The 72,089-nt window shown below is 34.4% G+C and overlaps 4 protein-coding genes across 5 annotated transcripts; 1 reads left to right on the top strand and 3 right to left on the bottom strand.

Moving 5' to 3' along the window:
- Window positions 1–36,317: 36,317 nt before the first annotated feature.
- On the bottom strand, window positions 36,318–40,717 carry LOC131029609 (pentatricopeptide repeat-containing protein At2g22070-like). The gene has a single exon (XM_059210091.1). The coding sequence runs from the start codon at window positions 40,638–40,640 to the stop codon at window positions 38,313–38,315; it is 2,328 nt and encodes a 775-aa protein (XP_059066074.1). The 5' UTR covers window positions 40,641–40,717; the 3' UTR covers window positions 36,318–38,312.
- Window positions 40,718–52,480: 11,763 nt separating this feature from the next.
- On the top strand, window positions 52,481–55,778 carry LOC131027256 (pentatricopeptide repeat-containing protein At1g08070, chloroplastic). 2 transcript variants are annotated; one of them, XM_057957375.2, is made up of 2 exons: window positions 52,970–53,103; window positions 53,304–55,778. In XM_057957375.2, the coding sequence occupies exon 2, from the start codon at window positions 53,328–53,330 to the stop codon at window positions 55,080–55,082; it is 1,755 nt and encodes a 584-aa protein (XP_057813358.2). In that variant the 5' UTR covers window positions 52,970–53,103; window positions 53,304–53,327; the 3' UTR covers window positions 55,083–55,778. The 2 variants fall into 2 exon arrangements, with proteins under 2 accessions (XP_057813287.2, XP_057813358.2); XM_057957304.2 differs by having other exon boundaries at window positions 52,481–55,778.
- Window positions 55,779–61,266: 5,488 nt separating this feature from the next.
- LOC131857501 (pentatricopeptide repeat-containing protein At2g13600-like) lies at window positions 61,267–61,866 on the bottom strand. Its single transcript, XM_059210152.1, has one exon. It carries the CDS (start codon window positions 61,864–61,866, stop codon window positions 61,267–61,269), a length of 600 nt encoding a protein of 199 aa, XP_059066135.1.
- Window positions 61,867–62,468: 602 nt separating this feature from the next.
- LOC131855862 (pentatricopeptide repeat-containing protein At1g31430-like) lies at window positions 62,469–63,356 on the bottom strand. The gene has a single exon (XM_059210151.1). The coding sequence runs from the start codon at window positions 63,354–63,356 to the stop codon at window positions 62,469–62,471; it is 888 nt and encodes a 295-aa protein (XP_059066134.1).
- Window positions 63,357–72,089: the final 8,733 nt, after the last annotated feature.

Genomic DNA, 72,089 nt, shown 5'->3' with positions numbered 1-72,089 from the left:
CAACTAGGCATCGACCTAGTTAATAGGAAAAACACCCTTAGACATAGGCATGGTGGCTTCACTTAGTGAACCTCGGTTATATCACCTACATCCATGGAATACTAAATAATCCCCCTATTTTCAAAAAATATTGCCCTAAACTCCTTTTTTTCCACCCCCTCCTAATACACAACCTGAATTGAAAGCCCCCATATTTGCACAAAATATTGCATTTTTTCATAGCCCAAATTAAAAACCCCCCTATTTTTACCAATAGGCAATATATTGTACCCTCATTTTTGGGATATTAAACTCCCCAATATGAATGCATGTGATATGATATTGCCTATTTAGTGAAGCCCCCATGATCATAAGGAAGTATGCACATGAGGGCTTCGCTTAGTGAACCTGGGTTATATCACGTATGTTCATGGCATACTAAAGAATCCCCCTATATTGCCCTAAAATCCTTTTTTTCCACCCCTTCCCAACATACACCTTGGATTAAAAGCCCCCTATTTTCACCGATAGGCAATATATTGTACCCTCATTTTTGGGATATTAAACCCCCCAATATGAAAACACATGATATAATATTGCCCAACCAATGATGCCCTCATGAGTACGCATTGGTAATTTTGTTAGAATTAAGGTCGACTTAGTTGATAAGGTATGTGGTTTTTGTGATAAGAACCTAATTGTTTAGGTAAGTAGTAAGTGTTGTTAATCATCATTTGACTAAGTAATTAAGGATGATTCGTAGTAGAACTTTGTAGGACTGTTTATGTGTCGACTTTGCAGTTAGAAGAGCAGCCACATAGTCTTAGTGGTGGTGATGGGAGAGAAATTGGTGGCAATTTAGAGAACTCAATTACAACACTAAGTCTCTCAAACTTGTGTAGAAAAAGAGGAGCTCTCTTGGAGCATCTATCATCTCATCTCATCTTTTTATCTCCATAATCTCTTTTCATTTTACATATTGTTCATTGTTTTCATTGTCTTTCATTGAGAGAAAGAGAATAGTTTAGTATTGTGAGGAAGTAGGATAGTTGTTATCTTTGAGAGCTTGTGAGACTCTATGTTAGTGGATAAGTTGTGAAGCCAACATGATTGTGAGAAGGAATCAATATTTCCAAGGAAGCTATAATCCAAGCATGAGGATTCTATATTTTCTTTTATATTGTGATATGTTATGTCTATAGAATAAGATATTGTAGGAGGCTAATTGAAGCAATGATTGAAATTGTGCTACTCATAGGATATGCGTTCTTGAGTTGATAGAAAAGTTTGATAATCTTTATGAATATATTTTACATATGTGTATGTAATGGCTAAGTTAGAACTATGCTATGGTGTGTATCTCTAGAATATAGGAATGATTGATTTGGTTAAACTTGAGGTTAGGTAAATTTGTGGATGAGATTAACCTAGTTAGTCATTTTATTATTTACCTTATAGGAATGATATGGGAATAGAATAAAGGTTAGTTTACTTAATAGAAATGAAATAGGTGGACATACGAATCACACTCAAAGTACTAGATGATGAATTATTTGCCCAAAGTAGTGTAGGTTACCATTGTCTACATTGTTGGTTCATTGTGCTCCAGAATTACATACTAGATAGGGAATGTCAAACATGTAGATTTTGGCCAATGTATGGTATCTCTAGTTATGTAGGACACACCACCATGCTCATAAGGCTATTATTTTGAGGTCACCAAACCAATCTCTTCATTGAAGGGTTGGGTCGCTTCTAATAGAAGAGGCATGAGGGGCTATAAAGTCTTGGATGGGTGGAAAATCGCTTGAGTGATGCTCTTCCTCATGAATTTAGCAGCCGAAATTTGAGGATGTATGCCAACAAAGACATCTGGAGCATTTGTTTCTCCTATGTTCCACTAAGCTCATAAGAATCTTTGTATGTATTCCAATATTCCTAAAGTAAATGGAAATTTGAAAAGGAAAAATGTAAATACTTTCATATATTTATGAAAATGATATTGTATATGATTTATGATGAAATGGAAAAGTTGAAATGGGAATTATTTCAAATTTGTCTATTGTTTATGAAATGGAAAAAGGAAAATTTATATTACTTGTATGTTGGCAATTTATTTCATTCACTTGTGGGTTAAAAACTTAGTAAGTTATATGGGTAGAACAATGGGCATGTTACACCCTCTCCCTTTCCCCCACATCTTGAATGAAGATCCTATGACCACCCTTACCGGTTGCTTTGCAGAGACCTGGCGTAGCTCTCCCATGGCACCCCCTAGGAATCGTAACCCCATTGAAAGGCTTGAGTTGATAACAACATCCTTTACCCATATCCACACCAAAAAAGTGGAAAGCATCACCTGCGTAACTCCCAAGCTCAAGGAACCAATAGTGGTTGCGAGCCAAAACCCTAACAGCTGAAGGGCATAGCAGAGCCATCTTTAGTTGATTTTTCCCCATTAAAAATTTGATGTTGATGTTTAATCTCCAAAAACAATGATGGTTTGACAATAGGAGTGCAATTAATTTTGTCAAGGAGGAGATATAACCCCTCAAATATGTCCTCCAAATTTGAAAGACGATGATGGTCTCATTGAACAAGAATGATGGAAGACTAAATCAATGATTATAAATATGGAATTAATGAAGTTGAAGGTACAACAACTATCAAAAATTGAGAATTAGGAATCTCTAAAGAAATATCATCCTCATCTTCTAGAGTTTCATAGTACTCCAAAGAATCAAACTCTTAAATAGTATCACAATCATAGGATATCCTTTCTAAAAAGTGAAGATGCATGAGACAATATGAAACTGGGAATGGTTAAGTATCATGATCTCCACATATCTCTCAAGTTTTAATCCAAAGAGCATGAGGGCACTCAAAATTATGAATAGACTTTAATATGTCATCATCGACATGCATTACAATAACTCCTAAGACATGATCCCTTTTACAATTCCAAGCAAATTTGTTATTAGGTGTACCTTGTGGGGAGAAAAAGACCATACAAATGATACATGAAGCCAATGGAGATGTTTTATGATTTCATCTCTCTATTATTTATAGTTTTCCCTTTTCAATATGATTAGAGATGTAAGAAATTAAAAACCCATTATCAACAATGAGATTTCTCCAAAATTACAAAGACAAAAACCCTCAATGCGAAATAAAAATTCCTAAATATGATGAATACTATAAATGAAGCATTCCCAAAAATATAGAACCCCTCCAGGAGTCAAGATATCCAAGTAATCAATTAATTCCATACGGTCAAAAAATTGAATAACGTGTATGTAACTAAGGCTGAAACTAGAAAAAGTGCATGGGCATAATGATAGAGTTCCTCAATACCTTTTTAACACTACAAAAATCACAAAAATTGGAGATCATGGAAAAAAGTTATGAGCCTAGAGGTCCAAAAGGAAAAGTTTGACTTTAACGAGGAAAAAGATCACCTATAACAAACTCTACCAAATTCATCTACACCATTTCAAAGTACACAAAACCATTTTTTAATGATATATCATTTACGAAAAAAATGATAGCCTAGTGAAAAGTTATTCTTTAGAGACACAAATACCCAATTGGGGCTCCTAAGGGGTCAAAATTAGTGCCTAGGTGCTAAAAATACAATCACAATATGACTGACATTGCATTGGTGGGTTAAAAAAATTACCGTTGGAGGTGATACCATTGCTCAACCGACAGTGATGGGTTGACATTGAGTGGTGGTCACACTGCGTGCTAAAAAATGGAGCCCCCAAACATATATATTATGATCATTTCCTACAAACCAAGAGATATAGGAATTAATTTGATAATGATAAATAATAACATATTTAATTTGAACGATCGATGTACATCGATAAGATGGATGAGATAGGCATTGATGCGGAGTCATACTACAAAGTATGTAGACTTTCACAATGTTTGTGCAATGTAGGGAACATTCTAAATTTTATGTCAATTCCTATCTATCGACCATGATTTCAGGCTTGTGGTGAAAAAATTGTATCACGAAGTGAATTATGGATTTGTACGACCGAAATAATGGTACAAAAACCTATTATGACCTAGGTAACAATGATAAATTTTGATGATTTGATAGACAATCTTTAGGTTTGTTGGTCTTTCAGACACAATATCAGGGTCTATTTTAGCCCAAAATGCTCCAAAAATTTAGCTTCCTCTTGAATCTAGTAGCCTTCACCCTACTTGAAACCCTTGTAGATCTAGAAAAATATATCAAATTTGGATGAAACAAAAGACAATCTCAACCTTGATTAACACCTTGGAATCAATGGTGAGGTTAGACCTAATCCAACAAATGCCAAAATAAACCTAAACTAGAAACCCACAAAGAGTAAATCTCCATAGAGCATACTCAACTTAACTAATTCCACCAAGATCTCTCATTTGACAATATCTCTACCCTCAAATCTAAAAAGAGTTTTGCATGGCTATGACTCTAATACTATGTAGAAGCTAAAGATTAGCTCAAAACTCTAGGATCACCTACAAAAACAAATATACCTTCCACAAGAGAGTATGAAAAAAATGAGCTTGTTTAATATTAAGATCCATGAGATATAACCAAAAGATTATCTATGGGATATGGTACAAAGTGTACAATAGCTTTGATTATAAAGGCAAGGTGAGTGATAGGGTTAAACAAGATGCTAACATGTGTCTTAATCCTATAACATGATACAATTATAGGAAAAGGGAGTACATAAAAGTTAAAAGGATAAGATAGCATAAGATCTTTTCTAGACAACTAAAAATTATAGAGAATATTTGTAGGACCTAAGTTAACATGTGAATAGGTCCCCACTAATTAAACTAGTTAGGTAAAATGCCTATTCATAACAACAATTTTTTTCTCCTCTTTGAGATAGTGTTTAACATTATTTCAAAGAAGAATGAAATGTAGTACTTGGTTACATGAGAAGATAAGAAGAAAATGATTATATTAGGGAAGATACCCTAGTCATTTGGAGTGACTACGTGAAATGATTATAGGGAGATGATGTCCCTTTGAGAGGACAAATGAATTTGGAGAACATGAATGTCCTCTCAAAATGGATGAAAATATGTAAGATGAGGAGAGATGGTATAATATTATGGGATAGAAGAGATTAAGGGATAGGTGACAAAAGGATGAGGAGACAATGTATTATGAATGGAGGGTTTATATAAGAGATGGAAATGGTGGGTAATGCAATGGAGTGTGTTGGATGGTGTAGGAAATAACCAATTATGTTATGTTGGACTAATATTTATTTATTTGTCATAGCACTATAAATTATGCACTAATTCATAGAAGATCAAGGTGATGATGTGTCTCATGCATAGAAAAAAGTAGTAAGCAACTCTATATTGTAAAGTACCACGATATGAAAGACTGTGATATGGTTGAGGTGGGTAAGATACAAGTATTGATACCAATACAAGATAAAAGATAATGGAAATGAACAATAAATCATGTATGCATAAAGTGATACAAAGATAAACATGATCTTGCTTGAAGCAAGTTGCAAAGCCAAAGATCAATTAATTGATGGTGGAGTGTGTTGTTGATGTGGAAATGATATATCCAAAGAACAACATGGCCTTACTAGGAATGATGCATCTTAACGATGATAGTTAAGATGCATGATGGTTACTGTAATGCCCACCAAAACACCCTAGAGAAAATACACTAACTAACAAGTAAATATAGATTAAAAAATTTAAAACTTCTACTAATGCAACTAACACAAATAACAACTCATGTGCAATGAACATCCATTAACTAAATAACATCTTTTGCCATCATTCATATAGGAACGTTACGCAAGTGGAAACAACACATCACAACATTAGCCTTCCCTAGGGCATTTCAACGTCATTACTTAACCTATTCATAAGCAATATCTTTCTACTTACTTGATTATTACACCTGTTATTAATTAATCTTTTACCATATTTAAATTCATCTTATATATTTGTTTCCAACATGACATGCAAACAACTAGATCATTCAAACATTATGAGATGCATTCTATTCCATCATCTATCTAACATGATATGATCACCTCTTTATGCAAGATTAACCCCTTTCTTAGGTTCATTTTATGATCCAAATCCAAATGTGTTTTAATCCTTAACCATTTCCTAACTACATGTTCATTATCCATTTACAATGGTAATTGCAATACTAGTGCATTGGCATATTTATTCTTACATATCTTTTATCCACACTACACATGCATTTAAGTTCCTAACATGATCATTTCCCTTATCCTAAATGCATTAATGCAAGAATCTTAAATCTCTCCTATCTTTCATTGAAATCACATGAATGACATCTTATCTACATGATATTGATAATCAACCACAATTCCTATATTATATTCATTCCATTATACAAGATCATCACCATACATCTCATAGTCTCATCATTACAAATCATGTCATAACCCTAAATACCAACTATAATACAATTACAATCATATGAATAACATATCATAAACGTGATAACACATTTACCACCATGATCCAATCACATACTTACTCCAATATCAACTATTTTTTCCATGCATATATGATCATTCACTATTTTATAACATGAATACATCCAACTACTATGCATACATTTACCATCCCTTTTAAGTTCTTTTAAAGTTCACCAATACTAAATGTTCCTAATCCCAATCATTTATTCAAAATCCAACATCACAAACTAATCCCAAGATGATATATCACATTCCCATTTTCCCCACAATATTAAATGCATATCCATCAATCCATATCCAACACAATATCACATGATACACCATTAAGTTCACCTAGTATACAATCTACCTTTTTACATGAGTACAACATCCTTTTACATCAAGGAACATAGTTATCCTCTACATTACAATTACATCGTGATCAATATCTATAAATGCCATATAATCATATACATTAATCTACCACAAGCATCCATCCATAACTGAAGAGATAAGAGATCCACATCTACACAAAGCATCCAACGAAGAGCATCCCAATGGAAGAAAGCATCAAACCACCCGACCATGTGGAACCAAAGGAACCACCCCCTGTGCTAGGAGATGACACAAGATCCCACTCACACTCTAGATCTAGGCTGACACCTAACATCCAAATGAAAGACTGAAACATACAAGGATACAAAACATGAATTCCAATACGAAACCTCTAGAGGCAACATATCAAAACAAGGATTAAGGCACTAGGACCTACATGTAGGGAAAAGAGTGTCATCACATGCAACATGTGGTTACCTAGGCACTGGTCCCGGTTATCCCAAAGCACATGTTGAGCCATCTCCCTTTATGGAGTGAGGAAGATTAGCTTACTTGGGTTGTCAAGTCCTTCCCAGTCCTATCTCGGTCCCCTACCACAGGGCAAGGCAAATAGGCTAACATATTTTATTATCTTATTAAGATTAACTAATCTACCTAACCCAAGTATTTTAATTAGGTTATCACTTGTTTACAAGGAAAACTTCCCGTGAGATACCCAGTGATCTAGACCCCAGGTAAACCTGGCAGCCCACTCCATGTGATCCCAGTCACTCACTAAGAAGCCCATTCTCCCCCTTGCATGCACCTAGACCTTGGGATAAAATACACATCATGAAAATATCTCAACAAGACCACGGGCTTAACCAATGCACAATCAAGAACCAACATAAATAATTCAATCAAGAGCTCGACTTACAAGAATCTCACAAATATGCCAAATCAACCAAGTAATGCATCAATCAACTCATACATCCTTCCTGGCATAACTCAGGCATCAGAAAACAGCCTCTGAAAATTGGAAAATAATTACAAAAATCTAGAAAATTACCCAAAACTGGCAAAACTTGACTTAGACAGATTGAACATCGCATACACTCCGCAGGGCAGTGCTTTTACAAAATCCTGCAGTGCCTTTATTTATTGTTTTAGCGTTTTTATTCGATGAAACGCCTTTATTAGATAGAATAGCACATTTATCAAATCTATTAGTGCATCTAAAACCATTTAGCACATTCATTAAACTGTTTAGCGCTTATACCGTACAGGTTAGCGCCTTTGATGAAAAGAACAACGCTTTTGCTAAAAACATTAGCACTTATGTAGTTTTAGCGCATTCACACCGACAAAAATCAAAATAATGAAAAGCAAAATAAAAATTGCAGAGCCCAAAATGATTGCCAAAAATATAATAAAAAAGATCACTTACACAATAAAAAAACTAAGGGCTAAAAATCCAAGCTCAAGGAGATCAAATAAAAGCACCAATTAGACTCGAAGAAATAAACTTTCGGTAGAGTCAACAAACAAAATATAGGAAGCATAAACAGAGCTTAAAATATCCTTATAGAAATAATAATAAAATCCCATACTATATTATAAAATTAATTCAATACCCAAATACAATCTTTTTGAGAAAACACAGAGCATACAATCTTTGAAAAAAAACCAACTGTGAAGAACATGGATTAGAATCTCTGACTTGAAACAATAGAAGTTATGGCCAAGAGAAGATCTATTGAAGATAAATCCAAAACTCCAACCAAGCCAAACAATCTCCAAGCAACAAATCCAAATCCAAACAACTTGCCACAACCAAATGTGCAAAAATCCTTCCCGGAGGCCAACCCAGGTGAATGCACAGGAAAACCATTAAATAGAAAATCAAAGACAAACTATATGAAAATGTTGGCCAATCAAAATAATAGAATAAAATATATTTCTTACCAACCCTTCTCAAAAACCAAGGTAAGAATAATAAGATATTATTTAATTAACTTACCCAATAATTCAACCAATAGAATAATAGGGTAGGTAGAGAGAATTTATTAATTAACCCAAAAGTGTAAGAAGAGAATAATAATATAAACAACTCATAAAATCATGGGCACAAATAATTATAAAAGCCCTTTCAATTAAATAATCAAGGGTATAAATAAATACCACAAATAATTAATAAATAATCCTTGATAACCCAAGGTGATATAAAACCATTAATTAAAATATAAAACCAAGGAATCAATAAGAATAACAACATATTATTACTTAAATATTTATACCAGCTATATATTTAATTTATTATTATAAACCATATTAATCTATTAATTTTAATAACAACACATTATTATTTAAATATTTATACCAACTATATATTTAATTTATTATTATAAACTGTATTAATCTATTAATTTAATTTAACATTATTAAACTATATTAATTAATTTAATCAATTAATTAATTAATAATTAACTAATCAATAAACACAACACTACACAAGCAATCCAACATGGGATGACCCAAGGAATCACTAGACACCAAACAATAACTCACACCAAGACACTAAACTGACAAGGGTGCTCAACTTAAACCTAGAGTATAGGGTGGGTTCTCATGTCACCTTCATTCAACTTGCCATTGGGATAAGACACGCTTTGACCTATGAAGTCAGGTGGAGTTGATGTCTGGTACCTGCAAACATGTCACCACCAACATGTATGTTTGTCCTTACAACTGGAATGGCAACTAGGTAATAAAACACAATTCAGAGATTGAATATCCTTGAATAGCTAACTTTTCCTGTGGCAAAGGCTCATTTAGTTATCAACCAAGGACGTAAACTTGAAATGGGCTAGCACTGTATGTGCACCAAGTTCATATTGCAACCATTCTATATTACTGCAGGAAAGGAAATTCTTCTTAAAGTAAACACACAAAATCTCAAATGAACTAATATGTAATCCTACAATTGGAAATTACTTCAAACAATTACTGTTAAATGATAAAGTTCTGGCGGGCAGTAGGAACTACTCTGCTGTTGTGGCTGCAGGAACAGACACAAGAACTGTTTCCTATGGGTGCAAGAACAAACAACTGCTACAAAAGTATAAAAATAATTGGAACATACAAAGGATTACTCACCAAGTGGGCCCCCTTGAGTGAGTATTTCTAGAACTTCAGATTACGATTATCTAATCATTCAAAATCACATTGATATCTTTATTTCATCTTTATTGGAAAATACATAAACAATACCAGAAGACGGTGTATTACAAAATATTAGGGTCATTCTCTGCTATCCCCGAGAGGAGAGAGATCCCTTTATTTATAGGAAAACTTATAACGAACTTCTAACTGATCAACCACATCCCTACAGAATAGGTGAACAAGATTTATTAACAAGAGAAGAAGAAGTCAGTGCAGGACAACAAAACAACATTTGTCCTGCATCTGAGAAAATAGAGCATGACTTGCTTCCTAGATCTAAGCTCCACTAAGAACAACTATAAATCAATCTGTTGAAGAATTGGTCAAGTGGTTTCGATCATTACTGCATTTCTCTGACTGGGTCTATATTGCAGTTATATACTTGATGCTCCTTTAAACCGCCATTTGTCTTTACTTCACCTTTACTGACCCCGCATCATGATATTAATGTGCACAACAAACATGTGTATATACTAATGCTAACATGATAGAATGTAAACCATATTTATAATTGATTTTAGATATTTGCATAGATAGATCATTTAAAATCATTATATGACATTCTTAAGTATAAGTTAAACCAGTTTCAGAAACACTTAAAAGGTATCAACTTAGAAGAATATTATAATCCAAATGTCATCTAATCATAAGACCTAGGAAGGAGTATTAGATAAAAAATCTATCAAAATAGAGCCATTATTTAGGCTCATCATCTCCCCCTAACCTAACTTCTTGTTGATCCTTCAACAACAAGAAAATTTTGGATTCTGGCATTAATTCGGAAATTTCCTAGAGTAACCTGTCCAGAACCGCCATTAGATAAGTTCTAGTAGAATCCTTTTATTTTCTCCAATCTCTTCCATCTGGTACGTTCTGCTGCTTCACTGTATGGTGGGTCATTGTCCTCGCATCCCATCAGTGGCCATAGGAGGATTGGAGGCTGAAACCTAAGAGGTAGCAAATGTCATCCTTTTGTTCTTCCCAATTGCATTTATTTGGGTGCTCTGTTTAATGTTGCATGGTAATTTTGTGCAGAGTGTGGCTCAGATTGATTTAACTCATCTGTTAAGCTATTCTAGCGCTGGACTATATCTCCTATTGCTACTTGTCCTTCCCTTGGAGCCATTTGTTCATATTCTTTATACACTTCTTCCCTTAAGGGTAGGATTTCCTTTGCATAATCTAGTTCGTACACAATCTTTTGCCAATCAAAGTAAAGTCACCTAGGTTCCCTTGATTCAACCCTTAAGGGAAATGAAAGCTCAAGTTCTTCCTTGTGATACACCTGAAACTTCTCTCCCCTTGATATTTCATTTTGCATCCATGACATAAGAGCTCTCAATTGGATATCTCCAATGTAAAGGAGAGGGTTCCAATCAACATCATTAGGAACAACATAGTTATGTACATAAAGTTCACAAAGTAAATTTTTTTATTGTTGTAGGAGATGTCTGATAAGCACTGTAGAATTATTTTGGTGTTTGCAATGAGGGGCTTAAATCCCTGACAATCCTCATCATTTGGAAACTGATGCGTTGTTCTCTTAAATATAGAGAGTAAACATGAGGAGGAGCTCGGTATTGCATTAGTTGTGGTACCATGGTGGCTACCGTTTCCACCTTAGCTTTAAGCTGGGCTATTTCCTCATCCTTTTGTTCAATAACTTTCTTTTGCCAGTCGATTATCATTTGTATTTTTACCTTTTCCAGTTCCCAATCCTCATAACGAGCAAGTCCCACCACATGACTAGTAAGGAAAGTAGGTGGCCTATGAACAGGTGCCCTAGGTTTCTTCTTTTCTACTTTGCTCCTTGCTTCAATAACCTGATCTACAACAACTGCTAAGTTGTCTAGTCTTTCAAAACCTACTTCTTTATGAGGCTTCGCAATATCTTGGAGTTCCTCTTCTTCCTGCAATTCCTATTCTTCCTCCATATTTTGCAGTTCTTCCTCTTCTTCATGTTATATTTGAGGTACATTTGGTGGAGAAGGAGGGATATCATCGTGAAGTGGACTGTGTTGTTCTTGTTCTGGGGAGTCAATTTGGATTGTAATATCTAGCTCTGTGGATTGGTCTTGGCTTTTAAGCTTTACGAAGCCTACCACTACTTCTTCGAGATTTTCCTTTTTCAGCTGTAGGACTAATTCTTGTAGCCAATTCTTCAACCACTTCAATATTTATTGGAGGAACTAGTTTTACAACTTTTCTTTTCTTGGCCACAGGAGGGGGTAAATTCTTACTTTTACTTTTCTCCTCCTTATGTTCTATGTCAACTTGTTTTTCTTTGCCCTTTTCCTTTTGTGTGGTAGCCCTAGTTTTTCTTAGACTTTGAGAAGGAACCCCTATTGTGGCTTCTTCTTGTAAGGGTGCCTCTGCTGCAGGAATATTTTGTTCTGATGATATCATAGAGGATGTGGGTTTAGGAGGGGAACTAGGTTTTTCAAGGTTTTCTTGCTCCTGAGATGGAAGTGGCTCCTCTATAACCATGTTCTCTACCCTAAACATTCTAGTTTCAACAAATTCATTCCAAAGCATTGGAGAGAAATCTCTCAAAGATTTTTCAACTAATAGCTTAATTAGGCAATGATGAGAAACATAGTGAGGCCTACCTTTCTGGGTCTTTGTTGCACTTATGGAAAGAAGGTTGTACAATAGGCTTGGAACATTCATCCTTCTTTCGTGGCGTAGATAACTTAGGAGCTTGAAGTGATGAGAATGTAGATACGAGAACCTTACTTCACATGTTAAATACTTTAAAACATACAATGTTGCTGCTTCCCATTTAGGCGGAAGGGATTCTCGCCTAGTTCCTTGTCTATCTACTACTAATGGGGGGTCTCCTGGACGTATAAATTCTTCTCTTGCACTATGTGCATCCTTGGATTTTGAGTACTTCTCCCCATTTGTTGGTAACCCAGTTACCTCTGCTATCTGGTCCTCTGTAACCACCACTCTCAAACCTTTTACCTAAGCTTCTCCATTTGAAAGTATGCGGGTTAATTCCACTACAATTTCTTCATTAAACTCCGTCAACTTTAAAAAATAATCCAGCCATCCACTGTTACGAAATATTGGTTCACAATCTTGATTCTGAAGAAGGACTTCATGAACTATTGGCTCATGTTGAACAGGTGGACCACCTATTGTAGTGGTAACACTTTCAACTCTTTAATGGCGTAAATCTACTCAATTTCTACACTAAGTTCTACACTATAATATACTCAATGCGCCTTTACTTGGTCAGAACCTAGCAACAATCTAAAAATAACTCAAAGCAGACAGTCAACCAAAATACAAGATATCACCTCAAACTAGAAATTTGAAAGACAAAACACAATCCAAGAGGACATCAAAATAATTTGCTAGAGTAATTATCAATGTACTCCCCCCCCCCCAAACCTAAGGTTTGATAGGTGTCCACACATGCGGAGGAGGACCAAAAATGGACAGTATGCAAAATATCATAATTAGAGTTAATATGGCTTAATTATATACATGCAACAAAAATAAATACACATGAGCGTACCTGACATTACGTGAGAATGATTGCAACTTGAAGTGATTGAGCTGCCATGCATGGAAAACGATGCAGAAATGGATGGAGTGAAAGGAAAGAAATGAGTGAATACGGAATGGAATATTTATTATGCAGAAAAGTACTCCAGCCAGATGTGGAAGTATTTATTATGATCATGCAACAAAGATATTAAGATGGAGGGGTGACAACAAAGCCATCAGCAGTTACTGTAGGAATCTCAGCATGCTTGGCAGTGGAAAACTGTCATAGAAATTCATCTTTTCTCAAAGGTTTATGGTATAGGCACAACCGATGACCATTGAATAACAATTTAAACTTAACATGATCCATTGTAGATAATCTGACAACACCATTAGAAAATGTTTCAACTATTTCATAAGGTCCTAACTAGCGTGTCTATAATTTTCCTAAATTATCTTTATACCTGGAATCATAGAGAAGAGCCCAATCACCCAGTGTGAATGATTTATCTTTGATATAACGATCATGCCACTTCATGCATTGTTTTTGAATAAATTCGGTATGCTACAGGGCAGACTTTCTTATCTCATCTAATGCATTAAGTTGCAGGAGCCTTTCCTCTTGTGCTGTAGAAAGAGTCATATCTAAGGAAATAGCAATTCTCAAAGTTTTATGTTCAAACTCTACAAGCATCATTGCTTTTGTCCCATATACCATTTCAAATGGTGTAAACCATGTTGTAGTTTTCCAGGTGGTTCTATAAGCCCATACAACTTCAAATAATCTACTAGACCAATCTTTTATGTTGAGTGCTACTATTTTGGTCAATATTGATTCAAACTCCCTGTTAGTAATCTCTGCTTGTCCATTAGCCAGTGGATGATAAGGAGTGGATTTCCTATGCCTGACATGGTATTCATTAACTAGGGCTGTGATCAGAGTGGAAGTGAACTGTGCCCCTTGATCTGTCACTATTTCTCTAGGAACTCCATACTGAGTGAATATTTCTTCATATAAAAATTTTGCTACCTTATTATCTTTGGCATGCTTGAAGGCTTTGACTTCTACCCATTTAGTAACATAGTCAGTACAAACAAGAATGTAGGAGCAACCATTTGATGGTGGATCGATTGGTCCAACAAAGTCTAGGCCCCATATGTCAAATGGTGTAACAACCACCTGAGGGTGTAGAGGCATTTCATCAGACCGAGTTGGTCTGCCCATTCTTTGACATCTGTCACATTTCCTAGTGTATTTAACTGCATCATTGTGCAAGGTTGGCCAATAGTACCCTGTAGTTAATATCTTGAGAGTTGTTCTTTTGGCTACAAAATGACCTCCACAAGGTTCATCATGACAGGCATGAAGTATATCATATGTCTCATCTTCCCTTACGCAACACCTCGTAACTTGATCTGGCCCTATATAAAATAAGAAATCTACTATCCATGAGAAGTTGAAACTCTTTTCTACCAGCAGTCGTTTCTCTTTGGGTGAGAAATGTGGGGGTGTCTTGTTAGCTGCTAGGTAGTTGGCTATGTCAGCATACCATGGACTATTTACAATGATGGAAAATAATTGCTCATCTGGAAAAGAATCATTAATGACCTAAGTATTGTCTGGTGTTTGAATCCTTGACAGAAAAATTGCCACTACATTTGCTTTCCCTGGTTTATCTATAATAGTAATATCAAATTCTTGCATTAACAACAACCATCTTGCCAATCTACCTGTAATGGAGCTTTTGTTCATGAGGTACCAGATGACTACATGATTAGTATGTACAAAGATTTGATATCTAGTTATATAGTGTCTGAACTTCTTTAGGGCATAGATGACATCTAACATTTCTTTTTCAGTAACAGTGTAATTCAATTCTAGTCCTTGCAAATTTTTACTGATGTAATAAATTGCATTTTCCAAAAATCCTTGCTTCTGCCCCAGAACTGCTCCTATTGCAAAATCAGATGCATTTGTATGAATGTGAAAAGGAATTGACCAATCAGGTCCCTTAAGCACAAGGGCCTGGGTTAAGGCTTCTTTTATTTTAGAAAATGATTTTTCACATTCAACTGTCCATTCAAACTCAGTTTCCTTTGTCAATAAAGAATATAATGGCCCTGCTTTTTTACTAAAGTCCTTAATAAATCTCCTATAGTACCCAACATGGCCTAGAAAACTTCTTACATCCTTTTGCTTGAGAGGGGCGGGAATAGAAAGTATTACTTCAATTTTAGCTGGATCTACTTGAATACCTGATTGAGAATTTCGATGCCCCAACACTATTCCTTCTTGCATCATCATAAAACAATTTTCACTGTTTAGGGATAAATTGTGATTTTCACACTGTTGAAATACTTTTGTTAGATTTTGTAACGCCTCCTGAAATGTAGTCCCATAATTAGTAGTCATCCATGTAAATTTCCATACAATCATGGGATATGTCTGAAAATATACTAATGACAACCCTTTGAAAGGTTGCAGGAGCATTACATAAACCAAAAGGAAAGACTGAATAGGCATATGCGCCCCATGGGCAGGTAAAGGTGGTTTTTTCCTGATCTTCTGGAGCTATTCTGATTTGATTATAACCACTAAACCCATCCAAAAATGAAAAGTATTGCTTACCTGCTAGAGAGTCTAACACTTGATCTATAAATGGAAGTGGGAAGTGATCCTTTTTGGTAGTAGTGTTGAGCTCCCTATAATCGACACAAACTCTCCATTTCCCTCCTTTCTTTGGAACTATAACCAGAGGAGAAACCCATTGACTGTCTGAAATAGGGTAAATGAATCCTGCATGAAGCAACTTTTGTAGTTCCTCTTTAACTATTTCCCTTAAAGCAGGATTAATCCTTCGTTGAGGCTGTCTAACTGGTTTACATTCTTCTCTGATATAAATTTTATGGGTACATAATGTAGGGTTTAATCCTTTCGTGTCCCGATAATCGCATGCAAAAGCTTGTTGTTTGGCTTTGAGTAATTCTGTTAATGGCAATCTTTGATCTGTTGCTAATTGACTATTGATATTCAGATTTCTTCTTGCAACAACTTCTATTTGAATTACTGACTCGACATTATATATTTCAGACAGACAAGAGGTTTGAATCTCCTATGGTAGCAATGTGTTGAACATATCTGTGGTTGTAGGAGAATTTAGAAAAACTACAGATGGAAGAAGAGTATGTAGAGGACTTACTAGTATTCCCAATGACTATTGAGTTGCTCCATAATGATTTCTTATGATGTTAGAGAGTACTATGTCATCCTCTTGAAGTGCTATGAATGGTTCCCTTGATAACATCATTAGTTGTTGAACATAATTAATTTCCTCTACTTCTTCTCCTATGTCTGGCCATACTACTCTTTCTTGATCAAGTTGTGGTTGTGCTGGAGAATAGAGTGCAAGTGTTTTGGTAGTAATACCATCTGAAATTGTCATATCTCCTGATCTGCAACCTATATATGCATCAGCTGTTGCCAACCAAGGGTTGCCCAAAATAATTGGATATCCACCTAATGTTGCTTTAGGAGAGAGGATTATAAAATTAGTAGTATATTCCCAAGAGTCTAATGTGACAACAATATCTTCAACCATCCCTTTAGGCCGAACAATAGAGCTATCAACAAGCTACAAGACTATTGGAGTTGATCTAAGACTAGTAATGTTGAGTTGCTACATGACATCCTTAGTCATCACATTTATCACTGCTCCTAAGTCTATCAAGGCATTTTTTATTTGAGTTCCATTAATAACTACCTTGACAATAGGGCTACCTGGGTTAGAATATTTAGGGACAACAATTTTTCCTAACATAATATCAGCCAATTGTCCTACTACATGCACTGTTTTTGGGTCTTTTTTCTTCCTCCCAGGTTTTCTCAGACATGCCTCTTTAATAGATTTTCCATATATGGGAATTTCTTTAATAGCTTGAAATAGTGGGATTTTAACACATATTATATTTTAGCTAATCAATAAGATCAAAAGCTATATCATCCTACTGCCTAGACACTTCTACCTGCAATCACTAAGGAAAAGGGGGAGTTCTTATAGGTGTATATGGAATTTTAGACTGTTGAACCTGCTCAGGGTTTTCAAATTTATCAGGTATGGTTTCCTGAGCAGTCTCCTTTGTCGATAATTTGGTTATGACTGGAGGAGATGGAGTAGGCAATGTTGTCATTGACCGCAAATGAATATCACTTATATTGAGAGAGTATGCAAGATAATTATTAGGATCAGTTGAAAGACTTATTGTTGCTGTTGTAGTTTGTTATTTGGATTTGGCACAGGCTGAGTTGGTAGTTGGGTTGGCTTGGATGGAGTGGCGTTAGGAGCTAGTGGTATTAAAGCTAGTTGTTGGGACTGTTGTTGTGTTTGCAGGAAACCTGATGACTAGTTTGCCCATTGTTGTCCTCCCCTCCGTTGTGGTGACTGTTGCTAGTTACCTTGAGGGGGAGACCAATTCCCCTGTTGTGGCTGCTGCCATTGGGATGAGGAATTCTGATAATTAGGCCAAGGGTTTTGAGAGTTATTCCAAATGTAAGGAGCATAATTTCCAAAATTTTGGGAATATGGAGGTTGCCACTGATTGTTTTGTGCATTGAAGTTCATATAAGGATTAGAAAATGACAATGGATTCTGTGGCATACCTGGTCTTGGAGGCCAAGGTCTTCGTTGTGCAATATAAAAGATTTGTTCATCATCTCCATAGACAGGCTTGAAATATGGGGAACTCTGTTGGCTATCAACTTTAGCTAACAATTTGCATCTACAGTCCTTCTTCTTTTGTTGACAGTGAAGACAAAATTTAGTAAGCATAGCCTCTACCTCCTCATGCTTCTTCTTTGCATGTCGTGTTTCCAATTGGGTAGCCATATTATTAATAATATCCTCTTTAAAATCCTTCAGAAGATGAGTTATTTCCATTCTTGAGACTGTTGAAGATGACTTTGCAATTGAAGAACCAGGCCTATAGTGTCTTCCCCTTTTTGCTGCAACTCTTGAGTACTTTTGACAAATTTGACTGATATCATCCCATTGAACTTGAGTAATATCTCCTCCTCCCATTAGATCTAAGGAGTCAACACAATCATCATTGATGCCTCTCAAAAAAATCAACTTCATTGAGTCTTCACTTAGAGTACTATGCTTGGATTTCCTGACACTAAACAAGAACCTTTCCAAATAGTCTTCCAGGCTTTCATCTTCTTTTTGTGTCATCCTGAAGATATCATCACCATGTCGGTCCATCCCCCTACAATAATCTTTATATTTATCCAAGAATTTTGTCTTCATCTCCTCCCAGGTAGTGATTACATCTCTTCCTAAACTCATAAACCATCTCAAGGCGAATTCTTTCAAAGTAACAAGGAATAACTTAAGTTTATGAACATGAGTGGTATAATCATAACTTCTGCAAAGTATATTAAATTCAAACAAAAAGGTGTCTGGATCTTCTATTACCAATCCATGAAATTTTGGAAGTGAAGAGGCTGGTATGTTTTTCAAATTTGCATTATCATGCTAGTCAGGAATGGGAAACTCAAATGTTGGATTTATAGGCGGAGGTGGAGGATTTGCTGACTTTGGTCCTTGATAAATGACTAGAGGTAAATTGTTTTGTTCAAGGGGTTCATTCAAGAAGTCTAGGTCTCCTTCTGACAAATTAAAGACACCTCTATTTAGCTCATAAGTTTCTACAAACGGGTTTACTTCAGGTGCTTGATCTGATCTTATATCTTGAGTGGAATGCGAGGGAATAAATCTTCCTAGTGCATCTCTTCTCCTCCTATGCATACAGATTAATGAAGAAAATTAAAAGAGCTAATTAAGGAAACTTAAAAACTAATGGTTTACAATAGGTCCTTAGCTTGGCACCATCCCCGACAATGGCGCCAAAAATGATTGTCCTTACAAATGGAATGACAACTAGGTAATAAAACACAATTCAGAGATTGAATATCCTTGAATAACTAACTTTTCCTATGGAAAAGGCTCATTTAGTTATCAACCAGGGACATAAAATTGAAATGGTCCAGCACTGTATGTGCACCAAGTTCATATTTCAACCATTCTATATTACTGCAGGAAAGGAAATTCTTCTTAAAGTAAACACACAGAATCTCAAATGAACTAATACTTAATCCTACAACTGGAAATTACTTCAAACAATTACTGTTAAATGATAAAGTTTTGGTGGGCAACAGGAACTACTCTGTTGTTGTGGCTGCAAGAATAGACATAGGAACTATTTCCTATGGTTGCAGGAACAGACAACTACAGAAACAATTGCTACAAAAGTATAAAAATAACTGGAACATACAAAGGATTACTCACCAAGTGGGCCCCCTTGAGTGAGTATTTCCAGAACTTCAGATTACGATTATCTAATCATTCAAAATCGCATTGATCTCTTTATTTCATCTTTACTGGAAAATACATAAACAATACCAGAAGACCATGTATTACAAAATATTATGGTCGTTCTCTGCTATCCTCGAGAGGAGAGAGATCCCTTTATTTATAGGAAAACTTATAACGAACTTCTAACTGATCGACCACATCCCTATGGAATAGGTGAACATGATTTATTAACAAGAGAAGAAGAAGTCAACGTAGGACAACATAACAACATATGTCCTGCAACTGAGAAAATATAGCATGAATCACTTCCTAGATCTAAGCTCCACTAAGAACAACTATAAATGTTTCATAAATCAATCTGTTGAAGAACGGGTCAAGTGGTTTTGATCATTACTGCATTTCTCTGACTGGGTTTGCATTGCGGTTATATACTTGATGCTCCTTTAAATTGCCATTTGTTTTTACTTCACCTTTGCTCACCCTGCATCATGATATTAATGTGCACAACAAACATGTGTATATACTAATGCTAACATGATACAATGTAAACCATATTTATAATTGATTTTAGATATTTGCATAGATAGATCATTTAAAATCATTATATGGCATTCTTAAGTATAAGTTAAACCTGTTTCAAAAACACTTAAAAGGTATCAACTTAGGAGAATATTATAATCCAAATGTCATCTAATCATAAGACCTAGGAAAGAGTATTATATAAAAAATATATCAAAATAGAGCCATTATTTAGGCTCATCAACGTATACAACAATGTATATATAATAATATATCATGAAATAAATAGACAAGTGGAAGGAAATCACAACATCATATCATGATCACAAATGAGTGATATGACATCATCCCTTATCACGAACATAGTAGAAGACACTTGCAATCAACAAGCATTAACATTGTCATCATCATCATAGATTGGGTTAATACATAATAAAATACTATCAAATCATAATTAAGTAGACTACGCTATATTAAAGAGATCTGTTGTTATTCAAAAGAGATAGATGGCTAAGGGAGAGGCACTATAGTTACTTGCGCTTAATTGATGCCATCCAATTCCAAACAACAACAAATGCAAACTACCTCTACCAATAGTGGCAATAGGAATTCAGAAGGGAAGACAGTAAATCATTAACTTGACAAGAAATTCGGGAACTCAAAATAATGCAACTAACAATAGGTTATATGAGGCAGGAAGTCATTCAGCAAATCAGACAACAAAACTCCTAAATGCTCATTTTATTTCTGCAATACAAAGTGAAATGCTTACAAAACACGGAATGCAATCTTATTCAATCTTTGCAGGATAATCATTCACACAATCACTGCACATGTTGTGTCTACTCTGTCGATCTTCCAAGGGTTGAGTCTCCTTCAGTAATCAAAGTTATTTTCTATCATTACCAAAACCTCCTTTCCCATCTATTATGTCAGCTCACAAAATGGTTCTTTTATTCATTACCAAAATACTTTTACAATTTGCAAAGAGTAATTTTGTCGACCGACAAAGAAGAGAACTCGACTCCAAAACCACACAACAAACCAAAATTGAACAAAAAACCAAAACCAAGCAAAAGAAGAAAAAGAGGGTTGAGACATTATATCATCAATTATTTTCATTTATTTAATTCGCCTAAGATTATTTAAATAAAGTTAATTATATTTTTACATTTTGTTGAGCCCCATACTTTCTTACATGCAACCTAGTTTTTCACTTAAAGTTTATTGCTACCTTCTAGACTATGGTTTTTGAATCTAAATGTTTTAATGACCCATCTTATTTTCATATTTGTTTAGGGTTTGATTTCCCTTTCATCTTTGTATTTTATAGCTTCATTTTATTTAGGGTTTCCATAGCATTGTTTCTTCTTTCACCCATCCTAACCATCTTCATTTGCACCTCTATGGTTTCATATTAAGATCTAAATATCGACAAATGTTTCTAATCTATATCAATCCTTACTTCATTCTTATAAAATTTATCCATTTCTATTAACATTTGGATATTTATTATATTATCTCTTTGAGACCCACCCACCCAACCTTGATTAATAATTTACTATTACATATTTTATTATGGATTATCATATTCCATTTTTCTTGCCTTTATTCATGCACCTCTTATATATTAAGGTATTTTAATGCCTATTTTTGTTTGATCCCTTTATTCTTGATGCTTTCATGTATTTTCATCCAAAGGATGGGGATGCATCCTCTATGTAGGTGTTGTTTCATCATGTTTTGTGAACTCTACCCCTCCATGTGATTTGTTATCATTTTTTTATATTCAAAACACACTTCACTTGTCTATGAGTCTTATATTGATCCTATTTATTCTATGATTTATGATATTGATGAGCACATACCTAGTATGGATTTACCATGCGATATGCATAGTCTAATGCCTATTGATGTGTTATTGATCATATTTATTCAATGGTTTTTTATAGTAATGAGTATACACCTTCCATACCCATGAAAGACATTATTATACCTTTTGATGATAATTCCCTTGTATATTATGATAGGTCTATATCCATAGATTCATGTACTTTTAGTGAATTGCCCTCTTTTAAGCATGGTGATCACTTTTCTACATCTCCATATATTCTTATGGATATTTTGAGTGTTTTGCACAAACACATACATGATGCAATATACAACTTGATGTTGATTCATTAGCCTCTCATGTAGCTCATGTTGATACTTAATTACTTACTTCCTCATTACATGATGATATTGTTACTCTTAGTGAGAATTTATTGCATGATGATTATGATGACAGTACAAATACTTCTTTACATGACAAATCTTTCTTGCTTGATAGTTATGACTATTTATAGAGGATGGTATATAATTGGTTAGTGACTTTAGAATTTATTTGCATGGTAGAGGAAGATAATATTTCAATCCATCTTGTTTTCTTTCCACTTGTTTTACGAGCTTGACACATCCATTCATTTCTTACTTTTCAAAACATAGCAACCATGAAGATAATATGAACGTAGTGCTACCTTCTCATGATCCATCTTTCAATGCTTTTTCTCTTGTTATCCATTTGGCTTATACATACAATAAACATACCTTCTATGATATGTCATCCTCTCCTAAACATATACCCAATTTTTACACTAACATTAATTCACAAATTAGACACACGTACACACCAAAAAAGGAGATAGATATTAGGATGGTCCATTGTAAAAATATAGTTTACCTCTATTATACCTAATCTTCCTCCTAAGCCTACACATATGATGTCAATTTCATTTATAAAAAAATCCCATTACCTTACATCTCATCAAACCAATAGATAGCCACACAAGGATAAATATTTTTGTACTTATCATCATACACGTGGACATCCTATAGATAGAGGCATTGCATTCAAACAAAGATTTTAATAACTTATAGAGAAAGGGAAGATAAACATTAAGAATGCTCATGACCCTAGTGCAAATCTCTCACTTAATGAGACATGTAATATGGAATCAAACCATAGGCATCAATAAATTGGTCATGTTTACAATAACACTCACCCTATATTGAGGCTACACATGACAAAAGATAAACCACTTGATCTAAATGATGAGGGATAAACTCATTATTTAGATATCCTCACTTCTACTTAATGCTTAGTACCACATTTTGGGCTTTGGCTTTCCTTACTTGGATTTATGTTTATGTATTCCTAGTTAGCATGTGGATGATGTAAAGGTACATTTGGTAGTTTATGTTGACAAAAGTGACTTTGAACATGTATTATGTTATTCATGACACTTATTCCTTGTGCTTTGTAGTATTTCTATTTTGGATTTTTACTTATGGCAAATATGTTGTGACCCCCTTGCTTCTTTTCGCATTTATCTTATGTGTCCCTACACTTTTTCCCTTTGTTTATGCCATATTTGTTTTGTTTTACCTATTTTCATTTCACCTTCCATCTGGATCTATTCTTTTGTTTCCCTTCTTAATGGTCATCTTTATTATCTTGTTTTTAGCACCTATACTTTCTCAATTATCATATATATTACAATTGCTTATGTTTCCTTATTCACTTCTACATTTGCTTACTTTAATTTCTCCCCTTGCCCATGTTCAATGTTCCCACTTTGAATTTGTGTTGTTTCTTGCTTTTGTATGTTCTCATGATATATGTCACACATTTGTGATGTCTTTTATATGCCATGACTATTATGATTTTTATGCTTGTCTTTATTAAGACCTACATTTACTTATCTCATTATCATCATGTATAACCACTTATGATTTCATGTTTATTATCTTGTCATTCCTATGATTCTATTATGATTTCCTTATGGTCATACATTTGAGATCCTTGTCATGAATTTTTTTAGACATCTCATTGATACTCTTTTGATCTTCATCTTATCATATCATGCAATATTGGTGTCAACCATCTTTACACATGCTTTCATGTATATATCATACTTGTTTATTGTTTCATGTCCATCATTAGATTCAATTACATACTTGATATAGTTTCACAATCCCCATTTAACCTTTAGGGTCATCTTTTCCTTCATGATTTCTCCTTATCGGAGGCACCGTGTTGCTTTGATGTCTTTTACCAATTTATAATTTTATGTTATATATTATATATGTTTGCATTCTTATTATTTGATATTCATCACATGTTAGTCACTTGTTGTTACTTATGACAATCATTACATGTTAACTTATATTTAATTTAATTTATCTATCTTATTATGTATCATTTTTCATTTTCTTTAATTCCTTGCATTTTATGGATGCATCCAATTGGAGGAGGGCATACATATTATCGGTATTCCTCCTATTGTTGAGATTTCAAGTACCAATTTGTGCTACATAGGGAGTCATAATTACTCCTAGATGGATATTGATCACATTACATACTTGCAACCAAGTGTAGTACCCTCACATTATAATTGAGTACATCAAATTTTCCACATTAAGTGGCCTCACATAGCCAAATTGAATGTGTCATGTCACATTTTTCACATTGAGTAAATTTTTTGACCGGATTGAATGTGTCATATCACATATTTTCACAATGAATGAAGTTGTATTACCATATTGAATATGTCAAATCACATTAGTACATTTATTAGAGTACTATTCTATCACTTTTTGTATAGAAAAAATCTCTTAAAACCCTTCTCTCTTTCTCTTTCATAGATAGTTGAAACTACTTATTATTTGCGCCCATTTCACTCATGCAATGCTACTTATCATATACTTTTCTCTATTTTGTATGTCTTTGTAAAATACTCATACCAATAAGAGGAACATAAGAAGAGTCTAAAAATAGACCAAATTACTTTACATAAATGAAATATCCTTTCAAAATGTGTGAATACTACTTTTCATGTATGGCTTAGAATGATCATATACTTTGAGATGCATGCTTAAGCTAGATTTACATGCACGTAAAAGGTAGAAAATTTTAAGGGTGAAATTTGCACACCCTTTCTAGTTCCTATTTAGTTTTGGGCTCATTTTGATGGACATGTTAACAGAGTTACATATCAACAAATGTTAGACTCTTGCGCCAAGTTAATCTCATATCCTAATCCCTATCTATCCTTATTTCCTCTCATTACATGCATTCTTTGTTATTAGCCATTTATTGTACCCATATTCACACTAACTTTTATATATTCACTTCCCTCCCCGACTCAACCATTTTCCCTAACTTCACTTTTATGCCTCAAGATTAAACCTAAAATTCAAAAGTTCATAATTTAAATTCCATCTTTTCTATCCCTTTTCACTAGTTGGTGTGAGTTGACTTCACACACGTCTTTTCTAATTGTTGATATGTCTTTCATATTTAAAGACATATAGTGTGCACTTAATTTTCTAAACAAACTATGTGGTCAAATAGGCAACAATCGTTCTAGGAATAGAAGCTTACAAAGAACACATCACATATAAATCATACAATACTTATGCATGCTTATGAGTGTTGTTCGTAATTTTTTGCTTAGAACTTTAAAGTTGGTCCATCCAAGAGATTAACCAAGGAGAACTTGAACATAACGATTTGACAATATCCACAAATGTGTTTGTAAACATTTCTTGATAGATTCAAACATAAGGAAGGTAAAGGAAGATAAATCTCTACACATACATTCTATTAGTTCATTCCTACATGGCTAGGTAAATTCCCACACATCAAATCAAGACAACAATCCCTAGGTTCAAACTTTAGGATCTTAGATTTGAACCACAATTTTTTGAATCTATATAGAGATGAAGACAACTTCTAGACTAAGAAGATCAATTGTTGTATGTCTGGTGAAAGATGTCATCTTGACATTGATAGTCTCTTCATCACTATTCTCAAATCTAAGTACATCTATTATCTTCATAATATTTTTAAACATAGCATTTTAGGTTTGTCGAACGAGCTTTAAATTTAATCTAAATTAATTTAGTCAATCATTACATTTAGTAAGCAATGGGAGCATTACAATTTTTGACCAATTAATGTAATCTAGTACAAAATAATACAATTAATTGAAACAAAAGATACAAAATGCTCAAAGTAAAGAATCAAGAGGTTCTCCTCAAATCATCTTCAATCATTGGATTGCAATTCCTTGTATGTCACACTTCATGTTAGCTAAGCATCTTTCCATTTGTTATTGACCAAGCAACTTTTCTCTCCTTTTTATTTTCCCATTCTTCATTTCCTCCTCTATATTTCTGTCTAAGACATGCAAGTTTCCTAAAACACATTTCAATGTAATATGACATTGTAATTGTAGTGTCATAAATTATACACCCTTTCTAGAGTGGTACAATTTCACACTTAGGTTAGCACCTGCCTTAGTGTGTCTTGCATCTTGCATTTCTAATTTCCCTTTAAGCATTTAATTAAATAATTTAATTAAATCTAAAGTCCTATTTCATCACTTCATACATTATAAAATTGGGCCATTTACCCTAAGTGTGCCCCTTTGTATTTTAATTCCTCCAATAAATCATTTAATCATAAACCCTAATTATGTCCTATTTCGACCTTTAAGGCCTGATTTCGCATATCAAAACACCTCAAAATTAGTTGTAACTTTGGAATTCACTCTAATATCATCATATCTAACGACCCCAAAAATTTGGTGAAAAGTTGGTCAGACCGTGGCGGGAGTGCACATGGTCCTCGACTTTTTTTCCGAAATTTTGGGAGCACAATTCTATGATATTATAATGCTTAACCCCAAAATATTGGCAGGAAATTCAATTCCTAGGTCGGCCTAAAGGTGGAATTAAGTCAAAATTAAGATAGGGTTTCATACATAAGAGCTCTCTTTCTTCATTTGAAGGCAACTAAGAACTAAGGAGGATGGATCTAAGAATCTAAGAGCAGGTTTTTGGAGCATAAGGAGCCTTCTATGTAGTGAAAGAGAAGCCTTTGTGGAGTCTTCAACACATTCAACAACATTCATCAAGCATTTGTCAAGCATTCATCATCAATTAGGAGCCTTGAAGACATTGATGAATGATAGGAGATCTAGTGGCAATATCTCTCCCTTGGGGATTGGTATGATTTCATGTTATTTTCATGTCTTTGTATGAGTTTTTTTACATCAATTTGCATATTTACATTCATGCTTTAGATCATTTTGCATATTTGGTTTGAAGCATTATTATTTATATTCACATTTACATTTAGGGTTTACTCTCATGCGTAGGGTAGCTCTATTTTCTTATCATTTAGGATCTTGCATACACATAAGGTTCTAGCACACACATTTTTAGTACATTATCGACTATTTGTGGAGGTGGAAATCACCAACACAGGGGTTTGACTAAGGAAAAACCCCATATAGCCACCCAAACCTTCCCTTTTCAGTTGCAGGTATAGAAATAGGCATCCAGAGGCAGTTTCAGATCTGGAAAAGGCATAAACACCACCCAAAAGTCTCATAAGTGTAGAAATATGTCAAGGACAGGGGCGTGGCACCCTGGTCCTTCCATCTTGCAGTCAAATTTGACAGGTTGCAGACTCGGGACCTCCAGTTTGTAGTGTCTCAGTTGCAGCCTCCTGTCTGCAAAAACAAGACTGTGGCGTGGCACCCTGGTCCATGTCAGTTTTATTCAATTTGCAGCATCAGGTACACATCCATAATCATCCCCTTTTCATGCTTTTAGTATCTCAATTTCAGATTTGCAAGTTTGTGCAATTCCGAGTTCATTTATGCTTTATTCTTTATCTCCTAGTCTAGTTGAGCATTCAAACCCTAGTTTTTCTCATCATTTGCAACAAGAGGAATATAAACTCTAAGAGGTAATCCTTGGCTCTCTCTTTCTCACAAGTAGCAGCCAAAGTGATCTATCTCCCTAGGCTCTTTTGTATTCCCAATGTGTTGGCAAAAGTGGGATTAGGTCCTAGTCACCCGATCACGCTTTTCCCACCACCACAGTAATACTAACACTTGTACCTATAAGAAGTTCAAGAGATTCCTCGATAGAAAATTGCAAGTAAAATTTAAATGTATTTAAATATTACATAATTAATTGTATAACAATATACATGTTTTGACTATAATTATGAATTCTAATTTTGATAAATAATCACTATATCATATGATTAGTTATCCTCATTTTCAAAACATAATTAAGTTCTTTTAAAAGAGAAAGCTATCTGATGCTCTACAAAAAGGGCAATGTTAGGGTAAACAAACCCCTGAACAAGAAACAACAAGAGTCGATTGTTAGATGTTAGAAAATCATAAGTTAAAAACTATCCTAAGCAAGCATATCAAGAAAGACACTACTAAGCAAAAAGAAAGCTTAAGGAATCTACAAAAAGCAACTAAGCTCCTCCAAATGCTCTCTACCATGTTGGTAGTTTCTCCTTCCTTGTTCCTCTCCTCTCCAAGTTCCAAAATAGTGTGGCTCTCAGCAGCTTTTTGCACTATGGATGCTTATGGAGATTCAAGATTAAAGTATTTGCTCTAAATATGAATGAAAAGCTAATACTAGATGCTATAGATACTAAGATAATTTGTTTTAAACCAAAATGACAATGATATGAGTTATTATGCTAAAATGCTTTCTAAAATTCACTATAGATTAAATGCATACAAGTTTTCAGGATTTGGATTATGAAGAAATGAGCTCTATTTATAGGTAAAATGGAGCAATGGATGGTTGAGATTGAGTAATCTCAACAAGGGTCAGGATTGAATGATTTGAGATCCATGTGAGGACTTTCAACCCAATCCCAGGATGACAAGTGTCAATGTGAGATAGGTTGAGAGGAGAGGGAATAAACATTAAATGCTTGACATGCCCTGAGAGTCAACTTGGGGGTTAGGGTCAAGGTTGGGTTGAGTGAATAAATTCTTTATTCAAAGAATAAAACTTTTATCCAATGGATAAACTTTTGTGCAAAGGCAAAAGGGACAACTATGGTCAAAGCAATAAATCCTTGAGGAGACCCATGAGTGCAAGTTGAAATAACCATAAATGGTTATGTAAGAGCCATTAATGGTCATGTAAGAGCCATAAGTGATTTGGAAAACTTTGGAGGTTAAATTGTTGAACACACAAAGCATTTAATGCTTTTCAACTTTGGAGTCTTTGAGAAGTGACTTAAAGTTGCTGAGGAATGTGACAATAATTAGGGGTTGGATTAGGCTAATTAGGAAGGGGTTAGAAGAATCTAGAAAGGGATTAGATTTGCAAGTGGATTTGGTGGGTGAGGGAAAATAGGATTTTAATTTAAAATAAAATTAATTTATTTCAATTAATGTGTGCAAGTTGCATTTGTAGGAAAATGCAAGTGGGGAGATAAATGATTTTAAATAAATGTTTGATTTAATTTATTTAAAAGAGGAATAGGGGATTAAATTGAATAAATAGAATTTATTCATTTAATTGATTTGAATTTGGTATAATGAATTAATTAAAATAAATTGAATAATTTATTTAATTAATAGGAGAATGTTTTGAAGATTAATTAATTAAATATTAATTTAATTAACTGATGGCTTAGTGGATTTTTAATCAAATAAATAGGAAATATTCATTTAATTAAATTGGACAGATTTATGTGACTACACTATCAATTCATACTTGGACTTATGGGGTATGGGTAATGGTACATGGATGATGATGCCATTCAAATTTTCAAACTAGGGTTTGTGAATAAATGATTATTGATATAGCTATATCATATGAAAATGTAGCCACCAAAAATTGCTAGCATGGGGATAGGGACATGGTCCATTTTCCTATAATGGAAAGACCTTTTTAAGTAAACATGCATTTGTCTATTTAAACAAAGAAGCTTTTTTAATTTTATGCAATTCTGGTGCAACCAATTTTGAATATCTTAACTCTTCTCAAGTGAAGCAAAATTTGTAAAGTGCAGGCTTTGACTGATGGGCAAATACAACTATGTCTCGAATGATCAAAAGACTTTCACTTGCATGTCAATCACATATTGAAGATTAAAACAAACATACACAACATAGTTATTTGTGAAAAACACACCTACAAATATAACTCGTGCAAGAAAGGCATGCAAATATGTAACTGATATATGATTTTTTGTTCACAAATTTTCCAATCAAGATTCATACTCCACAATTGGGAGAAATAAATTTGATGTCTTCCAAAATACATCAAATTACAGTTGCTAAGCATGTTGCTTTCTCTTTTGGAGTTGGTGAAAGAAAGTGAAAATGAAAAGAGTCTAAAAAATTTGCATTTCAACACTATGATTCAATGTCAAGGATTCAAACTTGAACTCTTGGGAAAGTCTCATATTTACATCAATTCTTAACATAAATAATAGATATTATAAAATATTAATAAATAGTAGACATGTTTAATTATTGATACATAAAAGGAGTTCACTATTTTTCTATTAGTATTATGACAGTCGTGTATCTTCAGAAAGGGCATTTGAACAAATTACAATGACATTATAACATCCATTCCAAAAATGCACACGATCATCCTTACAATAATATATAGTATTAATTTTTCAATTACAAGACTAGGAATCAAATTCAACAATTTAACTTTCAAAGTTGAGAATGGCTCCCCAACACATACATTTTGATTTTCAAACTCATGTTCCCAAACAAAAATACAAATTAGACTTTAAAACCAATTGAGTAAAACTTTTTGCAACAAACATAGCTTCATAAGTCTAATATAACTTTAGGTATGCATGTTCTATATGTTTCTCACAATATAGGAAGACAAAGCATGTAGCCTTGATCCCGAACACTCGTTGAAAAATAGGACTTGAGGTCATCATCAACAATTAGTAAATTGTTGGTATTCAAATCTTGACTAAGAGCAAATAAATTAGTATCTTTTCTATCCATTAGATAACAAATCAAGGGCAAGCTATTCAAATAAATAATGTAATACAAATAGTGGTAATATAATTACAATGGAGGGAAAGTGAGGGTGGTTGTTAGGGAAGATGTTAATGAGAAATAAAGAGAATCACTTCATTTGTTAAGAATTGAAAAGAACAGATTTAGTGAAACTTGTTAAAAAGGATAAAAAGAATTAAATAAAATTTCTCCAAAGATTCATAGGAGGCATCATAGAGTGTCATAAATAAATTGGAGGAGTCTCATTTGTCGCCATGGCTAAGATTAATGTTACTTAGGGTTTCTACCATTTAATTACATTTTTTTAAAATGATATGAGGTGACAAATGGTAGCACATGATTATGATACCACCTCAAGATATTATGGTTAACCACTATTAGTTAATAGTGAGTATTGTCTACACATGTTGATAATAGTCACAATGCTATGCTTTGTACCACCATAGACTTAGGCTTGAACCTCATAATGTCAAATATCTTGAATACTTGTCACGAGAATTGTTCTATCATGTTAAGTCATACCATAGTTTCTGCTTCTCCACTCTTTGTAGATATTTTTCTTATGTATGCAAATTTCACTTACGAGAAATATTAAAAACAATGAAACTTAATGGATAAATACTAAAAACAGTATAATTCTCAAGTATCAAAATTGACTTTATAGTGCTCCCCATATCAACTACCACTAACTACACTTCGTAATCAACCTTACAACATCCCATATTTAACATGTTATGGGCTTTGTAATATGACACATAGTACAATCACAAATTATAATAGATTTCTTCTTGCGAAGCACGAGACACATATGTAAATGTTTCCTAACATCCCCTCTTTCAATGCTACAATCCTACAAATGTTTCTCCATTCTCAGGGTTGCATATTGCATAGATAAAAAATTACATTAAACTCATAAAAAAACTAGTAGATGTTTAACAACAGATTAACATAGAACAAACCAAGTACTAGTAACAAATGAATCCTTGGATTATTATAATACATGTATGGCAAATATTTAGGCTCTTCAACATGATGACTTGTTCAAAAAATGGCTTAAAGAACAAAGATGAACCCCTCTAGAAGATCAAACCAACTGTAGTTCAAAAATTCAGGCTCATGTCAAGCTGCACGTACATTTTCAAAAATGTCTTTAATGTACAAGAATGTCCTTGCTCAATAAAATGCTAAAGCTTAAGAAAGCATGAGTAATGGGTATTCATATTCTTTTCAATAGTTTTACTCTTAAAAGAAACATCTTTTGTGCCTACATAATGTAGAATAAAGTGTCGGATATTGGTGCTACTAGGATATATTGTTGTCATTGATGTCAACATATTCCCGTGTTTTGGTGTTGCAAAGAGTTGTTTTGGTGATCCGGTGTTTGCAGTGAGTTGATCGAGTCGGTTTATCTGTTTGGGATGCTGAATCAACTAGAGATACCTCATTCTTTATTGATTCCATGATGCTATGTGGTGATTTGGTTGAGTTGTGGATTTCGGTATGAAGAGTGTTCTCATGTGTTCAGTATTACAGTGTTCTAGTATTTGATCCGTTGTGCTCTAGTATGACTATATCTTTGGTTGTGGATTTGGGAGAGTGTTTTAGATGTTCGTGTGTATCTTCATTTTAGATGGTTCGTGATTTGGTGCTCCACAAGTTATATTTCTAGTCTGAATTGCTAGTGAGAATGTTCTTGTGTGTTAGCGTGTTGATCGATGAAGATTTGATTAAGTGGTGTTGGTGCAACTATTGCAGATGGTTCTAATGCGCTTGTTGGTGTTTCCTAATTATGTCCTATTTGTTTTGGTGGTCCGCATTGATCCTTGTGTGTGTTCTTGAAGATCTTATGGGTCCGATGATATTCTTTGTGTTATGCGGTATTTTCGGTGGTGTAACATGTTGCGGTTGATCTTGGCAAGATTTCTAATGGTGATGCATGTTTGGAAATTTGATTTAGGTCCATACTATGTCGTCTATGGTATTGTATTGGTCCAGTGGTTTATTTATGTATCGTGTGATGTAATTTTGTAATTAAGGGTTGAGGGTTTGGCTGACCTTGTAGTCAAGGTTGATGAATTGTATAAATAGGTGTTATATTCATGTAATTTGTGTGTTGAGGTTGTGTTTGCATTATCAAAGAGTGGTGTATATGTGCATAAGCAAATTTATCCTTCGGTATGATGTATTGAGCAGATTATTGCAGGGTAGACAAATGAGCTTAACCAGAACTATCATCAGGCATTAGCAGATGCTATCTTTGCAGTTCATGCAATCTAGATCGTAGTCCGAATATTATTGTAAGGTAGTAAACCTTCCCTGAGGGTTGGAGCCTTTTAGGTTATTATATTGAGTAGTGAGCTCTAGGCAGTGTGTCTGAATGCATGTGCATTTCCCATTATAATATTTAAACATACTACTACAAAGTATCATCTTATTGTGGGTAGGTTCCCACCGTAGTTTTTTTCCCTTAATTGGGTTTTCCACGTCAAAAATCTGTGTGTTGTGTGTGTTGTTGTTATTGTATTTATCTTTATTCTTGTAGCAATTGATCAGATCTAAGATTGTGCTTAATTTGTATAATCCGATGAAAACTGATTCACCCCCCTCTCAGTTTTCCTTCATTGTTGTTGCCAACAGAAAGTTCACCTTCACTACCTCATAGTACTAAAAGCTGACTATATCTCCATGCTAATACTAAAATAAAATTGAATTGCTTGTACATCTCCACCTCTTCAAAGTCAAATCAACATAAAACAATTCCATTTTTGCTAAGGACCCTTTTGGCAAGGTGTAGTGCATGGAAGTTGGAACCCAATTCCATCCGTGGCTATCTAGCCACCTAAAACACATAGTGTATAGGTGTTAAAAAAGAAGAAGCTAAGTGTCCCCTTCATATGCCATACATTTTAGGTGGCTAGATAGATGCTTCCCCATTTCCTATCCCTTAGGTTTATGATATGGTGGGTAACATCAATATTCAACATATCCACTATATCCTCCCTATTTTACATTAGTCATGCACAATTGGTTGTATAGGGTGTCCCATCTGTGGTACACCCAAAGTAGAACTAGGAATCATATGCCTAGGTGAATGACCTTTTTGAGAATAGGGACTATGAGGATTAGGAGGTAGCATTAGCGGATTCCCACCTATGGGAGGCCCCATAGGATTTACCAAGGTTTCTCCTCTCATTGATGATGGATAAACAAAACCTTGAGATTGACTAACAACAATAGGCATTGAAGAATTTGTAATAGCAGAAGCTTGGTGCAAAAGAAGTTGCTTCAAATTTGCATCACCTACACTTGTTAAATCTTGGATGCTGGACCTTTTCTTCTCCATATTCCCCGATGTAACCCTCATAATATACTCTTGAACATGGCTTGCCACTTCAGTCGATGTCCTTGAATGACAAAGTTTCTTAAAATACTTCTTCAATCAACTTTCCATACTTATCAAGACCAAACAAAAAACAACTCGCATCACAGGTAGAAACAAACTAATTAACTTTGGTCTCTCACCCATCATACATCTATTTATCTAATGAAGTGCACCTCAGTTTTAAGTATATGTAAATCAAAATTTCCTACAAATGTAAGAACTATAATCCTCTTCCCACAAATTACTAAAAGGATATGTAGTTGTATACAGTAAAATCGAGATGATAAACTATTGTAAAACCAACAAAGCCCCAACCACATAAAAACCCTAGTTCTACAATAAAAATCCACCATACACCAATAAAGAACCTAAAACATACAAATCATCAAAATATAAAAGATTATACCATTCACATGCTTAGTGGGGTTTGATCTCTATTGTTTCCTATCTCCATTGATCTTGTTTGATATAGTTACTCTTAGATTTTGTATTGTGCACAAGAGCTCAGCAAAGAACAGATTGTGGTTGTGTAGACGCATGAACGATCGATTGCTCTAAAAGGTCACATGAGCATAAGGATTCACATTAGTTAGAGCTAATAAGGATGAAAAGATCCTCTTATATAGAGAGTACCCTATAAATGGAGGACTGAGATTAAGAGGTAGAAAATAAGAAAAATATTAGAGAGGTGGTTAAAGACAAATTAAGAGATGAATGACAAGTGTCATAGAGGGAAAAAAATAATGAATTATTTAAATATTTAAAAATTTATTTAATTAATAGAAGAAATGAGACCAATTAAATAAATAAAAATATTTATTTAAATAAAGAAAGATATTTATTTAAATAAAGAAAGACTAGAAGAAGTTTGATGAATTAATTAAATAAATAAAATTGTATTTAATTAATAGAAGACATAGGATAAAAAAAATGAATAAATAAAAATATTTATTCAATTAAACTAAGACAATTGTGTCTACAATAATTTTTTTGAACTTCTCACCTTTCAAAATTTAAGCAATAAGATGAATATTTTTTCTTCTCCAAAAAAATGGACTATGTAAAACATTTTATAATCTATTAACTTCACTCATTAATCCTTATTTACACTAGCAGTAGATGTCTACACACTCAAGGAAGAACAAGGCTATTAAGTTTGGAATGCCTGATTACAGGGATTTCAATGCCTTTAGGAAATGGTTCAAACCTCCCTTAACTCATCAAGCAAACAATGCAATTCTGAAAACAAAATCAAATACCATAATTGCTACACTTTATCTTTCATCTGTCTAAAAACCAACTACCATTTGAGTGTGATTTGACTCTCAAACAAGACATCAACATTATTTATTAGCAATCAACATGGCCATGAATTTTACCAATGACTTACAGTTATGGAAAATCAGGGATAAAATGCATTCAGGCCCTTGTAGGATGAAAACTGAGGTTACTTGCAGGCAATCTAACAAAGGTCATCTAAATAGTTTAATTTTTCCTTCCAAAAAGTCTAGGAAAGGTATGTCTGGGGAAATTTTTTTTTAAGCTTCTCATCGTTCGTATAAGATGCCATAAAATATTGCTTGACTTATAATATGTTCATTCGTTAATCATTATATTGTTTTTGCCAGAAGTGCCATGACAATGATGCACATGACAAGTTATATCCCATGAAGAGACATACTAACAGAAGAAACATGATACAATCTATTCATCACAACGACAAAACACATCCAATAACAGAGTAAAAAGTAGAGAGAGGAGGCTCTGCTACCTTTGTTAAAGGTTTCCCTTAAATCACCAAATGAAGAAACGAATTCCAAACACAAAATATCTGTAAGGTTACATGCCATGGTTTGTCTCTGTAATATCTGGAATCCATCTGCAATTCCAAATTTCATTCTGCTAACTCATACAAGAATTTACCATCAGCTATTCTCATTCAACATAATCAACAACTCTCTTTTTCTGTTTTTAGCACAAGTCTATTTATATCTGAAAATGATTGATGGACTTTCAAGAATGACTCCAAAATCATGCCCTGTGGAAGCACAGATGCTGCACTGCCCCTGCTGAATGGTAACTTAATTCACCAAATGGGCAAATCAGTTACATTTGTTGTTTCTAAATCTTATTTCCACAGGACACACATGGTTATGCCTCTTAAATGGGAACGATGAGTTCATTTCAACACTCTGAAATTTTACCAAATCAACAGCGGCAGCAACAAGAAGACACAAAAATAATCTCTATAAAGTATCAACAAAATATTAAAGTGGGTATGAAATGATCTGTAAATACAAAGATCACATGTCGGGTATCGATACCCAAAACAAAAATCACTGACACCATGGAAAACAACTTACCTCAAGATTACGCACCAATACGTCGTTCTTTCAACGATCCCGATAAGAAAAATTGGTATAGTTTGGAGGAAAAATATAATGGAAATTGACCACAGAATTTTTTTTAAAGAAATGAGATGATCCAAAACCAGTGTCCCTCTAGCGGTTGCTTGAACAGTAAATGCAAATGAGACCTACAGATCTCGGGCTTTCAAAGCTTGATTCGGAACAATGGCGGCCACTGTACTGGAGCTTTATGGGCTGCTTGCCTCCCCTGCTATCGCCAGAGTTCTCAAGAAGCAACTCCCTCACGAACTCACCTCATTGACATGAGCAAATGCAAGCATAAGAAACCCGCCTACGTAGGTAACACAAATTTCTACGCTAATCCATTTCCATGCCTAAATATAATACCAGGGTATTGAAACCATTATTGTGAGTTTTGTGCAATCATTTGAGTAGATGACTGCGTTTTAGGACAGAACTCTCATCTCATCCTTTTCAGTCAAATTTTGTCTACCCATTATTCATTAAACGCTTGATTGAATTCATATCATGTAAGTTAGCTGAAAAATGGTTTTTTGTTTACAGAATATAGGGCCATCATTCGATACACTGCGCAGAAATACGAGGTGTAGAGTACCATTGGACTGCTGGGGAAGAACTAGACAGTGAGGGCTCTAATGGAGCATGGATGGAAGTGTAGTCACAGAACTTCAATCCTCCAATCTTGGCTTTGTTATTTAAGCTGAAGCTGGCTCCCATGATTGGGTATTCCCCCAAAACAAGAAGTGATTCCCAAGAATGAGGAGAAATTGGGTAAGTTCTAGATGTGTATGACCAGAGGTTGTCTTAGACTAAATATGTGGTGGTGACGAATTCAACATCGATTGATTTAGATTTGTGAGTCGGAGGCAATAAATGGTAGCCATCGATGAATCAAATCCATTGATATTAAAAAGATAACAATCTGATCGATCACGATTCACAACTGGAAAGATTTTTGTGACCTCTGAAAGTTCTTTGGTAGATTTTCTGAGCATCTGAAGCTTGTTTTTCGGCACAGCTTACCAGATAGAAAATTGGTTTTACCCCGTGAGACAGGCTTCGACTGAAACCTCACGCTATAAGTAGCCTATCGGCTAAATATCATAAAACCGAGCTTTGACAAATATTCTTCGGATAATATAGGCAGTTGTGCACATTGCACACTCTAAATATGATTTTATGGAGTTAACAGCATGTTCTGGATCTCCAAGCACAGCAAATAACACATTATGGAAAATGGAAATAGAATCAATAGGATCCTTATGTTTACAAATTCCTTCTCTGAGTCACCAATAATCTCCACAAGAACATTGCCCTTGTTTGAAATGATGGTACCGATTCGCATCCCTCACAACAATTTGTCTTGCAACAATCTTGGAGATAAACTTGGTTGCAGTGTGACAGTCAGTACATACTCGAAGATTCTTCACGACTCTAATGGTTGTTCCAGGGGGCGTGTTTAACAAACCAAAAGCGATTGCCAATTTCTCACTATGGTGGCAGAGAAATAGTTCTTTTTCCTCCTCTTCCACATCATTCAGTACATGTCTTGGATTTGGAAAATATCCTGCTGCCTTCATCTCCCAAGACAATTCATCCAACTTTCCATATATCTCCTGTGTCTGTGGGTGTGATCTGTCTCCCACACAAAAAGCATGTACCATTTTCTGGTCTTCTATCCAACTACATCCAGGTATCTTTTTAATTCCTCTATCTTTCATTAACTGTCTTACCATTAGAACCTCACTCCACCTGCCCATTTCTGCATAGATGTTTGCTAGAAGAACATAAGTCGCAGCATATTTAGAATCCAGCTCAAATATAAGATTTGCTGTAAAAACTCCTAACTTTATATTCTTATGTGATCTACAGGCACCAAGCAAAGACGTCCACACAACCACCATAGGCTTTATAGGCATTTTAATAATAAAGTTCAGAGTTTCATCAAGATAGCCAGCACGGCCAAGAAGGTCAACCATGCACACATAATGATCAAATGTAGGCATGATGCAATAAGAGTCACTCATGGCATTGAAGTATTTACAGCCCTCATCCACCAAACCTGCATGGATGCATGCTAATAAAACGCAAAAGAAGCTCACATGGTCGGGGTTTGTTCCAGAGTACTTCATTAGTTCAAAGAGTTTGATAGCACCTTTGGAAAATCCATTTTGTGCATAACCTACAATTATTGCATTCCATGAGACCACATCTTTTTGAGGCATTTTGTCAAACAATTTGTATGCTGTGAGTATGCTTCCACACTTTGCATACATGTCTACTAGGGAACTTGCAACTACAACATCCGACAAAAATCCACTTTCAATTACAGTTTGATGGATGTGTATACCCTGTTCTAAAGCTCCCATTTTGGCACAGGCTGGCAGGATGCTCACAAAGGTCGTGGAGATTGGCTTTACACCTGCCAACTGCATTTCCTTGTAAGTTTCCAACGCCTTCTCAACAAACCCATTTTGTGTATATCCTGCAATTATTGTATTCCACGAGATCACATTTCTTTGAGGCATTTCTCTGAAAAGCCTTAAAGCCTCGTCAAGATCGCCAATTTGTCCATAACCCGCAATGATTGCAGTCCAGGAAACCACATCTCTTTGAGGCATTTTGTCAAAAAGTTCACGTGCCATGTGCATGCTTCCACATTTTGCATACATATCTACCAGGGCATTTGCAACTACCACATCTGACAAAAAACCGCCTTCAATTATACTTTGATGAATGTTCATGCCCTGTTTCAAAACTCCTATTTTGCCACAGGCTGGGAGGATGCTGGCAAAGGTTGTGGAGTCTGGCCTCACTCCTGCCAATTGCATTTGCTTCAAAATTTCTAAAGCCATATCAACAAACCCATTTTGCGCATATCCCGCAATCATCGCATTCCACGAGACCGCATCTCTTTGCGGCATTTCTTTGAAAAGCCTTAATGCTTCCCCAAGCTCGCCATTTTGTGTATAACCAACAATCATTGCAGTCGATAAGACCATATTCTTTTGAGGCATTTTGTCAAACAGTTCACGTGCTTCGCGTATTCTTCCACATTTCGCATACATATCAACCAGGGCATTTATAACAACATCTGATAAAATCCCTCTTTCCATTATGCTCTGGTGGATGTCCATGCCCTCTTCCAAAGCTCTTAATTTGGCAGAGACTGGGAGTATACTGGAAAAGGTAAAATGATCGGGTTGGACGCCCGTTCGTTGCATTTGATGAAACAAGATCAATGCCTCGTGAGGATAACCAAATCTTCTGTTACCTGCAATTATGATATTCCATGAAATGACATCTCGTTCAGTTATGTCGTCAAACACTCTGCGAGCATTCACCAAGCTACCGCACTTGACATACATGTTGATAAGCTTGTTTTGAAAAAATGTAGCTGTAGCAAAACCAAATCCCATATGGGTGATGTGGGAGTGGATTTGCTTACCCTCTGAAAGGGATTTCTTGGAAACGCAAGCCTCCAATAGTTGAAGATATGTACAACATTCTACAGGCGGGTTATGTGTGGTAAGGAGGATGTGTAGCGCCTCTTTCAGCCGACCCCCTTTGCATAAGGCCGTGAGATTGAGATTGAGATTGGCCATGTATGGCATTGGCAATGTATGATTATAACTGAATAAGAAATCAACAGATTGTTATTCATTCTGGTTTTCCCTCCGTGACAATGAAACACTGCCGCTGTCTTCGTCCTCGAAAGGGTATTTATGGCCATTTATTTATCCAAATTAAAATTAATAACACTTGAAGTATATTTTGGTGAAAGTTTTTTATTTTATTTATATTTTTTAATTTTGGTGAAAGTTGTGATGAATTCTTTGTGAGTGCAATCTTTAATCAGCTCATCTTTAACCATTTAATAAATTATCATTTTTTCATTTAAAGAAACATATCAAATTGTATTAATCAAAGAATGGGAAAAATACATGCATTGAGAGAGAATTACAAGCTACATAATGGTAAAATTTATACGTCTAAAAAAATTTCCTTTCGATTTTAGGTTCATTTTGATGGAATGACTTAAAGTAATTATATTTTGACACGTGTTACATTCTTCTATTAAGTTTGGGTCATTCCTCAATCTCTATATGTATTCATTTACTCCTACTAACATATTTTTTAATAACTTGACCTTATTCCAACCCCATTTGCACTTATTTTAGTATATTCACCATATTGTTCACCATATTACTAGCATAAAATTCAATGAACATATTTTTATCACCAAGACTTTGCATTTCCTATCCAAGGTCAATCTTAGGGGGGCTCAAAATTGATCCAAAGGTGCTCTAAAATGACCTTACATTCATTTTTTTCTATTTTAAATTGTTAAGTCCTCCTCCCCCCTTTGATATTTGTTAGGAGTTAGCATGACACATGTTTGAACAACTTGTTATATCTTGGTATTTAAATATATTCAACACGTAATTAATTCATTCCAAAGGTGCTTTAAAATGACCTTACATTCATTTGTTTTCTATTTTAAATTCTTGAGTCCCCCTCCCCCCTTTGATATTTGCTAGGAGTTGGCCTGACACATGTTTGAACAACTTGTTATATCTTGGTATTTAAAGATATTCAACATGTAATTAATTCATAAGCTATAACATAGAGAAATCATATTAGAAGTAATTCATTTGGGAGGTCAAAATAAGAATATGTTCATCATAATTAGAATCTACATCTATGCCATTTGCATGCTTGAGAGTGTGGTCTTCAAATATTTGTTTAAGGCATAAAATTGGTCTATCAAGGGGCTCTACAAATGAGAAATTGATATTCAAAGTTCAACTTCTGCAAAGGTATTTATAAATATTATCATCCTTAAAAGAAAATTTAGACATAAAAGGAAGCAAAGAATATTTTAATAACCACCCCTTAATTCAGAAGTGTTAGTTTCATGACTTATCCAGCCACAATCATGACAAGAATTGTATGCCAACATATATAGTCACACTAGAATATGGTAAGCTCCAAATGTAGAGATCATCCCTACACTCAAACCTAAACCTCGAGAATTCATTTATGATGACCTTGCATATGTGTCCCTTTTGGGAATCAAAGACCTCATAGTTTGTACACCAAAGATAAAGATAATTCATCTTCCTTTCTTATATTAGATATCTAATCTCACTTTAAATCACAGCTATTCATTAAGTGATGTAGACTTGAATAAAGGTCCCAATGAAGGGTTGTTGATTCAAGCAACTCACCTAAAGATCAAAAGAGACTACAAGAACAAAGTAACAAAAACCAAATAAAGATTATATTAAATAAAAGATGTTATTATGAGGATCCAATTATTACTGAGAGAGGGGGTGAATCAATAATAAAATAAATTTGCAACACTTCACAAAATTGTACCGGTAACTACTCAAACAATCTTCTAAGCTGATTTACCAAACCATTCACTCAAGTTATCGTCAATATGAAAACAAAGTAAAGATATTAAATGCACAAATCAACAATGCATCCACCACATGAACACAAAGATTTTTGACGTGGAAACCCAACTGGGAAAACCACGGTGGGAATTAGCACCCACAATATGTATTTGCACTCTTTTGGAATGCGTCCGGTTAAAGGCCTAGCCTGGTTAAGAGCTTACAATATGCTTGGTTAAGAGCATACCCTGTTAGGAGTCACCCAGCCAAGGGATTTTGCCTCAACCCTGTTAGGAGTTCTACCCTGTTAAGAGTAACCTTGTTAGAGGATTTCAAACTCAAATTAATGAGCCAGCCGGTGAAGGGATTTATAATATCAGACTTGCTAGGATTTACCCAGTTAAGGGATTTCAGACTACTGTAATTGTTAGGGAATAACAGGGCAAATGATATGATTACAACACTTCCTTGCTTGCTAGTACAGATCCTTTTTAGCACAAATCTGCTATACACATGCAGACACTTCAAACTGGTTCGACAATACCTTCTTCTAAAACTACTGACACAAAAACCCTTCTCCAACTAGCCCTAAATACACTTTTCAGTTAGGGCGGCTACAAGCCCTAATTACATCAACAAGATGCAATGAATTTATATTTAGCACGACAAAACACTCTGCGAAAATACATTACAGATCATTACAAAAAATTTCTAGATGATTTCTGTCGTTGAATGATCATCTTACATTGATTTGATAAGCAATCAAACCCTTGTTCCATTCTTCTAAGCACTTTGCTATTTCCCAAGAAATTCGATCCTTGTACGCGCTCAAATACCATCTTTATCATTACACACACTTTATGAAACGTCATCACTAAGTTATGATCATGATAAGATCCACCGCCAAACCTTAAATCGTTACCAGTTGAAGATCTGATACCGGTATTCATTCTTCTTCACAAAGTTCATAACAATCAATTATAAATGTGCTTTCTGGTTCACCAAACTTGATGCGATTTCAATCGCAGACTCATGCTAATGTTATGAACATATATTCTGAATCGCAACACTCAATTATAACCACAATGCATGATTCAACTTCTCCTTCTCTCCTCTGTTAGTTTTGCATCGGGTCAAACTAGTTGACATCAATGACAACATATACCTGATCATATCAACTTTACCGATCATCTTCTCATCTCATCATCATCTCCATCAATTATGCTAACAAAAGATTCATAGATAATTATAGTAATATTATTGCATATAATTGTTAGATTGTTAACTCCCAACACCAACACTCATATTGTTTTAATTTCCACTTCCTCTCTTACAAGATGATTCACTAAACTAAAGAGAAAATATAACAAACAAATAGCCCACAAAGATTACTCACCCAAACTCACACTTCCTTCCACAATAATATGACAACTTTTTCTTCTAAACACCACCAACATGACTACCATCCAAGGCTTTACACCAATTATCACCCAGGTGTAGACACCCAAAATTGCACCATGCTTGCGCACACTAACTTACTAACAATTCCGCCCTAATCGATTAATTGATCAAGTGTCATTCTTCTAATTCAAATTTTCTATTTTCCTAATCATTTAAATCATTTCATTACTAATCATTCATTTCCTAACTTCAATTGGATAATCTTTATTATTTGATTAGTTCAATCCCACTTTAATTAAATAGTTTTTATTATTTAATTAAATTCAAATTTATTTTTCTCATAATTGAATAATTTAATTATTCATTAAATTATTTAATTAGCTAATTATCTCATCATAATAAAATAAATTTATATTTATTTAATAAAATCTTAATTATCTTCTTTTAAAAATCAAGAATGGAAACAAGTCTTTATTTGTTTAATTAATTTAATTTTTAATTATCCTCATCCAAATTCAAAAATGATAATAAAATCCAGAAAATGATTTTAAAAATTAAAATAAATCATTATCCAATTTAAATCAATTATTTTCTCATATTCTCCCAATTTCTCGAAAATGGAAAGTATGTCATCATCTACTTTATATGATTTTCAAAAATCATTATCATATTTTCTTAAAAATTGAAAATGGAAGTAACCAGTTAGCTTTTGATTTTCTTTTTCTTCTTGGAGAATATCTCTTTAATCTCAATTTAAAATTTGAAAAAGGAGATATGCCTAGTCAAAAGCTGCTTTATGCCATCTTTTTGAATCCATCCTGATTCTCCAATCTTCTATAAATTTATCAATCTTTTCCATAATCGGGACCACACATTTTTCAAATATCTTTGCAATTACGTCATCAAACTTTCATTATAGGTGCACAATCTATTGAGAGCGACATCTGACTTGCAGTTGAAGAGAAAGAAAGACAATGGAAGCAAGGCGAACAAATTGAGACTAGGTTTGCATAAAGGTTTTAGTTTCAATTCTTGTTTGCACTTTCATTGATTGTCATTAAGGTTATTTTGTTTCAATTAAGCTTTCATGATAGCTTAGATTTAGATTTTGATTTCCCTCTTTTTCTGATTCTGATGACACCAAGAGCTAAATTATTTTCACACAACAAACTATCCCTCCCCACTTTACCAAAAAATTATTTTGACTTTTATCCTACCTCATACTAAGAGAATAGTAACAACAACTTCTTTCTTTTCTTTTTTATTAACCCACTATTTTCACTTCTCCACTAAAAACAAAACACAACTTAAATAAAGAAAAATGATAAGATTGCAATAAGAGGATAACCAAGTCCATTACCTTATGCAAATTTTGCCAAAAATAGGTTGAAATAGCTTTGAAAACAAATTAAATATTTGTCCTTGTCCTGCATCAACCAACAATAGTAAGAAAAAGTTTTAAAAATAGGCATACTACCCCATGTATCATCATTTGACATCCCACAAACTTTGTCAATTCCAAAAATAGAATCTATTGTTGGTGATGCTCCTTCATAAAACTCAATAGGTAGAAAGAAATGTTCCATAAGTTTCATACTTTGACATTTAGAGAATCTTGGGATTGAAATCCCATCATTGCTTTTATCCAAGGAATTTCTCCATCCTTTCAATTTTATTTCTTTACTCTACATTCCTTATAAACGTTCATTTTGGTGCTTATTCGTTTGCACAACTAAACACTCATTTATTTATGCACTTGTTTGTCCTTCATGATATTAAAAATTACTGAAATATTTACTCCTTTCGAAAGCCTTATTTCATAAATTATTTTTGCAAATTTCTTAAGGACCTCACATGGTCCTAGTACTTCCCATTATAATTCATCATGGATCCCTTTCATAAATCTCTCCTTCTGTATACGAGAAAATACTAAATCTCCAACTAAAAAATTGTGAATTTTACTTTTGAAGTTAGCATATTTAGTGTCCTCTCTTGAGCATTCTTTCACTTCTTTGAAAAATTTATGCTTACCTTCAACATCACTCTTCTTCTTGCCATTATCTACTGCATGTCGATTACCCCTAACCTCTTTTGTTGCCTTCAACAATTGTTTCTCCATGCTCAAACACACAATAGGACTATTTTCTATTTCAAAGATTTTCTTCAATGATCTTAGAGTCAATTTATTTCCATCCTTAGCAATAATGTATATATTTTTTCTTCCATCACACATAGCCTCTCTAACAAATTGCCAAGGTCTACCCAAAACAATATGACAAGCATCCATAAGCATTTATCACTCATAACTTCATCTTTGTAATTTTCAAATTGAAAACTAACCAAACTTTGTTCACTTACCAAGAGTTGTTGACCTCTTTGTAACCTAGAAACTTTGTAGGATTGGGATGCTTTGTCCTTTTTTAGTTTTAGCTTCACCAATTGTTGTGACACCAAATTATATGTACTATTGTTGTATACAAATACCTTAAAAACATTTTCCACTTGATTTGCACACAACCTTAAATAAACTTCTTCTTTGTTCATGGTCTTTCTTTTCTTTCTCTAGTTTTAATAAAACTCTCATGAACATTAATGATTCTCCTTGTTCTAATTATTCTATATGTTGAGGTGATACAACACTTTCTACATTTACTTGTGCAACATGATTTCTAGCCACACTCTTTTTACAACTATCTTGTTGTACTTGAGGATATTCAAATTCTCTATGCCCAACTTCTCCATATTAATAGTATGAGTGTGTAAAAAATCTTCCTCTACCTCTTCCATAATAACCTCTTCCTCTTGAAAAATATTATCTTCCTCTTGCACCTTGATTGAAATAATTATTTTGTGAAGTATTGATTTCTTCTTCACATGTTTGTTGTTCCTTTCTACTATTTGCTTTTTTTTTTCCAATAGTGGACCTTCCTCATCCTCTTGAACTATTTTGTTGCCTTCTAAATTAACTTCTCTTCAACCTTTAAAGAACCTTGATGGGCTTCCTATATGCTTCTAAATTCCAACATACTAATTTCATCTGGAATATTTAAATGCAATCCATTCACATAACTTGTTATATTTATTGAGTCATCTTCTACATGTCCAACCCTTATAGTGAGTTTGTAGAACTCCTCAATATACTCCCTTACATCTGCTTCCCTTTGTCTCAAGTTTTATAGCATTTTGAATAGACTCAACATATATTTTGAAAGTAAGAATTTGGTCTTCAACTTCATCACCTTTTTACTCCAACTTTTAATTTCTTCTTTCCCTTTTCTTTGTCTTTCAATTTGTACATAGTCCCACCATAAAGTTGCATGACCTTTTAACCTTGTACAAGTAAATTTGACCTTCTTGGATTCTTTTATAGATTCATAGTCAAAATATGTTTCCACCATTGTAATCCAATCTATGATCTCTTCACCATTCAATCTTCCATTATAATAGAGTGTATTTAATCTAGGTGTACCTCTAATATTTGTAATGGTTGTAAGAAATCTAGTCTTTGAAACATCCACCACTTCTTCATGCCCTTGAGTTTCTTGAGTCACTTCTCCTTCTTCATCACTTACATCTTCAAGATGAACTCCCCTTCTTTCTTATTTACATCTCTCTCATTCCTTGAGCTAAATTTGCAGTTTTGGATGCTTCAAATCTCCCACGTCATCTACTAGCACCACCTAAAATTCATTTGCATAACTTTTCCAACAATAGCAGAGATCTTCTCACACTCTCAATCCAAGGATCACCTTTCTCTGATACCAATTGATGTAGATCTAAATCAACACCCCAATGAAGGGTTGATGATTCAAACAACTCACCTAAAGATCAAAAGAGATTACAAGAGCATAGTAAGAAAAACTAAATAAGGATTATATTAAATGATAGATTCATAGATATAGTAATATTGTTGCATATAATTGTTAGATTGTTAACTCCTATCACCAACACTCATATTGTTTTAATTGAACCATCTGCATCTACTACAATATGACTCACTAAACTAAAGAGAAAACATAACAAACAAAACACCCACACATATTGCTCACCCAAACTCACACTTCCTTCCACAATGATATGAATACAGATTTTTATGACTACCATCCAAGAGGCTTTACACCACCCATCACTTAGGAGCCAAATTCTTTGCACACAACAAACTATCTCTCCTTACTTTACCAAAACATTCTCTCACTCTTATCTTACCTTAGACTAAGAGAATAGTAACAACAACATATCCTTTTATCTTTTTTATTAGCCAATTGTTTTCACCTCTCCACTAAAAACATAACCCAACTTAAATAAAAAAATGATAAGGTTGTAAGAAGAGGCTGACCAAGTCCATGATTTCACACAAATTTTGCCAAAAATAGGTTGAAACAACTCCAAATTTACAAATTAAGTATCTATCCCTGGCTTGCACCAACCAATAGTGCTAAAAAAAAGATTTAAAAATAAGCATTGCCCTATCTAGTGCCCATTTGACATCCCACAAGTGGTTAATTTCAAAAATAGAATCCATTATTGGTGATGTTTTTGCATCATTAAGGTTTTACATTTAGTTTAATCTAATTAGAATAGAATAATAATAAACACATTCTAATAAAATATTGGTTCTATGCCACTTATTAGTGTACAAATGTACACAAAACCACTTAGGGACCATAGCGTTCCAACATCCCATGTTCATACAATGATGGGCTTAAACTTACAATTCTTATGCACAAGTTTGCTAGTTCTCACTTGTGTCACTCTTACATTAGTGATTAGCTCTTATGCACCTCATAGGTACACATGGGGGCTAGCTTATATGTAGGTGAATGACTCATACCTACAGAACATATAAACATAGTGACTAGCTTAGGCATCCAAAACACATATATAACATGAATAAATTAACCTCACAAGTACAACATAGTAGCCATCTAGCAAAGGAGACTAGATTCAACCTTAATATAATCATCATTTACTTCTCTTTACTTGCTAACACATAATATCATAAGTACATCCCATCCAAAAAGGAATGTCAATACATGCTATGTTGCATCACAAACCCCATCCTTTTCCATGGTCCTTTAAACAAATTGTGATGATGGGAAAGCATTCCATGTTACTTGTGATCATCACTAGATATTGCATAAGTGTAACAACATGCATCACCTAAGGTTGGCAATAATATTTTCATGGCTCATTAATCATTTATGTTATCATATAATCCTATAAGTTACATAATTAATATATCTTATGCTCTTATTGTAGACTTAAGAGTAGTTCCTATAGTATCAATCACCTTGATTAAATTTAAAACTCAAATACGAAACCATAGCTTAGGAAAACACAATGTAGGAGACACACACACTTCTTTTGATACATCAAAGCCAATACATAACTCTTAAGACGGGTAGATAGAATAATCCATCACCTATTACTAGCCAAATAGAATCTAAACCCTGTAAAATTGGTTAGCTACTAGTATCTATCATTTGCATACTACTAGTTAAAGTTGGCTAACCCTATGATATGGCTAAATACTTCTTTTAATAGAGCATTCTCCATGACATTTGTCATGATAGAGAAACAAAAGATTATCTATAAGAAAGGCATATGCTTTATAATTATAGTGATAACCTCAATATAAGTGGGACATGATACATTAAGAGAAAAAATATTCTTTACCTATTCCTCATAGAGTCCCTTACTCAACCTTAGCTATGATTCGAAGATGTCAACTCTTGTTCAATCTCACTTCAACATTGTGGAATTAGTGCCCATACAAAAATATTGATCTAAAATATATTGTTTGAAGGGTTTACACCCTAGTCTAGCTAATGCAACTACAATACCCTGAAGGGATCCTTTGGACTTTACCATCATCTTATAGGTCTCAAGGTATTTTAGTGGTCTACATTTCCTATCTCAACTTGATGTTTATAAAGATTTGATTTCTCACAAGTCAAAATTTTATTTGCACAATGTAATCCTCCTTTGCTACATAAAAAATGTATATAATTCACTCTTTCCCTCAATCACTCTCATTTCTTCTCCAAGAATGAGATGGTCTTCTTCCCTCTTTTCATCAATTATGAGATTTTCAAGACATCCCTCTAGTTTCTTCTTCTTAGATATGTTATCAAAAATCAATATGACCATCAAATACATTACCTCCCTAAAGATCTCCATATTTGTTGTTGATTCAACTTTAGTGTGGAATACAAATCCACAACTATAGCATCTTTGGGCCACCCCTAGTGATTGGTCACATTCTTCTACCTTAAAATCTTCTAACTTTTTTCCTCTTCCTTGGTGATCATCAATACGTTCCATTTCTTAATAATACTAAACAATTTCATCCCATTCATCCTCTTCATCTTCATCCAATTCACCTTCTTTCTCAAACTCTTTCCACAACACATCTAAGGGCCTTTCATTCAATAACAACTCTACCTTGATTCCCCAAGGGACTTAATATTTCCATGTGTCCTAGCAAGTCCATTCTTTAGCTATCTTAAATTTTATGGCTTTCTTCTTTGAAAATTGGCTCTTACTCACAATGTGAGTATTTATTCCCATCAAGTATATTTATCACTTTATCATAACCCTTGAATACCTTTGCTTCAACTTTCTTTATATTTACTTCCCATTATTACTTTCCTCATACTACTCTAACATCTACCATAACTCCTCCAATTCAAAAAATTTAACTTCATTTGCTTCAAACTTTTCCTTTGTTTCATTTCTTCTTCCAAATTGGTTAAATGCTATTTTTCACATCATGAAATAACTCCACCTTTGCATCCACAACTACACCTAGAACTCTCCTTTGAACTATCCATCTCTTCTTAATAACAAATAAGAATGTCCCACAAATTTTTTCTATACTCCCAACATCTTTGGATGCTCAATACCATATGATATAGATAATCTATGTTGTTGCAAGCAGATACTATAATCCAGTTAATAAAAAATTACAATAAAATAATAAAGAATGTAGTATAATGAGTCATTCCAACTCTACATTAATTCTTGACTCAACAATCCATTAAGTTTTGAAATGTATATAAAACTACATAATACCCTAAGAAGTAAAGAAAATTCTCCCCCTTTTAATTTACTAAGTTTCCATTACAAAATAACCTACCACCTCTAATTGTTACCCAACCTAGAAATTAAAAAAGTAAACTCCCTCCCTCCTAGCAAACACCCTAGTCATAAACTCAAAATAGAAAAAACTAAATACAAAAACCACATGCAACCTCTAATGATAGTCATAAACTAAATTCCAAATATACCTAAACAAAGAGGAATAAAAGAATGGTAAGAGCAACAACATAAATTGAACGATTACATAAATAAACTAGGATGAAACACAATCGACTTGTAGAAGCCTATGAGAGCCATCCTTACAAGCACTAATATTTCTATTGTGAGGCAAATTAGCTCTAGACATCTCAAACTTCACTTTCTTACCTTTGAAATCTAACTATCACAATTTGATTTATTATAATTCCACATTTAGTTTTAACATTTGATCATTTTCCAATCCCAAATGGCTCCCCATATAATTATTATTGTAATTTAATTAATTTTTGTAGTGATAATTTATGTAAGTGGTGTATTTTTCCCATTACAATATCATTATATTAGAAATTTCAATATGAGAGCATGATTCTTAGGTCAAAACCTCTTCGGTTAAGAGAAAAGAATTGAAGAATATATATTCTCCCAAAATCCTTAGGACTTTGCAATCAATAAGAGTTGATCAAAAGTGATTCATTCAAAACCATTCAGCTTGCCTAATAAGCCAAAGGCCCATTGATAATGAAGACATTCGTGAAAAACAATCCCCACTAAAAAAATTAGGGTAACGTCCCATAGAGGGGTGCTCTTGGAAAAAAAATAGTGGGTATTGTTGAGATTTTTAAGGAACATTTTAAAGTTAGTGGTCCCATGAGTTTAGTAGTGTAGTGATGTCATAGATGAGAGGACTCAGTAGTTGAGTACACTAATTTCATGTTTTTCAAAATCTTGTGTGAAAATTTCAAATCACTCCCAATTTTTTAGAACAACTTACTTGGCAAGTCCCTTGCTTATAACTAAGGTTTTAGGGTCATATCATCAAACATAATACCACACCGACATGCTTTTTGCCAAGGTGTCCAAAACAACCCAAAAGAAAGGTGAGACCAATGGTCGTGCAAAAGGGAGACCCATAGTTGTGCAAAAGGGAGACCCATAGTTGTGCAATTGATGTGGCATCACATGATTGGTTGCTTTTAACAACTATGGGTAGTCATCATCAACAATAACAACTTTAAAGTCACAACTATTGGTGCAACATTGTCAAAAAAAAATTGGACATTAAATCAACAAGTGTGGGTATTAAATCAACAACTACTAGCACAACCATTGGAACGCACTCAGGGATTGGGTTCTCTCCTCTATTTTTTCTATTTTGTTTTTGACAAGAATCTAAATCAGCTAATAGACAAATGATATAACAAATTCTTAAGCTCATGGAACAATTTCTAACCCCACCTCAAATTCACTCATTGAAATATGTAGTCCTAAAAAATAGAGGCAGCTATTTTTCAATTTTTTTTTGACAAATAATCTTCTATAATAACTTTTTTGTTTCGTAATACCGATTGCAGAGCCTCCAAACGACCATACCCTTAATGACCATTGGTAATCTTAATCTGCTCTTCTTACATTCATCTAATGGGTTTCAATGTTGGATGGATGTTCCTCGGGTTTGCATAAGAATGCATTTTAGAAGTGTGGAATTGTGTTATCGCCGTTGGTTTTACAAATCACATTCAAGGCATTTAGTTTGCGTAAGTTGTTTCCAACAAATTACAAATATGCACACTACATCCAAGATGCTCTGTGCAAATACGTTGCAATCAACAAACCTATGAATGTCACCAAAAATCTCTCTGTGATTTTATTTATCAGGATTTGTCTTCATCAAAAATCACTATTCACATTCACAGGCACAAATAGATAACTTTAAAACCAGTCTAGAGTACAAAAAGGGACTGTGGGAGATCTAGATTGAATAACAATGCACATTTCAGATGTTTTTATAATCACACAGTGTCAATGGCAATTCTACCCACTGCCAATCTCAATCTCAATCTCACAACATTATGTAGAGGGGGTCAGTTGAAGGAGGCGCTACACATTCTCCTTGCTACCCGCAACCCACCTGTAGCCCCTTCTACATATCTGCAACTATTGCAGGCCTGCATTTTCAAGAAAGCCCTTTCACAGGGTAAGAAAGTCCATTCCCACATTACACATATGGGATTCGCATTTGCTAGAAGCACTTTTTTTCAGAACAATCTGATAAACATGTACTTCAAGTGTGATAGTTTGGTTAATGCACGTAAAGTGTTTGACGAAATGACTGAGCGAGACGTTGTCTCATGGAATATCATAATTGCAGCTAATGTAAGACATGGGTTTTCTCAGGAAGCATTGACACTATTTCACCAAATGCAACAAGCGAGTGTTCAACCTGATCAGTTCACCTTTGCGAGCGTACTCCCAGCCTGTGCTAAAATACGAGGTTTGGAACAGGGTATGGATGTCCATCAAATTATAGTGGAGAACGGTTTTTTGTCAGATGTTGTAGCCGTAAGTGCCCTGGTAGACATGTATGCAAAATGTGGAAGCATACACAAGGCGCGTGAGCTGTTTGACAAAATCCCTCAAAGAGATGTGGTCTCATGGAATGGTATGATTGCAGGATATGCACAAAGTGGGGTTGTTGAAAAGGCCTTGGAAATGTTTAAGCAAATGCAATCTTCAGGTGTAAAACCAGACTCCACAACCTTTTCCAGCGTCCTCCTAGCCTGTGCGAAAATGGGAGCCCTAGAACAGGGTGTGCTCGTCCATCAGAGTATAATTGAAAACGGTTCTTTGTCAGATGTTATAGTTGCAAGTGCCCTGGTAGATATGTATGCAAAATGCGGAAGCATGGACAGCGCATGTGAACTGTTTGAAAAAATGTCTCAGAGAGATGTGATTGCGTGGACTGCAATGATAGTAGGATATGCACAAAATGGGTTTGTTGAAAAAGCCTTGAAAACTTTTAAGCAAATGCAATTGGCTGGTGTAAAGCCCGATTCCACAACCTTTGCCAGCATCCTCCCTGCATGTGCTAAAATAGGAGCATTGGAACAGGGTATGGACATCCATCAATGTATAATCGAAAATGGATTTTTGTCAGATACCGTTGTTGCAACTGCCCTTGGAGACATGTATGCAAAATGCGGAAACATACACAAGGCACGTAAACTGTTTGACGAAATGCCTAACAAAAATCTGGTTTCGTGGACTGCAATGATTGCAGGATATGCACAAAATGGATTTTGCATGGATGCTATTAAACTCTTTGAACTAATGAAGAACTCTGGAACATACCCTAACGATGTAAGCTTCGCATGTGTTTTATTAGCATGCAGCCATGCAGGTTTAGTGGATCAGGGCTGTAAATACTTCACTGGTATCAGTAACTCTTATCACATTATGCCTACAACGGATCATTATGTGTGCATGGTTGACCTTCTTGGCCGTGCTGGCTATCTTGAGGTAACTCTGAATTTTATCATCAAAATGCCAATTAAACCTGTGGTGATTGTGTGGACATGTTTGCTCGATGCCTGTAAAACACACAAGAATATAGGATTGGGAGTATTTACAGCAAACCTTCTTTTTGAGCTGGATCCTGAAAATGCTGCGAGTTATGTTCTTCTTGCAAACACCTATGCAGAAGTGGGCAGGTGGGGTGAGGTTCAGAGGTTAAGGAGTTTGATGAGAGATAAAGGAATAAAAAAGACACCGGGATGTAGTTGGATTGAAGACCGTAAAATGGTACATGTTTTTCGTGTAGGAGACAGGACACACCCACAAGAACAGGAAATCTATGCAAAGTTGGAGCAATTATCCTGGGAGATGAAGGCAGCCGGGTACTTTCCAAATTCAAGACGTATACTGAATGATGTGGAGGAGGAGGAAAAAGAATTATTCCTCTGCCACCATAGTGAGAAGTTGGCAATTGCATTTGGATTGTTAAATACACCCCCCGGAACAACCATTAGAGTTGTTAAAAACCTTCGAGTATGTATTGACTGTCACACTGCAACAAAGTTTATATCCAAAATTGTTGCAAGAGAAATTGTTGTGAGAGATGCAGTTCGGTTCCATCATTTTAAACAAGGACAATGTTCTTGTGGGGATTATTGGTGATGTTATGTGAAGCAAGATGGTGCATGCTAGATCAGTAGTGATAAACAAGGGAGAATATTTTACTTCCAGTGTTGAAAAGTGCTTATTTTGTTTTTGGAAATTTAGACATGCTGTTGGCTTTGTTAAATCACAGGTATATTATGCAATGTGGATCACTGCCTATACATACTGAGGGACATTTATTCAACACCTGTTTTTGTGCTACCATGGACTGTTGGCTTTGTTAAATCACAGGTATATTATGCAATGTGGATCACTGCCTATACATACCGAGAGACATTTATTCAACACCTGTTTTTATGCTACCATTGAGGTGTCATAACATTGAACTGTTTCAAGGAATCTGAGCATATCTCGAGAGGAAATCCGGACGGGGTGGAGAAAGAGAAAAAGCAAAAGGAGATGAATGCTTGAAGGAAATCGAAAGACATTTAAGGAAATGCCAAAGGAATATTTATAATAATCGAATTTTTGGAAATAAGAGCATCTCTTAATAATTCTTTATTTTTTCATTTTATAAAAGGAAATTGAAAATGTTCTTATCTTATATTTAAGCATGTTGAATTTTATGTTCACTAAGCATTTGTAACATATAAGGAAAGCATCTAGTTTGATTATGATATGATACAAACTTGTAATGTTTCTCACATTTCTGACACCTTTCATTATGTTCAAGCAAAAGGAGATGAATGTTTGAAGGAAATCGAAAGACACTTGATCAAAGAAAATGTGAAATGAATGCTTACAATAATTAAATGTTTGGAGACGAGGCATCTCTTAATTTTTCTTTACCTTTGTCATTTTGTAAAACTTTATTTGTTACATATGTAAGAAATAAAAAATGTTCTTATCTTATATCTAAGCATGTGGAATTTTATGTTTACTATGCATTTGCAACATATAAAGAAAAGCATCTAATTTGATTATGATATGATATAAAATTGTAGTGTTTCTCACATTTTTGAGATGCCTTTCATTGTGTTCATTGAATTGATGTGGTTCTCATGAGATTATCTTATTTAAAACCTATAATCAACGAGCATACTTTTCTTTTGTTATTCATTCAATCTTAACTACAAAACAAGTGATTCTCTTTATTGTCCATATTTCATATAGATTTATGGAGAAGGGATGGTCACTTTTCCACCATCTTGATTATAGTATTGATTTGAAAATTATGTCAATTTTTAAATGTCATATATACATAAACTTAATGTAATAGGAATTGTGCAAGTTTATTTACCTTTATATATTCAAATTATATTCTTAAATTTTTTTATGTACATTTATTAGGTATCACGTGTTCTCAAATTATAAATGAATTAAAGTTGCATTAATATAGATTTGCATGTACAATTTGATATGTATATTTAAATTCCAAATGATAGATTTGACATAGGTATACAATGACAATTAATTTGGACAAATTGGTTATATGCAATGACAAGTTAAGAGTAAGGAACTATAAAAAATCATCCTCCTATCATTTACATGAATACCATCAAAAAATCCTCCTATAATTTACATGAATAAAATTGATCATAAGATCGTCTATCATATTTCCTATCAGCTAAGCATCTTTCCATTTCTTTCAAGCATTCATCTTCTTTTTGCTTGTTCCCAATTCTCTATCTCATCCTTTTCATTCTAAATATACACATGTTTCCAAAAAAATTCAATGGCATCGACACCTCTAAGGTATCATAAAACATGGTTTTAATTAATGTTCAATTAATATGTAAAGAAGAGTTTCACATCGTGCACTATACATTTGATCTTTTTTGAAGTCTAACAACAGGTCATGATGTCCAAACACTCAGTCTAACAACAAGGTCAAGATGTCCAAACACTTAATGAAAAACCCTTTCTAGAAATTGGAATACAACTTGGACCCTATCAACAACTCAAGCTATGGTTTGCCTTGTCATTGTGCAAGCCTATGTCTATAGATTATTTCACCTAGCATCGCCAATAATCTCACCATAAACATTATCTTCGTATCTAATGATGGAACCAATTCACATTTCTCATAATAGTTTTGAAGAAAAACACTTTGTAAGAAGCACCTTTAGAAAATAGTATACAAGTTGTTTGTAAGGCCTATATGTATTGTGCCTTTGTTTTTTGTTGTAAGTGATGTTCTGTACTCTTTAGCGATCACTTTGGATGTCAATGGGTGTATCTAGGTGAAACATGATATTATTTAATGTTTGAGATATCTTAATTGTTATTATTATTATTATTATTATGACATGATTGTTGCTTTAATTTTGATGATTTAGTATTACTGATTAGTTGATAATTAAATGTGGTTCATTCATGTTTCTTTTTGTATCAAATTAATTTTGTAATAGTTAGAGGATCACTATTGAGATGTGATTTACATAATGTGATTCTATTAGACATATATGCCTTAAATGAAAATATGCATGCATTGGTTATTTATTTTCTTATGGTTGGACTATCTAGTGTTAGACATGTTAATGCGTGCTTTATAGCATAAAATACAAGTAAACCAACAAGGGTTAATTTAGAGATGTTAACATGGGTTTGGTTTTTGGTTATCCATCTTATCTCATGATGGAGTAATGAGATGTAACATGTTGTATACTTGTAAAACCTATCTACCTTAATTGCATACAATTAAGAATCCCTCTATGGTGAAACTAGTAAAATGTGTTATTTATCTTCTTTGTATGCTTACATGTTTCTATGTAGAGTTTAGTAAATTTGCTTTTGGAAAAGTTATAATTCACTTGAAAAGGGTAAGGGGTAGGATGTATCTAGAATAAGAAACTTATAAGTGTTGAAAATATTGATTTCTTTATATGTTTGTAAAATATCTTAGGAGTTGCATATATATTGTCATAATAGTTTTGATTCGATTTTTTTTTTTTTATCTCTTTCCTTGTTGTGTGTCAATGCAAAATGTTTTTTCCATGGAAAAGAAGGTTACTTATATATTTGAAAAGGGATTCATTGAAAAATAATAGTGCCAAATTTGAGAATGGGTGAGAGCTAAGAGTATTTATTTTCAAACCCTTGAGTTTGTTCTTGAGGATGTTGAAAGAGGCTTGAGTATGGAAAAAAGGTTTGGATGATGGTGAAGCTTGGCTTTTTCTTGGATAAAGTTTTTACCAAACCCTTGGATTCATAGTTTGTGAAAGGTTGAGGTATTTATCTTGTCATGTTTTTATTTATAGTGCTTTAGAATAATGAAAGATTATTTTCCATTTTTGTTGTTCAAAATGAATGTTCCATAATCATTTGATTGTTCTTAAGGACAAACTTAAAACTCTATCAATGGAGTCTATGTGTTATTTTTATAAACTACAAAGAAAAGATAGAAATGTTAAAGTTCTTTTTAGAATTAAATTAATTGAAGGGTTTTGTTTTTTGAACATTTCAAAATTAGGGTGAGAAAGGAAAAAATAATCATAGAGGTTGTTTGATGCTTATTTGTGCTCTTTCACACTTTCTTAGAGCCATTTTGTAAATGTGCTTTTTGTTAATTATTTTAGGAATGATGAGATGACATGAGGCTTAGAGTAGTCATTCTTCAAAACTCTAAGAATTGGGCTTAATGCAATACCTTATACATGGACCTTTGCATAATCATAAACAACAAATGTTTAATGCAATAGTTGAAGAAAGGACCTCTACACGATGGTGAATAATGAAATGCAGAAATAAAGACCTTTACATAATTAATGAACAATGAATATTTAATGAAAGACCTAAAATAAGGACCTCAACTCATAGGAAACATACAAAAATGAGTTCTTTCTATAGAGATGTATTGTCTACCCAATCCCCCATCATAGACTTGGAGAGTCAAGAGGATACTACTCCACGTCTTAAACTATTATCTTCTCTATTTAATTGGATCCAATTTTGTTTGAAGCCCATGTATTCATCTCAATAGTCAACTGGGTTGGACTTTGGGATTCCACAAGGCTGGGTAGTAGAATTAGCATTGTTGGCTTGTGGTAGAGCTATGGAGGTATCAATGGAACTTAAGGAGTGTCCAATTTTACTTCTTTTCATTGTATTTTATTTATGAGCATGTAATTTAAGTGTTATTGTTACTTTTGAGAAAAAAATTGGTCTTCAAATATATCCTTCTAGATACGTAATCAACGTGGATGTGCTAATGTAAATTGAAATGGGAATCTTCATCCTAGTGGAAGAAATGCGATTTTACTTGTAAATTAAAAAACAAGGTTTTCAAACTTTTTTTGTATTAGATATGTAGTGAAAACTTATAAATCAATGCTATATTGCATTCATTCCCATATTTAAATTTCCAAAAGGCATACAAAAAATTGTGAATTCTAGGTGTACTTGTACTTGTTTTTTAGAAGAAATTAGGACTTGGAGAGTTTTTCTCACTTAAACTTGGTATTTTGGTCTTATAAACATCTACAACCTATAGGTAATCATCACCTCATTTTATGTGAAGAAAATTGAAATTTTATGGGTAAAATTGCCATATGTTTGTCCTCACAAAATAGTTCTAAAGTTTCTAAATCACCTTTTTTTTTCTTGTAAGGCTCACCAAGGGCAAACATTGTTGGTAGAAGGAGTGAATGGGATGGTAAAGAGGTGAAACATAGTATGGACTTAACATGAAACTTTCCAATATGGTTTGTAAAGTAATAATTAACCTAGAGGACATGCTTTCTCCCCTTCTTGGCCTAGGAATATGTAATTTTTTTTCTTTAAGGCTCACCAAGGGCAAACATTGTTGGTAGAAGGAGTGAATGGGATGGTAAAGAGGTGAAACATAGTATGGACTTAACATGAAACTTTCCAATATGGTTTGTAAAGTAATAATTAACCTAGAGGACATGCTTTCTCCCCTTCTTGGCCTAGGAATATGTAATTTTTTTTTTCTTTAAGGCTCACCAAGGGCAAACATTGTTGGTAGAAGGAGTGAATGGGATGGTAAAGAGGTGAAACATAGTATGGACTTAACATGAAACTTTTCAATATGGTTTGTAAAGTAATAATTAACCTAGAGGACATGCTTTCTCTCCTTCTTGACCTAGGAATATGTAATTATGACCCTCAAGGTGTATCCAACACGTTTAGAGTCACTTTTTATTTATTAAATAGGAATCATCACTCTCTTGTGTGAATTAGGTGAGCTATTGAACCTCCCTAATGATCCTTCATGTAAAATTAGTTGAATGTGATTTATTTTAATTATGATGCACACTCTTCTCAACGGAATCAATTAAAGGATGTGCCTAATTCATATGTGTTTCCCTTTCTTTTGAACTATGCACTTAGTAAATGAACCATACTTTTCTTTTTCTTAGTTCTCGTTTTTGCATGTCTACATTATAGGTGATGAGTGCCATATCACTACTACTATAGGGTGAGACTCTACCTTTCCTATTTGGTTTTAAGGGTTTAAGATGATGGGTATCCCTAAGTTTTGGATAGAATGAATTGGAGGCAACTCTCTACTTGTGTGAATCTTATTTGATGATGATTCTGTTTTGGATAGTGTATTGTGTTGAGATGCTTGCCACTCCTTGTTAAGATGTATCTCTCTTTGCGTGTTGCCTACATGTCACTTTTGTACATGTTTCAATGTTTGTGCTAATGTTGTGGAGACAACAACTTACATATATGCGAACATTGCAACACTGCTAATATTATTTGTGAATGCAAAACATGTTGATCATATTTTCTTCTATGTGTAATTTGGGACATCGCACTGATCCCTTCTTTGTCACCATAAGATTGACCTGGTTCACCTTGCCATTGTTTAAGCCATCTCTACATTTTATTTCATTCTGCAGCACCGATAATCTCCATTTGAGAAGGATGGAATTGGTTCACATCTCTCACAACAGTTTGTCTTGCAACAATGTTAAAAGAAATCTTGGTTATATTGTAATAGTCAAAAGACATATTTGAAGGATCTTGACGGCTTGGATAGTTGTTATAGGCGTCAAATATGACAATCTAGATGTGACTGCCAATTGTTCGCTGGCTGCAAAGGAAGAATATTTTTTTCCACCACCTCCACATCATTCACTCCATGTCTTGAATCTAGAAAATAACCTCTTTACTTCATCGGCCAGGATAGTTTCTCCATCTTTGTATGGATCTCATGTGTTTGTGGGTGGGATCTGTCCCCTACACGAAAGCATGCACCATTTTATGACCTTCAATCCAACTGCATCCAGGTATCTTTTGAACCCCTCTTATCTTTCATCAATTTCCTTACCATTTGAGACTCACCCCACCTCCCCAATTCTGAATAAATGTTTGAGAGAAGAACATAAGTCGCAGCATTTGTGGAATCCAGCTCAAGAAGGATAGTTGCCGTAAATACTCCCAACTCTATATTGTTATGTGATCTACAAGCACCGAGTAAACACATCCACACAACCACCACAGGTTTTATTGGCATTTTGATGATGAAACTCAGAGTTTCTTGACGACAGCCAGCACGGCCAAGAAGGTCAACCATGCACACATAATGGTCAACTATAGGCATAATGCAATAAGTGACACTCATGCTGTTGAAGTATTTACAGCCCTCATCTACTAAACCCACATGGCTGCATGCCAATAATACACATGTGAAGCTTACACGGTCAGGGTGTGTTCCAGAGTGCATTAGTTCAAAAAGCTTGAGAGCATCCTTGCAAAAGCCATTTTCTGCATATCCTGCAATCATAACATTCCAGGAGATCACATTTCTTTGATGCAATTTGTCAAACAGCTGACGTGCAGTGTTTAAGCTTCCACATTTTGCATACATATCTACCAAGGCACTCGCAACCACAACATCTGACAAATATCCACTTTCTATTATGCCTTGATAGATGCCCAAGCCCTGTTCCTAACTTCCCATTTTGGCACAGGCTGAGAGGATGCTGGCAAAGGTTCTAGAATCTGGCTTTACACCTTCCAGTTGTATTTGCTGAAACTTTTCTAAGACCCCTTCTCAACAAACCCATTTTGTGTGTATCCTAGGATCATTGCATTCCATGAGATCATATTTTTCTGAGGCATTTTGTCAAATACTTCACATGCCTTGTTTATGCTTCCGCATTTCGCATACATATCTATCAGGGCATTTGCAACTACAACATCTGACGAACATCCACTTTCAATTATGCTTCGATGGATATGCATGCCTTGTTCCAAAGCTCCGACTTTGGCACAGGCTGGAAGAATGCTGGCAAAGGTTGTGGCATCTGGTTTTACACCTACCAATTGGATTTGCTCAAAAAATTTCAAGGCTTTTTCAGCAAACCCGTTTTGTGCATATCCTGCAATCATTGCAGTCCATGAAACCATATCTCTCTGATGCATTTTCTCAAACAATTTATGTGCGTCGTGTAAGTTTCCACATTTTGCCTACATATCTATCAGGGCACTTGCAACAACATCTAACAAAAATCCCTTCTCCATTATGCTTTGATGGATTGCCATACCCTGTTGTAAAGCTCGCATCTGGGCACAGACTGGGAGGATGCTAACAAAGGTGGTGGCATCTGGCTCTACACCTGCCAATTGCATTTGCTTGAAAGTTTCCAAGGCCATATGCACAAACCCATTTTGTACATATCCTGCAATCATCGCATTCCACGAAATCACGTTTCTCTGAGGCATTTCTTCAAAAAGCTTCAGCGCCTCGTCAAGAACACCATTTTGTGTATATCCCGCGATCATTGCAGTCCATGAGAACACATCTCTTTGGGGTATTTTGTCAAACAGTTCCCGTGCTTTGCGTATGCTTCCACATTTTGCATACATATCAACCAGAGCATTTGCAACTACATCTGACAAAAAATCCCTTTCCATTATACTTCGATGTATTTCCACACCTTTTTCCAAAGATCTTGTTTTGGCACAGGCTGGGAGTATGCTGGAAAAGGTGTACTGATCGGATTGGATACCTGTTCGTTGCATTTGGTGAAACAATTTCAATGCCTCGCGAGGAAAGCCATGTCTTCTGTAAGCTGTTATTAAGACATTCCATGAGATGGAGTCTCGTTCTGTCATGTCGTCAAATACTCTACGAGACTCTACCAAATTACTGCACTTTGCATACATGCTGATAAGCTTATTTTGAAAAAATATGGCTGCGGCAAATTCAAATCCTTTATGAGTGGTGTGAGAGTGAATTTGCTTACTCTGTAAAAGGGCTTTCTTGGAAATGAAGGTCTGCAGTAGTTGAGAATATGCATAATAATTTACAATAGAGTTGTTTGTCTTTAGCAGAAAGTGCAGTGCTTCCTTCATCCGACCCTCAATACATTCTACTGTGAGATTAAGATTTCCGGTGGATGGCACTGCTTAGCAAATTTTAGTAAATTTTGCAGTCAAGCAGTCCACTCGGAAGCAGAGTTTTCCCTCTAGAAGACGTGTAAATTACATTTCAACAAAAAAATACTTCATAGAACAAGTCAAATAAAAGAAACACATTATACCATGATGATGAACAAAAAACACAATTTAATGAACAAAAGGATTTAAAATATATTTACCTAAATATATATTTGAAACTCTTGTGATGATATATAGATGTACGAGAAAATAAGAGAGTTTTAGGGTTTTGTATGATTTGTTCTAGGTCTGAAGTGGTAATTTTTTTAAGGTGATTTAAGATTATTAAGGTAATTCTTTATGTATAATTGATAGAATATTATGGACTTTAACGTGTAATAGAGTTATTATCACTTTCTATCTTGTGGATGTTGATATAGATGCATTTAATCTATTTTAAGACGTCATGATTTTCAGACATGTAGTTTCCAATCCCCTTCAAGAAAATCAAGGATTAACATGCTCACAATTGTTTTCAACCATTTCATGCACCTTCAATTTCATCTTAACCATATTCATGTGAGTACCTATTTAGCTAGATTTTAATAAATTTCCTTACCTTGCTTTAGCCATCTTACTTGCTCATAACACTTAGCTTGTAAAGGAAGAAATGAAGAGAAAATGATCACTAGTTGAGAACCTATTCCAAATGACCTAAAACCTCATTGATGTATGGGGAAAATCAAATGACTAGGACCCTCCTTCACTCAAATTATCTTTTTTAATAAGTAATATGTGACACTTATTCACCAAAATAAATAAATAAACAAAAAAATATTTACAAAACAAGCCACATAAAAATAATTTGTGCGAAGAATAGATAAATGCATGCAAAAAAAATGATTTAACATATAAACTCACTCCTACAATGTAAGGACCTGCTTGTCCTAACCGTAGAATAACTAATGTAATTAAATCCTAATTCAATCTAACATACATTTATTGGAGTCTACATACATTTATAACAAATTGCCATTAATATAAGCACAACATTTAATATTCATTTATAAGGAGAAGAGTTAAAATTTAAGGTATCAAGTATGGAAGACATATAATGATTCAATAGTTTAATATGATAACCTAAAGTTAGTATGCATAAGATAGAATAAAGATAACTAAAGATTACATTCATGGATCTACGAGTTTCTACTATTGTGCCTACCAAACTTATGTAATAGCAAATTCATATATGAGGAATGTAACAAGTATATAAGAATTTTCTTATCAAACAAAAGTTGCAACTTATAGTTAGTATAGTTAAGATGAGAACGTGCATGAAAAACCTCGAATTTCATATGTTAAATTAATGATAAACTAAGGTCAATTTATAAATGAGTAAAAATAACTTATCTACTTAAATAATGCCATGCATTCAAGAATGGAGATAGAAACTATGCAAATGAAAGATAAATCATGCATGCATGAACACATAAAGCATGAGGCATGCATACGTAGGAGACATGTTAGTAGGTTAGTGGTTAGTAATTTTCCTTACTTTTCAGTTAGTTAAATATACATGGCGACTTCCTGTCGCATTTATGACAATAGATCTCATCGGTCCTTTACACAACTTACATAGTTTATGTCATGAGACCACATTTGGTCTTTTACAATGATTAAATAATGCAACATACTTTTGATACATAAGATTTTACAATGATATACATGAATCTTTGTCTCCGGATGTAACTTGTCTTCCTCGCCATCAGACTCACCTCCATCTATGATCTGGAAGACAAACATATGACCCAAGTGTTTTATCCACCCAACCAAATAAAGCTTACACTTCTCGGTGCTCGTGATAAACTCTCATCCCTCATGACGCAGTATCCTAGCAAACCGGCATCAACTTTCGGGAATGGAACCTATGCGTGCATGTAGTATCTAACAACCAAACTGTTGAACTTATCTACATGTGTTATGGTAGGGAGAAATAAATAACTTGACCAAATTTTAACCCTTTTGGGGTAGGTGAAAACACAGTCCTTCCTTGATTTATCCCATAATCAAGCACATCTTTTCAAAATTACATCCATTATTGAAGATAAAATGAGAAAACATTCCCCTTCTAGATTAGATACATTTGATTATTATCTCCATTTTAAAGAAATTCATTACGTTCCAATTTAAGTAGATAAATCATGTAAATATGCTATCAATACTTAAGTCAATTGTTTTGTTTCGAACTCTAATCTTACTCCCAAAATTATTAATGGAGACACCACCCGGCATATCACCTATAAGTCGAAAATCTAATCCCCATGTCTTCTCCCTAAGATTTGAAAAATAGATGGATGAATTATCATTTTTAATAAATAATAAAATTTCAACCAATAATCAGAGAGAGTGGATAAGTATAGAGCGTGATACTATTCTTCTACAATCGACTATGCCCAGGGAATATCTCTATAGCATCTATTGAATCAGTTTTATTTTATTTAAATATATATATTTTAAATCACAACGATTCCGAGAGAGGGAGAGGGAGAGGGAGAGGGAGAGAGCCTGCGGCTAAAGAAAATCAAGGTTTATTCCAACAAATCGGTCTTTGCCACAATTCTTTCCAGTTCTGTGCTAGTAAAGGCAGCCAAAATAAGTAGAAAAGAAAATAAAAACTAGCTTATTTTACTCAGCAACATGGATGGCCGAAAATATAATGCAGAGGGAGGAATATAATCTTACCTTGCTGATTCGACCTCAAAGAAGTTCAAGCCAACCCTGCCCAATTATTCTGCCAAATCGATGCCAGCTGGTTCGTGGGGAAGAGAGAGAAGGGAGTGGCGGCTCTGAAGGGCGATCTGATCTTCTTCCTTTGGCCAATTGAACCTCCCCAACCACGTGGCAGGCCAAATCCGATGACAGGGAGAGAGAGAGAGATGGCGCCTTCCTCAGCTAGAAATCCCCAACCACCTTAAACGCCCTGCAGAAGTCAATCTTTAGCAATAGATAGGAAATACGATGGTTTTGATGAGAGCATCCCCTTACAAATCCAAAGAATTCGATTGAACTGGTCGACTGATAGAGGGAGAGTAAATGGAGAGGGGTGCAATGTGTGAGCCCCCAAAGGTATAGACTTCACTTTGTGAAATTATGTTGCCACCCAATTCCAAACAAATCGAAATTCCCAACCTCTTTTCTCTATGCCCCGATTGATATTTTAGCTCGTTGTATAGCTTGCACAAGCAGAGGTTCGATCCATGATTCATGGGGCACCCCCCATGCAGGGGACCTCCAACTAATCTACCTCTTAGGCCCCTGGCTAAGAATAGTAGGGCCCCCCACCCTACCATAGAATAGTAGGGGCCCTATGAACACCCGGCTAGACACCCTACGATAAATGGCTAGAACCCCCGGAAGATAAAGCAGTTCGTTGCCGCTGCCCCCATTATTTCAGATAGGGCCCCGGGATGGGGGAATGATGCAACTGAATCAAAACAAGAGTGGAAGGAGAGTTAGAGTGAAGAAGATTGAATTAGATTAGAAGGAGAGTTAGAGTGAAGAAGATTGAATTAGATTAGTCAATCGAGAAAACTGATCAAAAGTTGGATTGGATTGATTAGCCAATTATGGAAAACAATTAGAGAATTGACATTGAGAGTTTAACTCTCCATCAAACTGTTAAATTTAAAACATGCTTGATTTTAAATAAGTCATTAAATTCGAATTAATATTTTTAATTCATTTACTTATAATCTTTTTACTTATTATATTTAACATTTTAATATTTTATAGTTCAAAAATCTTATGCTTCAATTTCATATTTTAGTTTTATTTATTATCGACTTCTTAAATTGATTTTATTATTTAGTTAATTTGTTTAATTATTATATTGGGTGTACAGGTTACATTCCTGTTGGCTATTTGGAGGAATTGATTATGTGTTGCATTGATGTTTTGTCATTGATGTCAAGACTAGCTGTTTTGGATGCTTTATCGACACCCTTCTGGTCCCGATAGGTCGTTTGGTTTCTGGTTGGATTTGATCCGGTATGTTTGGGTCATGGAATTGGCTTATTCATGCTACTCAAATTCATGTTCAGTCAGTTGGTTTTGTTTTGGTGATCGGATGCTATCATGTTTGCTAGAAAGCTTGGTTTGTTGTTTCGGTGAGGGTTTCACTGATGGAGCTTTGATGAATTGCATAAGTGGTGTTGGTGTGGCTTCTGGTGAAGATTTATGATGCTGATGGTGATCATGTTCGAGACTTAGTTGATTGGGGATCATTGCTTTAGCGTGCGTGGACTTATAATGGGTCCCGATGTATCTAGGTTATGGACCGACTTAATGTAACGTGTGGATTGGACCTCTCGATGTGTTTTCAAGATGTCTTATGGGTTGGATATTATTTGTTTGGTCTCTGGCCGACATGTTTTGTAATTATTTTATTGTCTGGTGGCCGACCTTATTGTTTATGGTCGAGGTTTTGTATGTATATTCAATGTAAGATCTCATTGTAGATCATCATGAAATGGGATATGGATATGTAAGGAGCGAATAATGTAATAATCATTCAGACAGAGGATTTGGTCGATCATTGGTGATCGAGTTGGGTTTATGTAAGAGGATTTAGTCCTTCGGTATTGAGCTTAACCATAACTGTATTCAGGCATAGGAGATGCTATCTTTGTAGTTCATTCATTTCTCCGGATTGTAGTCTGGATTTCTATGTAGTCAACGAGACTCCTTTTGTGATGAGCAGTGCGCTCTAGGCTGTTGGCCTTACTGCAAGTGTAGGCCCCTCAATTGTAATTCACATACTTACTGCAAAAGTATTATCTGACTATGGGTAAGATTTCCATCGCGGTTTTTTCCTTTACTAGATTTTCAACGTATAAATCTTGGTGTCATGTGGATGGTATTTATTCTTTCATTATTGCTTATGATTAATTGGTTTATCTGCTATTTCGATATTTGGTTTATGCATTCCGGTATTGATCTTTTGGGTTCCAGTATTAAAGTTTTAATTGCTTAAAGTTCTGGTAATTTGGTGACAATTGATTTACCCCCCCTCTCAGTTGTCTTCTGGTTATTTGAACTGTCTAACAATTGGTAGTTGAAGCTGTAAGCCTATAAGATTATTTATTGCTCATGTTGCACATAAAAACTACAAGGTTTATCAGATGGATGTCAAGTGTGCATTTTTGAATGGGGATCTTGATGAGGAATTTTATATTGAGCAACCTGATGGTCTTTCACTTTCAAATGATAAAAACATGGTTTGCAGGTTAAGGAAAGCTTTAAATGGATTGAAATAGGCACCTAGAGATTGGTGTGCAAGGCTAGATAAATATCTTTTGAAGCTTGGATTTACTAAAGGTAATGTTGACAATAATCTATATTATAAAGTCACTGATGATTATATATTGATTATTGAAGTTTTTGTTGATGACATCATTTTTGGAGGTGAAGATAAGTTGTGCATGGATTTTTCTAAGAATATAGATAAAGAATTTGAAATATCTATGATTAGGGAAATGAAATTTTTCTTAGGTTTGCAGATTACTCAGACTGATAAAGGTATTTTCATCTATCAAACTAAGTATGCTAGGGAATTGTTGAGGAAATTTGGTATGGTAGATTCTAAACTGGTAAGTACTCCTATGGTTACAAGTGATAAATTGACAAGGAAAGATGTTTCTACACCGGTAAATCTTACAAGATACAAATATATGATTGGAGGTCTGTTATATTTGACTCATACTAGCTCTGACATAATGAATGTTGTTTATATTGCATCTAGATTTCAAAGTGATCTTAGAGAAAATCATGAGAGTGTGGTGAAAAGAATTTTTAGATACTTACAAGGTACATCTGAATATGGTTTGTGGTACCCTAATGATGATGACTTTACTTTATGTGCACATACAGATGCAGATTGGGCTGGTGATGTTGATGACCATAAAAGTACTTTTGGTGGAGCTTTCTTTCTTGGAAAGAAGTTGGTTTCATGGATCAACAAGAAACAATCATGAAATTCTTTATCTATTGTTGAAGCTAAGTATGTTGTTGTTGCTACTAACTGGACACAGGTTCTATGGAGGAAGCAAATGTTGAAGGACATTAAAGTGCATTGCACTAGACCGGTAGTTATTCACAGTGATAACTCTACTGCTATTGACATATCAAAGAATCTAGCATTTCACTTTAAGACAAAGCACATATCTATCAATTATAACTTTTTGAAGGAGAAGGTGGAAGAAATGAAGTTAGATTGGTTTATGTGAGCACTAAAGAACATATTGTAGATATTTTCACTAAACCTTTGCCTAAAGAATCATTTGAGTACCCGAGAGACAGATTAGGGGTTTCTGCTCCTCCGACAGAGAATTGATTGATGTTATTTGACATCAGTTCGGTATACATTATCAGAGATATTATTCATTTCAGTATTGATGTGGGGACGCTACTGCTCAAGGGGAGTAGTTAGCCTTATGATTTAGTGGTTTATATTTTTGCTTTGATATTTATGTCAGATATATGGCATTGCTGTCAAAGGGGGAGAGTTAAATGTGAAAAACAGAGTTTTATGGAGATATCATTCACAGGGGGAGTTTGGTCTTTGTTTCAGAACTTCATTTCTATATCTTGGTATGGGAGATTGTTGGCTGTCTTCCATTGGGGGAGACTTGTTTGACATTTCTTGGCACTTGGATGTTTTTCACATCTAGTGTTGCCATCAATGCCAAAGGGGGAGATTGTTGGCTATTTGAAGGAATTGATTATGTGTTGCATTGATGTTTTGTCATTGATGTCAACACTATCTATTTTGGATGCTTTACCGACACCCTTCTGGTCTCGGTAGTTTGTTTGGTTTCTGGTTAGATTTGATCTGGTATGCTCCGGTATGTTTGGGTTATGAAATTGGCTTATTCATGCTACTCATATTCATGTTCAGTCAGTTGGTTTTATTCTGGTAATTGGATGCTATCCCATTTGCTAGAAAGCTTGGTTTGTTGTCCTGGTGAGGGTTTCACCGATAGATCTTTGATGAATTGCATAAGTGGTGTTGGTGCAGCTTCTGGAGAAGATTCAAGATGTTGATGGTGATCATGTTCGAGACTTAGTTGATTGGGGATCATTTTTTTAGCGCGTGTGGACCTATAATGGGTCCCGATGTATCTAGGTTATGGACCGACTTAATGTAACGTGTGGATTGGACCTCTCGATGTGTTTCCGAGATGTCTTATGGGTTGGATATTATTTGTTTGGTCTCTAGCTGACATGTTTTATAATTATTTTATTTTCTGGTGGCCAACCTTATTGTTTATGGTTGAGGGTTTGTATATATATGATATGAATGTTATTTGAACTGTCTAAAAATTCCATGGGTTACTTCCAACAGCTAGGAGACCCCTCCTCGGTCATATGCTCACATTCGATGGTCAACCCTGCATCTATCTCACACTCGAGGAAAAAGCATCAGATCATCATGATAAAATTCCATAATAAAATTAACATTAAATTAAAATTGCCATAAATAATATCAAATCACATTTATATCATGTTGTCAAGCATCAAATACCAATTAATGTCACTAGCATCATAATGTCAAAATAATAACACCAAACACCATATTGTCAAATAATATCAATGCCTAACTTATCAACTTAATCTAAAAATTATTTGTCTAAAAACGGGCTGTGACACACAATATTAAGAGGTGCAATGGGCACATAGGGAGATTCAAAGAATATCTTAGTAGAAGAAAATTGTCATTAATTTTGTTGAGCAAGACAAAAAGTTATTATTTTTCATGGACATTTGAGATGGTCTTCGATAAAAGATTGAATAGAGTAATATAAAATCATATTTAGATGTCCAATGATGTAAAGATTGCTGAGTTAATTTTAAGGTAGGGAGAAAATTTATGAAAGTAAGTGTGAATAATGATGCAATAATGGTGAATGCGTGAAAAATGGTGCAAATAGGTGTGAATCAAAATTATGTCATGAGCCAATCTTAAAACAAGAACACGAGTATGCCACTTATGGATATGTTATTGCATTAAGACATTTCCATTAGGGTCAGTATAAAACTAATTTAGAAATGATAAATTGTTGGCATTATAACAGACAAGGAGAGATTGTTGGCATTTCAATAAGGATATTGAGAAGGTTGTTGATGATTATGGATTTAACTGATTAAGGATGTTTACTGTCTTAATATTATTATTTTGTCATTGATGTCAAGAAATTGATTTTCTAATTCAGTATGATGTTGCCATATCTTAAGAAGTATGATTTGATGAGTATAAAGATGTCGGTAAAAGACACAGAAAGATTGTGATGAATAAGGAGAGAAATAAGTTATTCAATGGGCAACTATTACCAAGTTAGACAATGATGAGATCATGATGTTTAGATTGTTTTGATATCCTACATATGTTGTTGATTGTAAGGTTAATACTATACTACGTTACCGAGCAAAGAACCTAGTCGGTAAACCCTAAAGAACCGATTCGGTAAACCTTAAGGTTATCGCTATCGGTTGATAAAGGTGGAATGTCTACCGAGTGAAGTTTAGTATTTATCGAGTTGCAACCGAGCTGTAACAGAATGCATTAAATGATTAAAAACATTATTTAATGAAGGAAGCTGATGAGTTGGAATTGATTAAATGATTGGTATGCCGTGCATGAAGTTTGTTAAA

Source organism: Cryptomeria japonica, chromosome 8, assembly GCF_030272615.1.
Source record: "Cryptomeria japonica chromosome 8, Sugi_1.0, whole genome shotgun sequence".
Lineage (NCBI taxonomy): Eukaryota > Viridiplantae > Streptophyta > Pinopsida > Cupressales > Cupressaceae > Cryptomeria > Cryptomeria japonica.
The sequence above is the reverse complement of the archived record's forward strand: the minus strand, read 5'-3'. Positions and strand labels throughout refer to the sequence as shown.

Bases quoted from the DNA above. Each gene is read 5' to 3' on its own strand.
- LOC131029609 (XM_059210091.1), bottom strand. From the start codon at position 40,640: ATGCCATACATGGCCAATCTCAATCTCAATCTCACGGCCTTATGCAAA.
- LOC131027256 (XM_057957304.2), top strand. From the start codon at position 52,932: ATGGCAATTCTACCCACTGCCAATCTCAATCTCAATCTCACAACATTA.
- LOC131857501 (XM_059210152.1), bottom strand. From the start codon at position 61,866: ATGTATGCAAAATGTGGAAGCTTAAACACTGCACGTCAGCTGTTTGAC.
- LOC131855862 (XM_059210151.1), bottom strand. From the start codon at position 63,356: ATGAAGGAAGCACTGCACTTTCTGCTAAAGACAAACAACTCTATTGTA.